Source organism: Calonectris borealis, chromosome 15 (genome assembly GCF_964195595.1).
Source record: "Calonectris borealis chromosome 15, bCalBor7.hap1.2, whole genome shotgun sequence".
In the NCBI taxonomy this organism is placed as follows: domain Eukaryota; kingdom Metazoa; phylum Chordata; class Aves; order Procellariiformes; family Procellariidae; genus Calonectris; species Calonectris borealis.
The window spans coordinates 3,223,719-3,293,546 of NC_134326.1; the positions used below are offsets into that span (position 1 = coordinate 3,223,719).

Below are 69,828 nucleotides of genomic sequence, written 5' to 3' on the forward strand. Positions count from 1 at the left end.
TCACGCTGTATCAGCAGGGTAAACCCTGACAAACCCCACAGCTCCTGTCCCTGCCCTTCCATGGTGGGCTTTGACCTTCCCTGGGTTCTCACTTCACATCTTCTGCTAAATTGGCTTCATGAGAATTGACACCCAGAAAAAAAACCCAACACACAGACGTGGAGAAGCCGACATCTCTGTGGGAGCAGAGATGGCCCTGCTACAGGAAAGTCTCGGAGGAGAGCAGGGTTTTCCACCCAGAGGGGATGACTCTCCAGCCCCTTTCTCCTGCCCAGCAGGAGGAAGCCCTGCCAGGGGCTGAGCTCCCTTTTTGCGGGGGAAAAGCGGGGTGATTCGGGCTGAGCCAGAGCCAGGGCTCCTCCGAGCAGGCCAGCGCAGCCTCTAGATGGTGCAGTCATCGCAGCCGAGCTGAGCATGTGTGCAGCGAAGGGAGCTGCGCAACAGGTTGGCGTAGCTCAGCGGGAAGCGATGCTCCCATCCTTACGCTGCGGCGAAGCAGAAAAGACTTTCCAGCATCCTGGCGAGAAATCTGCACTGCAACCGGCCGAGAAGGCGGGTGCTGCTTGGTGAGGGGCCCTGCAGCCCCGTGGGGTGCCTGGTCCTTGCAGGGTGCTGAAAGGCCACCCCAGCATCTCCATCTGAGAGCGCTGAGGCCTTTGGCAGGGCCAGGCTGCAGATCCAGCCCGCTGGCAGGGAGCACTGGCTCTCCTCGCAGGAACACAGAGGCCAGTGGAAGCATCGAGGGAAGGGGCACCCCTGGAGCACGCTGTCCCCAGGCCCCCTGGGACTTGCACTTGCCCGTCTGAGGTCCCACGGGGGCCAGCAGGCAGGCGAGGACCCAGCTGAGGTGGCACAGCTTGCGAAGGCATCGCAAGGGCAGCCAGGAACTTGCAGGTGCTTTTGGGAGCTCGCAGGTGCTCTCTGCTCCCGAGTCCCGACACCCTGCAATAAACGCATGATTCACCGAGGTGTGACGGGAGGGGACAGTTGCTTTTTCAGGCCCCACTACCTCATCTGGGCAGGGCTGCAGGAGCCATTGCTTGCAGCCTGCCAGGAGCCCTCCTTGGCTGGGGGGATCCGAGGAGGGGTGGGCACAGTCCCCCAGTGGGCTCGCTCCCACGGAGGGGCCCTCCCCTTAGCACAGCGGGGTGCACTGCCGGCCGGGCTCCCTCTCCCGATGCAGGGGGCTGCGGGGATGTGAAGCGCCGGGCGTAAAAATAAATGAATGAATGAAGAAATAAGAGCACCGGGAGGGGAGCAAAAGGGGAGACCCGTCCCACACTTGAGCCGGGTGAGGAGGTTGCGGGGGGCTGCGGGGACCCCCCCTTCTCCACCGCCACGGGGCTTGGCGCGGTGCCCGCAGCCCGGAGCCGGGCGGGCGGCTCTGCCCGGCAGCCGATGCCCGCTGGTCCCGGCCCGGCTGGGCTCGGGATCTGATAAGGAGCCGGAGCTCCACCTCCCCGTGGTGGCGGCGAGAGGCGGAGGCAGCGGGAGGGTGGGGGGGGAAGGGGCCGTGCCTGCGCTGCGCTTCCCTTGCACATCCTCACACACACCGAGGGACGGAGGCGGGCACGGACGGAGCTGCCCATCGGGGCTGCCGCCAGCCCTGCCGCCGCCGCTCCGCCGGAGGAGCCGCAGCCCCGGCCCGGGGGAGGGGGGCGGTTCCCACGGGAGATTTTTTTTTTTTTGCCCCTCCCCTCCCCTTTTTTCTTTTTTCTTTTTTTTTTTTTTTTTTAAATTTGTTTTTCATCCGTGGATAACGATCGAGAGGAGCCGGGGGGGTGGGGGGAGCCCGGTCCCGGCGGGGAGGAGGCGATGCAGACGCCGCTGGATCAGCGCGCAAGGGGCCGGCACGGAGCGCAGCGCCGTCCGCATCCAAGTAAGAGCTGCGGCAGGGTCGGGAGCCTCCGCCCGCGGCCGCGGAGGGCTGCGGAACGGTGCGGGGTGGTGCGGGATGCCCCGGGCGAGAGCCCGCCGCTGTGCGGGAGCGCGGGGCCGGGCGGCGGCCGGAGCGGCGCTGGCGAGCATCCCGCACCCCTCCGCGCCCCTCCGCTCCTCTCCGCGCCCCTCCGCTCCCCTCCGCGCCTCTCGGCGCCGGGGTGCGCGGGCGGCGGCCCCGGGGCTCGGGATTCCGCGGGCGGCTCCCGGTTACCGGTCGCGCCCGGCGCTGCCACTTGTTGTGCGGCGCGGAGCGGGGCCGGCCCCGGCGCGGAGCGGGGCCGGCCCCGGCGCGGGCAGGGTGGGCGGCGTGGGGTGGGTGTGCGGCTGTGTCGGGGTGAGCGCGTGTTTTTTTCCCCGTCGGGGGTGGCTCTGGGTGTGTGTCCCTCATCCAGCCCTGGGTGTGTGCGCCCGGGGTGTGAGCGCGGCTCGGGGTGCGCTGGTGCGTGGGAGCGAGAGAAGTTGCGGGTGAGCTGGGAGCCGGGGCGAGCGCTGGGTGCTGGGAGCGGGGCTGTGCGTGTGCGTGTGTGTGTGCGAGAGGAGCGGGGTGAAGGGGTCTGCAGGTGCGTACGCCTGTGTCCGTGGCGGGGTGTCTCTGCGTGTCTCTGTCTCTGTCTCTCTCCGTGTGCCACTGGGGTGTGGGTTACGGGAGTGGTGTGCGTGTCGAGGAGCGGGCTGCGTGCGTGTGCGGGGAGTGTGTTGGTGTGTGTTACGGTGCGGGTGAGCGTGTCAGCGGGGCGTGCCTGTACGCGAGGCTGAGTGTGAAGCCGGTGCCGGGAGAGCGGCTCCCGAGTGTTTTCCGCAGGTGTCTGCGTGTGTGCGTGTGTGTGCAGTGTGTGCGTGCGGGGCTGGCGGGAGGTGCCCCGTTCATCCCCCGGGGCTCGCCGGGGAGCGGCGGAGCGGGGCGCTCTGCGCCCGGAGCCGGCGCTGCCGGGGGCCAGGGAGCCTCAGCCCGGGCAGCCCCGCCGGGGGCCGGGGAGCCTCGGCCGCAGCGGCCGGCGAGCGGAGCCCGACTTCCATTCTCTCTCCCAGCCGGTGAGGGGGGCTGGGGGCCGGGAGCCGCGGCTTTCCCCGGCATCCTGCGAGGTAGAGGGTCCCCTATCCCCCCTCCCCAAGGCCTCCCCAGCCCCTCCGGGCTGCGGTCCTGGAGAAGAGCCGCTCTCGCTGCCGCCGGCTCCCTGCGGCCCTGCCGGGGTGTTTCAGGCCCGCGACATTTTTGCCTTCCCCCAGGACTCCCCTCCAGGCCGGGATGGCGAGCGGGATGGTGGCAGGGGGGGACAGGAGCCCGCAGGGTCCCGGAGGGGCTGTGGGGGACCCCCGGCTGGGAGGATGGGGGCTGCCGCCCTGGGGAGGCTCTGACAGGTCTCTGCCTCGCTGGCTGCTGGAGTTGGAAAGGATGTGGAGAAGGAGGCAGGAGGAGGGAGGGCCCCGGGCTTCGCCCTCTTTTCATCACTGTGCAGCTCCTAAGAGATGATTTTGGGGTAAAACTGTTCACAAGCGAGTGGGGTTCCTCGTCGCGGGGTGCTCCGGCTCGGGGTGCTTGGGCCCAGCCTGTATAAACGCCGAGCAACCGCAGTAGCAGCCGGAACCAGAGGAAACCGTGGGACGTGCCACAAAACCCCCAGGATTCAGCCCATCCGTGCCTTCGGTGCGGGACTGAACATCAGCGTCCGTTTTTTGGACAATACGGTCCTTGATCTCAGCCCCTCGCGCGGAGTGGAGCCGGTGGAGCCGTGATTAGCATTTGCTGCTTGCTCGGATGTTGCTCCAGCTCCGAGCGTCAGAGCAGAGCTTGGGGGGTGGGTGGGGGGATTAGTACTTGTGTGCTCAGTGCAGGGTTTGGATAGACTTGTAGGCATGGCTCCGAGCCACGCAATCAGCCGTTGGGAGCAATAAGAGGGTGGACTTTGGTGCCCGTTCCCGGAGCGGTGCTGCCTTCCGTGGAACGGGGCCAAGGGGCTGTGGGAATCACAGGGAGGACAGGCTTGTTCAAGCAGTTGCTTAAATTCTCGGCGCTTTATAACCTCTCTCTCATTAGGGCTTGTTTTTTTTTTGGGGGGGGGATGGCTGAATTCTGAAGGATTTTGCATGCCACTGTCCTCCGAGAGCTTCCCAGTCATGCATTAAGCAGCGTGACTAACGCCTCTCTCATGTGGTTCAGTCTCTCTCCCGTAGGGAGAATTGTGTGTGCGGAGGAATAGTTGTTTTGGGAGGGGTTTTTATTTTTAAGTGCTCTGTGCTCTGCCAGCAGGTCGGAAAAAGGTGCCTGGCACTGGAGAAGAAAGTGTGGGATGGTCCTTAGATCCCATGGGAAAATAGCCCGATGCCTTGGACTGGCCCCTGGGAAGCCTCTGTCTCCTGCACAGACGTGCATTTCCCTGGTGGTGGAGGCTTCCGCCTCCTCCTCCTCCTCCTCCTCTTCCTCCTCCTCCTCCTCCTCCTCCTCCTCACGCCCAGCTCTGGGCTCTCACGTCTGCGCTGTGTCATTCGCACCCCTAGGCGCCAAGCAGGATTCCTTACCCCGGTGAACCCGGGGCCCCTCACGCCCGCCGGCAGTCCCTTGCGGGGCGATGGTCCCACTCGGGTTCCCAGCCCCTCTCTTCCTCCAGCCTGCCTGCTTTGGAGGTTTCCTTCACCTGTGGGAACAGGGCTTGGCTTCAGGCTCCAGCCCCTTTTTCGGAGCAGAAAGCACGGGTGCTGGGCACCCTTGGGTGACTCCCTTCCTCCTCCAGGCTGGCACAGAGCTCCTGGCGTTTGCAGCTCCCAGGGCCCTCCCTCCTGGCTCAGTCAGGGCCATGTGAGGCATCGCCCTGCGTTGGGACTTTCACCTTTACCTGCGATCTTCCACCTCACATCAAGGCTTAGTCAGGACGGCACTACGTCATCGGCAGTCGCGGCCCAGCCTAGCGCAAACAGGCTTGTGCAAACAGCCCGGTGGTGGGTGCGGGTGCCTCTCCCGGCTGGGGCATCCTCCGGGAGCACCTTCCCAGTTTCCAGGGCTGCCCGTCTTCCCCTTCTCCCCATCCTCACCGCACAGCCACTTCCAAAGGGACCGCAGGGCAATGGGGGGATGAAGCTCAGTGCAAGTTCGGATGCCCCATGAAGGCAGGTGGACGTGTCGGGGGGGTCTGTGCGAGTGCACACGCATGCTGCGGGCAGACATGCGCGTGACCCAGCCAGGGCATGCACACGCACATGATGCAAGTACCCCTGCATGGGGTGACATCACACAAATGCACACCCGGTGGCGACAGGGGCATGCGCACATGCTCCCCCCACGCAGGCACACGCGTTGCTGGGTGCACACACACGTGCACTCTGTGCAGGAATGCAAACTGGTGTCTGGTGCACAGGCTCTCCCGGAGCAGGCACGGGTGTGCTCCTCACAGTGCGTGCACATGTGTGGCATGCCTGCACACCCTGCTTACTCACATGTGTGCACATGTACGCTTTTTCCTACAGACACACAGTCGTGCTCTGGGCAGGTGCACATGCACCCAAATGCTCAGTGCACACACAGATACATGCACGCTCAGTGCAGACACACGTGTGTGTACGTACATGCATTGCTGGGTTTTGTCTGTATTGACGCAGTGATGCCTTGTGTTTCTGCTCAGCGTCTTACCTCCTCCATCCTCAGCCCTGCGCAGGGATGGAAGAAGGCTTGTTTGCCTCTTCCCTTCCTCCCGGGGACATACATCTCAGAGGTATCCGCACACAGCACCGGTCTGGACAGTTATGCATGCCCTCAGCAAGGTGGAAATACCTCTTCTTTGCATGAAGGATGCTTGCAGGACAAGGGAGCAGAGTCAACCTAGGCTTCAGGACCATAGTTTCGTCTCCAGAAACAGAGATGTATTTTCACCTGCGGAGGGAGAGCTCCTCTCTTCCAATGAGACGCTTGTCCGTCGGGAAGCGGAGGGGTGGAGGGACTGGGAGCTGCTGGCATGCGGGAAGTACCAGGGTGGACAGTGCAGGATGCTCCACTTGTTGAGGATCTCTACGATGCCGGGGTAACCAGGAATTAGGTACTTGCTATGTGGCACCATGGCGGGGAGATGGTGGAGGAGCGCTCACCCATCCCACAGGCTGGGTGCAGAGTATGGGGAGAGCGAGCAATGGGAGTGGCAAGAGAGGGTTGCTGCTGTGGGGCCATGGCAGATGCTTGTGGCTGTTGATTTTAGGGCATCCAACCACTGGGCTTTCTGGGTGCCAGTGAGCTGGTCTGCACCCCTTCACACTCACGGCTCAGCAGAAGCTGCGTGGGTGCGCCTGGACCCTGGAGCAAGGTGTGTTCCCAGAATGGAAAGCAGGGGACGGGAAAGCTGGTGGCCAGGCACAGCACTAGGCAGAGGCTTGATGGCAGGGCATGTGGCTTGGCGCAGAAGGGGACAGTCTCTGTGGGGCTGGCGGTGCGCCTGGCACTGCCTCTGCAGTGTGTGCATACTGGGAGGAGGCTTCCAGTGGCTGGGTGCCTGCGGTGCAGCGTGTGCAGTGTGTGTCTCTGCAATGCAGGGGGGCAGAACTTCTGTCACTGCTTCTGTGGCGGGTGGGGTGGACATTGGCACTGGGTGAGCAGCGCGGGGCTGTCCCTGGGGGACAGGGCGGGCACCCAGTGCGTGCGTGCAGTGTCCCAGCCTGGAGTGGGAGGGAATGGGAAGGAACAGTGTGTCTGCAGTGAGCGAAGGGAACAGTATTTGCTGGCGCAGGGTGTGGGGTTGCCTAGTGACTGTGCAGCAGAGGGGAGATGCTGTGCCTACCATTGCAGTGTGCTGGGGCTGTGCAGTGCCGCTGCTCCGCAGGAAGGCATGCGGTCTGCCCTGTGGGGTATGTCTGCGCTGCAGCGCAGGGTGGGCAGTGAGGCTGTGTCCTTCTAATACAGGGGTGGGCAGTGTCCCTCTTTCTGTGAGGGGTGCAGAGGGGTGGCAGTGCCCCGCGTGCAGTGCGGGGTGGATGATGCATGGGGCTCCTGCATCCCTGCAGTGCCGGATGGGTGGTGCCTTCGTATCTCGCAGTGCGAGGCTGGCAGTGCTGCTGTGTTGGCAGTGCAGGGAGGGCAGTGCTGCTCTGTCCCTGCCGTGGCAGTGCCCTGTGTCCCTGCAGCGATGGATGGGTGGTATTCCTGCAGTGCAGGCAGTGCCCTGAATCCCTGCAATGATGAACGGGAGGTAGCTCTCTATCCGGGCAGTGTCCCTGCAGTGCTGGCTGGGTGGCAGCTCTGCATCCCTGCATTGCCCCGTGTCCCTGCAGTGCTGAGCGGGTGGCAGCCCTGCATCCCTGCAGAGCAGGCAGAGCCCCTGCCCCCGTTTTGGTGCTCCTGTTTCTGCAGAGCTGGCAGACGCGTGCAATGCCTGTGTCCCCGCCGTGCGTGGCAGGCAGTGCCCCTGCAGTGCGTGGCACACAATGCTCCTGTGTTTCTGTGGTGAGAAGCTGTCTCTGAGCCTGGCCGGCTCCCATCGGGTTGCTGGCAGCAGGCTGCGTGCAGTCCACCCTGTTAGTGTGCCTCGTTGGGTCTAATTACAGTTTGCGTGGTGACGAAGAGGGTGGACAGTGGCAGGAGTGGCTTCCTGCAAGTGACAGGAAGCCGGGGCTGAGGTTTCAATGACTGGGTTGCTCACTCGAGCAGGGCGTTGCAGGAACCTTGCAAGTCGGGACCGGTCCTCCTGGGCACTTGCTTGCGGAGGCTGCCAGGAGACCACGGCTGGGCCAGCTCTGCCAGGCGAGCCCCTGAAGCCCCTTCCCTTTGGGGGGCTGCTTTGGGACCATGTGCAGTCCTGCATGGCATAGGGGGTGTACCCAAAAAGATACACCATGGAATGTGGGCTGGGACGGAGCGGTCCCAGGGGCCTGGGGCTGCCTAACCTCCCGTGTCTGTGTCTCCTTCCAGCTCCCCTGCAGCGCAGGATGAAACCGCTGGCATCCTGCCTGGGCCTGTGGCTCCTCTTCCAGCTCCCTGCCCTGGTCTGTGGGACGCGTGTGGTCTACAAAGTGCAGGAGGAACAACCCCCTAACACCCTCATAGGGAGCCTGGCCTCTGACTACGGCTTCCCGGACGTGGGGCACCTCTACAAGCTGGAAGTGGGGGCCCCGTACCTACGTGTAGATGGCAAGACTGGGGACATCTACACCACAGAGACCTCCATTGACCGGGAGAGCTTGCGTGACTGCCAGCACCTCCTGCCCGGGAAGCCCTGCTTCCTGGAGTTTGAAGTGTCCATCACTGACCTGATCCTGAACAGCAGCCCACGCCTACTGGAGGGACAGATAGAGGTGCTCGATATCAATGACAACACCCCCAACTTTGCCTCGCCCGTTCTCACCCTCTCCATCCCCGAAAACACCAACATCGGGGCGCTCTTCCCCATCCCCCTGGCCATGGACCGGGACTCAGGCCCCAACGGCGTTGCCTCCTATGAGCTGACGGCTGGACCGGAGGCGCAGGAGCTCTTTGGACTGCAGGTCGCGGAGGATCAGGATGAGAAGCAGCCTCAGCTGATCGTCATGGGGAACCTGGACCGGGAGCAGTGGGACTCCTACGATCTGACCATCAAGGTGCAGGACGGAGGCAACCCGCCACGGGCGAGCAGCGCCCTGCTTCGCATCACCATCCTGGACATGAACGACAACGCGCCCAAGTTCGAGAAGGCCCTGTACGAGGCAGAGCTCTCCGAAAACAGCCCTGTGGGGCACTCTGTCCTCCAGGTGAGTGCGGGAGCTTTCTTCTCGTCTCCAGCTCCCCTCCCGTCTGGCTGCAGCAGGGACAACCCGGGGAGCATTTATACGGCCGCTTGCTGCCATGGTTCCTCAAGGGAGGAGGGAGCCTAGAAGGGTCGCAAGCCGTAGGAGCCCACAGTGTCACCCGGAGCCAGCAGGCAGTCAGGTCCCTGGGATGTCACATCTGCTAAAACAAGGTTTGAAAGGATGCACGGGAAGGTGCAGCCAAAGTGGGGGCTGCAGGACACGACGGAGGGGCAGCAGCAGGGCTGGTGGGTATGTGGGAGCAAGGCTCTGGGTTACGGGGAGGGCTGGGACCCGAGGTTCACGGGGAGTCTGGCTTCATGCCAGACCGGTCTCAATGCTGGCCGCAGACAAGACATAGACTCTTTCATAAGTTGCATTCCCTTGGCCGCTCCATGGAAACTCAGGCTCGCACAGGAGATGGGGCGCAGGCAGCATCCCTGCTGCCCATCTAGGGGGGCTGCCCATGACTCCGGGGGTGCCTTGCTGTCTGCAGGGGCCAGGGGCTCTGCCCCATCTCAGGCAGCAGTGCAAACTGGCCCAGGGAGCCCGAGGGGGCGGATCTGGGTGGATTTGGCTTGGAGGGGGCATTGAGATGATAGTAGCCGACATATGTTTATCTGCAGCTGCCATCTTAATAAGCAGAGCGCAGCCAGCTCTCATCTGCCTGCTAATTCTAATGTGAATTTTTTAAGAATTCATTTTTCACTGTTAAGAGAATGGAAGTTGGAAGCAGATAAGGGAGCTGCACGGCCGGGAGGAGAACGGGCTGAGATGCCACTGCTGCCATTGCTCAGCTTTTATCTTTCAGGGGGAAAATGACTTCCGCCTTTCTTGTGAGTGGAGGTAAAAGGTGGAATTTACATTTAACAACTTTCGTTCTCCATCCAAATCTGCTGAGCAAGATAACGGCGGAGCAGCAAATGGTGCAGAGAAGAGGCTGCTCGGAGAGCCGATTAGGGAGGCAAATGTTAGACAAACCTCATCTTCTTTAGAAAGCAAATAATAGGCGTAGAGGCAGGTTTATGCGAATGCAGAGCTCCTGACGGGCAGGCAGGGAGGGCTGGTGCCGTGCAGAGCTTAGGCAGCCCCAGTCCCCCCTTGGCTGCATCCCTGAATGCCGAGTTGCTGCGGCTCTGCACATCCTTGCCTCCCTCCTCATCCTCGCCTCGAGCCCCTATTCAGGGAGGGTTTTGCGGAGCAGGTACAGCCAGAGCCATCCCTCCACACTGCTGCCTGGGTCGAGGCTACGAGGGTTCCCGGAGGATTCCCTGCGTGCCGGAGCTGGCCGGGAGGGGAGCGCGGCCGACCGGCCCAGCCGGTTTAGCTGGAAGAGCAAGAAAAAACCTCTGTGCCGGAGGGCCACTCCCAGCCGCTCTGCCGGTCCCAGGCTCTTTGCCCCATAGTCCTTGGCTCCATAAGAGGAAATCCTGGTTTTTCCCCACCAGCCATCCCCAAAGGAGGCCATGGCGGGCAACGTGGCAGTTTGTGGAGGGGCTTGTGCTGCCTTGCCCTCCTGCTCACCGTTTCTTCCTCCATCCCGCAGGTGAAAGCCAATGACTCGGACCAGGGCGCCAACGCCGAAATCGACTACTCCTTCCACCAAGCCTCGGACATGGTGCGCCGGCTGCTGCGCCTGGACCGCGCCACGGGGCTCATCACCGTGCAGGGGCCCATCGACCGCGAGGACGTCAACATCCTCAAGTTCTCTGTCATGGCCAAGGACAAGGGGGCCAACCCCAAGAGCGCCCGCACCCAGGTGGTGGTCACCATCAAGGACATGAACGACAACGCGCCCTCCATAGAGATACGGGGCATTGGGCTCGTGACTCACCAGGATGGCATGGCGAACATCTCGGAGGACGTGCCAGTAGAGACAGCAGTGGCTCTGGTGCAGGTGTCCGACCGAGATGAGGGTGAAAACGCCGTGGTGACCTGCGTGGTCGCTGGTGACGTCCCATTCCAGCTGCGGCAGGCTAGTGAAACAGGGAGCGACAGCAAGAAGAAATACTTCCTGCAGACCACCACGCCGCTGGACTACGAGTCGGTGAAGGATTACACGATTGAGATTGTGGCGGTGGACTCAGGGAACCCGCCCCTCTCCAGCACCAACTCTTTGAAGGTGCAGGTGTTGGACGTGAATGACAATGCACCCGTCTTCAGCCAGAGCTTCACCGAGGTGGCCTTCCCCGAGAACAACGAGCCCGATGACCTGGTGATGGAGGTGAGTGCCAGCGATGCTGACAGCGGCTCCAACGCCAAGCTGGTTTACTCCCTGGTGACGGACCCCTCCTCCAAGGGCTCCTTCACCATTGACCCCGACTCTGGGGAGATCCGGGTGAAGGCGGTGCTGGACCGAGAGCAGCGGGAGCGCTACGAGTTCTTGGTGGTAGCGGCAGACAAGGGCAGCCCCAGCCTCAAGGGCACAGCATCTGTGGCCATCAACGTCATGGACAGGAATGATAACGACCCCAAGTTCATGCTGAGCGGCTACAACTTCTCAGTGATGGAGAACATGCCGCCCCTCAGCCCTGTGGGCATGGTGACGGTGATCGATGCTGACAAAGGAGAAAATGCCCGCATCCAGCTGTCGGTGGAGCAAGACAATGGGGATTTTGTCATCCAGAATGGCACTGGCACCATCCTCTCCAGCATCTCTTTTGACCGGGAGCAGCAGAGCACGTACACGTTCCGACTCAAGGCAGTAGATGGTGGGGATCCTCCCAGGTCTGCCTATGTGGGGGTGACCATCAACGTTTTGGATGAGAATGATAATGCCCCCTTCATCACTTCACCCTCCAATGCCACCTACAAACACATCCTGCCCCACACCAGCCCTGGCCAGCAGGTGAGCAAAGTTAAGGCAGAGGACATTGACTCTGGTGTCAACGCGGAGCTGACCTACAGCATCACAGGAGGCAACCCCTTTGAGCTCTTCCAGATCTCCCCGCACAGTGGAGACATCACCCTGGAGAAGGAGATCCTGCGCAAGCACCATGGCCTGCACCGCTTGGTAGTGCGCGTCAACGACAAGGGCAAACCCTCGCGGCACGGCACGGCACTGGTGCACTTCTACGTCAACGAGACTCTGGCCAACCGCACGTTGCTGGACACGCTGGTGGGGCACAGTCTAGACACACCACTTGACATAGACATCGCTGGAGACCCTGAATATGAGCGCAGCAAGCAGCGAAGCAACATCCTCTTCGGAGTCATCGCCGGCATCGTGGCCGTCACCCTGGTCATCGTGCTGGTCGTCCTGGTGCGCTACTGCCGGCAGCGGGAGGCCAAAAGCGGCTACCAGGCAGGCAAAAAGGAGACCAAGGACCTGTATGCACCCAAGCAGGCCAGCAAAAGCGGTAAGAGCAAGAGCAAGGTGAAGAAGAGCAAGTCTCCAAAGCCGCCCAAGCCCACAGAGGATGAGGAAGAGACAGGGCTGCAGAAATCACTCAAGTTCAACCTCATGAATGACTCTGTCAGTGACAGCCCCCGAATCCACCTGCCCCTCAACTACCCGCCGGGCAGCCCAGACCTGGGTCGCCACTACCGCTCCAACTCACCGCTGCCCTCCATCCAGCTGCAGCCTCAGTCGCCCTCTGCCTCTAAGAAGCACCAAGTGGTGCAGGACCTGCCAGCCACCAACACCTTTGTTGGCACCGGGGACAACAACTCAACAGGATCCGAGCAGTACTCGGACTACAGCTACCGCACCAACCCCCAGAAATACACCAACAAGCAGGTAGGAGAGCTCATCCTGAGGCCGGCAGCGGCCCCCCCGCTGCACCGGGGAGCCATCTGGACAGAGGTGTGGGAGTGAGCGTGGACTGGCCCCCAGCCCTGCATGCGTGGCCTGGGGGGCTGGCGGAGGACTACCCCGGAGCCAAGCCACGGAACCTGGTCGTGGGGCGGGAAGGGGATGGGGATGGTGGGGGGAGGGAGGCAAAAAACTGTCGAAGCCCTTGTCAGAGCACCCGGGGCTGGGTCCTGGTGGCGCTGCCTGGGTGATGGTGATGTGAAGGGTGCTGCATGCCTGTGCCTCTGCATGTGGAGCTCTGGGGAGGGAATCCCACCCACTCGGGTCCCCTTTGGGGACCAGCTCTAAGAGCACCAAGGAGGGCAATGCCTACCCTCCCATCCATCCCTCCGCTTGGGCTGACTCATGGGGAGGAGAGACTGGTCCTGCTCCTGCCACAGCTCTGGGCAGCCAGTTTCCAGTCCTGCCCCTGTCTGGGGAGCAGCGAGGAAGGCGCTAGCCTTGCTGTTGCCAGCCTGGCTCTGCTGGTGCGGCTGAACCTTTCACCATCCCTGCACAAAGCCGCCCGAAAGGGAGTTTTGCACCCGCTGTGGCTGCCCAGGCAGGTGGGGCTGGGTGGAGGAGCAAAGCTCTGCCTTTTTCCCAGGCTCAGGCTCTGCTTCCCCCAGGCTTGGGCCCTCTGCCATAGCCGGCGCGGTGAAAACCGGGCTTCCCTTAGCGCAAGCATCGGGCCTGGAGCTACGGCTCTGCGGGAGCCGTGCTGTAGCCGCTGTGCAGGAGGAGAGCAGATCCCGGTGGCCAAGGCGCTTCCAGGCGGCACGGATCCAGCCATGTGCCGGGGCTGGGTCTGAGTCTTGTGCTCGGGACTGGAGGAGTGGGGCACTGGGGTCTCTGCTGCGTGCTGCCGTCGGGTCACTGCTCTTGGTCTAGCTGGGGGTTTCTGCTGCGTGCGGGGCCGGGCGGAGGTAGGTCTTGGCTGTGGACTGGGAAGGGCTGCTCGCTGGTGTGCACTGGAGCTTGGAGCTGTCCCAGGAGGTCGTGGGATGAGCCCGGAGCTTGCAGGACCCTCTTTCCTCGGGCTGTCTGGCCAGTTAGCTTGCACCACGTTTCTGCTTTGGCGCCTGTCGGGTCTATCCTTAACTAGCTAGGGAGGGAGAGGGGGGACGAGTGCCTGTGGCTTTGCCTTCTTCCTGGGGCCCCGTGGGTGAGGACCACCCACTCCCCCACCGTGCTGTACCCTCTGTGCCCTGTGGAGACCCTTGCTTCCTTCTTTGTACCCCAGTGAGCGGCAGGCTGGGCTCCTGCCGTGGGGCTGAGCTCAGCTGCCCTGTTGGATTTGACTTCAATAAAGTTTTCTATTTTTGACCGGTTGTGCCTTATTTTCCCTGCTGCCCCTGAAGATGCTCTTGCTCCCAGCAGTTTCCCAGGCATATTTTCCACGTCCTCAGCCACAAGAGCACCCAGGCCCCGCAGTGCCCAGAAGTGACGCTCACGTGGGCCAGCCGTCTCCACAAGCCCAGCGTGGCCAGTCCAGAGGCTTCATGATACTGACCCCCCTCCCTAGATTGACATCTCCCATCTCCAGTCGCTGCCTGGCCCTCTAAGGAGACAGCTTCCTCCAGGACATAGTTCACATACGTACATACACACACACATGTACGTGTGTGGACGTGGAGGTAGTCTGAGCTACGGATCAGCCCACCTTTCTTCCACGCCAGCATCCCCCTGCATAGCTTCTCCTGGTTCATCCCCATGTCCTTTTGAGACCCACCCACGTCCCAAAGCTAGCACACGGAGGAGCAGATCCCTGCCGCGCGGTGCCTGGCTAGCATGACCCAAATCCTGCCGGCAAGGGCTGGAAGATGCCTGCCTCACCCGCCGCAGTGCTGGAATGAGGACGCACACAGTTGCAGATGGAGCCTTGGTGCGTCAGCAGCGCCGATAGGAAGCACCCGAAGCAAGGTGCTCCCCCCACCCCGGGATGCGATGGGCAACCTTGCAGTGATGAGAGGTCCTCCCAGGCAGGCTTGCTGGCGGCGGCGGGGCTGCGGGAGGGCGATGGAGCCAGGCGGCCACGCTCCCCATAAAGATGGCTCTGCCCCTCCCGGCAGGCAGGTTGAGGGCGATGCTGCTGCCGTGGGGCTTGTTGAGGCTCTTGTCTCCAGCTCCTGGCAGGCAGGAGCAGCGCAGCACCCCTTCCCCAGGCCCTGGGTGGGGCCATCCTACACCCCCCTCCCTCCAGCCAAGCATCGCACCGCAGGGACCCCCTGCCCGGCCACACCTTCCTCTTTCTCTTGGTTTTTCTTTCAAACTGGGACAGACATCCCTGCGCCCCATCACACCAGCTTCACCTCTTCCCCAGGGGCTCCAACCGGCCACACCAGGCTGCTGGAGAAGAGGAGCTCTGGCGCTGGGAGAGATTAGATCATCCGGGGAAGCCAGTGGTTCTGGCTTCGGTGGTTTCAGCCCTGTGCCAGCCTTGGCTCTCACAGCCTCCTAGTTTGTTTTGCTAACAGCATAAGGTTTTATCTTGAACCGTCCAGGAAGTGTCTGGGCCTCCTAGGCAGGCAGGGCTGGAACCTGCGGGGAGATGCGATGGCTGCAGAGGAGGAAAGGAGACACCAGCAACCACCTAAATAACTAGTCCCTGCAGGGCTGGGCAGGGCAGTCTGGGGGCTTGGCTCAGCGTTGCTATCTGCTTCCCTTTGGGAACTTTCTGAGAGAAGTTTCCCTTCCTTCCTTGTCCTCAGCAGCTCTTTGATGAATCTGGGGTGAGAACGCAACCTCTCAGACGCTGGCGTGGGGAGCGTCTCTTTCTTCTGCCCGTCTCCCAGGCTCCATCCTTTGGGGCTTTTTTATACTGGGGGGGCTATGCTGCATCCTTTCCTGGCTGCAGAAACCAAGACTGCCATGGGTCCTTACAGCCCCCCACCATCTGAGAAGCTGGCTGGAGTGGTGTTAACTTCAGCGAGCTACTGCCAGCTCAGCAGAGGTGCCTGCACCTGCCTACAGGCTCAGAAGCACGGTGCAGTATTAATTACTCTCTGCGGGGGGGGATAAGAGGAATATTGTAACTGTAATGGACAGAAATGAAATTGTCTTGCTTCAGAATTTAGCTTAGAGTCTCCATAAATTGCAGGTTTAGGTGTTGGCAGATGTCTGGGAAAGTCTCCTACTGTCCTGGGTCAGTGGATTTTCTCAAGGTCGTTCACGTGGAATGAGCTGATAAATGGATCCAGCAACGAGCTGCAGATGGAGCTGAGGGTTCATGGGGGACCTGCCCTGTTTTTCCCCAGTTTCAGAAAGACACTGTGCTGGGAGCAGTTCCCAAGCACTGCAAATCAGCTCCTGCTCCTGGGATCAATTGCGCTTGGTTGAGATTTGGCTCTGGCGTGCAGAGACCGAATGAGGGAGCGTGTCGGTGAGGTCCCGGGGGCTGCAGTGCAGGGGCTGAGCCCTAGCTGTGCTGGAAAGAGTGGCTGGGCTCTGCAAAACCACTATGAATGCACAGTGGCTTGTGCATCAATGAGGTGTTTGTGGGGGCTGGGGGAGCACAAGAGGGGGCGAGGAATGGGGTCGTATACTGTGCTGGCTTCTGGGGAGTTGGTGAGGGTGCTGAGAGCCCCACGAGCAAGGCAGGAATGTGCAGCGACTCCAGGCAGGTCTGTGCTGGGGGACTTCGGTTTATGGCAGGGAGGGGTGCCTATGCCTGGGAGAGCACAATGGGGCATTTGGCACCTCAAAATGAAGAGCGTCAGCCACAAGAGACGAGCAACCCTGAGGTACAGGCTGGCCTGTACAGCCAGAGACAGTGTGGGTGTGCGCAGGCTGTGCTGCAGGGGGAGGTGACAGCGGGGTGTACTCAGCCTGCGCTCGTCTGTGGGAGGTGACAGCGGGGTGCTCACAGGCTGTACCCCACGGAGGAGTGGCAGGGAGGTGCGCGCGGTCTCTGTGGCAGGGGGTGGCGGAGGCACGTGCACAGGCTGTGCGGCAGGGGTAGGTGATGCGGGGGGGTGCAACCCTCTCCTCCAGGAGGAGGTGGCACAGGGAGGGGTACAACCCCTGTCCCAGGAGGAGGTGGCAGCAGGGTACGTGCAGCCATGCAGCGGGAGGAGGCACGGGGTGGGTATGCAGCTGTACCACAGGGAGAGGTGGCACAGGATTATGTGCAAGCTGTACTGTGTGGAGAGGTGGCAGTGGGGGGTACACAGCCTGTACGCGGCGGGAGGTGACAGTAGGGTGTACATAGCATGCAGCCTGGGGCAGGTGACGACTCTTCTGTAAGCAATATGTCTGCAAGGAGCCAGTAGTACTTACTGTCCCTAGCCCATTGAAGAGAGCATCGGGTGTCTCCTGCCTGACAGTCCCTTGCCCCACTATCACTTGAGACCTCATCCTTTGCTTCCTTGAAGGCTTGCCCAGCCTGTGCTACCTGCCTGGGGCTCCTCATATCGGGCCGCCTGGGTGGCTTGCAGCTCTGTCCGGTTTCCCTCTTCCCACCCTGCTGAGCCAGGTGCTGCTCATTCCTCCTTGCTCTCCTCTTCCTCTCACTTCTCAGACCCCCAGGCTGTCCTCTGCCTGCTACCCTTGGAGCCAGTGCTGGTCTGTGGCGAACATGGGCTTCCCTAGCTGGAATCTGGGGGGCTTCTCCTTCCCCCCCCCCCCTTTCCTTTCACAACTATATCTGCCCCCTTCCATTCCTCTCTCCTGATCTCTCTCCCTGCTCAGCTCAGGCAGTGACCTCCCCCTTCCCTGTCGCTTTCCTCTCCCCATCAGGCTCTCCTGACCGGCTGTCTGCTGGCCCCAGTACAGAGGGATGCTGAACCCTCCGCAGCGCAGGGCTGAGTCCCCGGCTGGCTCCGACAGCCGAGCTGTGGATCCTCTGTGGGATGAAAGCGCTGGCTGTGTGGGCAGCCGCCCGGTCCAAGCCGTGCTGATTGATATTCCCAGCACTGCTCTGCCCGCTCGGCCGGGCTCTCAGCTGCAGTGCTGTTCCCTGCGCACACAGACCAGCCTGGAGCGGGGCCCAGCCCTGCAGCCTGCTTAATCAGTCACCCAAATCCTGGGGCAAAACCTGATGCTGCGATGGGGTGTGTCCCTGGGCGCTCTGTGGTCCCCCCGCCCAGAGAGCAGCCAGGAGGCCATGGATGGGGTGAAGTGCGGAGGGTGGGATGCAGCTGAAGGGGGTGGAGGGTGGGGTGCTCCCGGGTGAGGACAGAGCTGGGATGTTCTGGGATGCGATGGAGAGGAGGCTGGGGTAATGAGAGGGTGCCTGATGTAGGGCAGGATGGGGCGGGGTGTTGCGGGGGGAAAGCGAGGGCTAAAGGACGCATGGAGCAAAGGGGCACAGAGCGGCTCTGTCCATGGGAACTGTGCCAGCTCGAGGTGGGGAGGGCAGCCCCAGGGGGGCGTGGGGCAGCAGCGAAGAGGTGGAAGCTGCGCGCTTGTGTCTCCAGAGCTGGTGTCCACCCGGGACCCCCGTCGTGAATCTTGTGCAAGAGCCGTGCAGCTGTGCACAGGCTGACTCATGTGGGGCTGTGCCAGGGTGGGTCGCAAAGAGCAGGAGCTCCCCTTCATGGTTTGTGGGGTCTTGGACATTCAGCCCCTGCAGTCCCCTGCCAAATCTCTCTCTTGTTGGCATGTTCTTTTGAACGCTGCCCCTGGAGCTGAGCCCTGTGCCAAGCCCAAAGCACCTTCCTCCCCCTCCGCGCTTCATCCCCACGCATACCTGTCATGTGAGAGCACCTGCCCATGAAACCCCGGGCACAGCCTATCTCCATGGAGGAGCTGTGCTCCTACATACTGCCCTGCAAGCCGGCCCATCCAACCTGCAGTTACACAACCCAAGATCTGCTCTTGGGAGAAACCAAGATGGTCGATGGAGATTACTCCAAAAGGAACTCTTCCCACAATCCCCTGCTCCTTCAGTGCCCTAGGACGCACACAGTCTGCTCGGCTGAGGCACAGAAGGATTCAACATGGGTGAGGAGGAGCCTGGCTGCAGGGGGACAGGCCACCACTGGCACCTTGGTCCCCCTCTTCTTGTCACCTCTGACGCTACCTGCAGCATCTGTCGGTCCAACTGGGATGAAACTCAGTCTTGGTTTCACCTCTGAGAGCCAGGGTCACCTACGACTCAGATCCATTCAGCCTCCCCCCAGTAGGTCCCCCGTTGACCTTGTCTTCTCTCTGACTTTCTGGACTTTTCTGGAGGTCTCAGTTTGCACCCTTGAGGACCTGCTTTTCATATCCCACCAGTCGTATAGGTTTCTTTTCCTAGTGGCGTTCCCAACTCAACCCTGTGGTTGAGAGCACAAGAGGAAGAGGTCAGACAAAGGAACAGAAAGAAAACAACTCCCCAAGATCCCTTAAAAACATCTCCTAGTTGTTTTGCATCAATGTCTTCCCGTGGTGTAAGCTGTTTACTGCCTCCATCCTTCAGATGCTCACAAGAAAGAGTGGGTGGGAAAGTAGGTTTGTGGCAGTGACCTGCTAGGAGGGCAGGAGAAAGCTCGTACATTATCTCATCATTTACATACATTCTGCCATTCACAGCCATGCCTTGTGGATCCTGCCCAAAGATCCCTAAAGATGCCCCTGCCCCAGGAGGTAAACATCCTTCTGAGCACCTCTTCACTTGCAAAATACCTGCCTCCTGATCTACTATCTAAACATGGCATGGCTGGGCAGCCGCCGATCTTAGCAGGTTTCATCAAAGCTGTCTTTAGAGCCATCATTTTGGGAGGGCAGTGAATCACCACCTCTCCCTTGGAACTGATCCTGCTCCGTAGCGAAGCTGTCAGAGCAGAGTGCCCTGATTCAGCTCCTCCGAGACATCTCTAAAGGCCTGAGCAACCTGAAAGCCTGGAGCTATTTAGCTCCCACGTGGCCTGGTTTTCACATGCTCCAAACTCCCTGATGCTCTTGAGCAGCTGCAAAGCCGCTGCCAGGGAGAATCTGACAGATACCCGTCCCCGTTGTGGGGGGAAGTTCTTGTCTGAGCTCGGGATGTCTTGCTACTGTGATGTCTGATGTTCCTCTTACACTAATCTGTTAATCTTCCTGCTTCTTCATCAAAAGCACTTAAACCCAGTAGAAAGCAAAATCAGTATTTCAGATATTTGAAGAGCCCTTCATTATTATTCAGGCTGGGCAAGACCTTTGGGGTGTTGTGATTCAAGGGCCTGGGAGTGCCTTGAGGAGCTTGGGCTGTTTTTTCCAAGGATTTCAAGTAAATCACAGTTTATTAGGGACTACCAGGATGTCTCTTGCCCAGAGAAGAGAGCTCAGAAACCTTCTCTAATGTTCAGGAAATTTTTCTTGAGCCACGATCTGCAAGGTCTGGCCCAAGGACTTGACAGCTCATCCAGGATTTGAGGATGGGTAAAAGAAAGCTGTCCTCAGCTCATCCATACCAGGGGTCCAGTGCCAGTAAGAGTGCTAATGACAGACCAGTGCAGGCAAGATAAGTGGCCTTAGCAAGCCTTACAATATTACTTGTCTTACCTGTTTGATCTCTCCAAACGAAACCTTGTCTTACCCAGTATCATCATTCATCATTAGGTGCAGGTTGGTTGCAGACCACTACAGTGAGGGCTCTGCCAATGTCTAGAGCGTGTTGGTGCCCAGACTTATGGAATAGACACAATTCCTTGACCAAGCAGGAGAAGCTTCTGCCCTTTGCCTATGAAAATAGAGGTGGTTAGAAAACAGGGTTGCCATCAGAGGAAAATTGAAAATTTGAAAACAAATCAGCGAGAGTTGACATTTTTTTTTCTATTTCAGCTCAAGTTAATCAATGGATATAGATGTATAAATATATATATTTTCCCTAATAATTTCTAAAGGCATGATTCTGACTGACTTTTTTGAATTTAGCTTCATAATTAATACTTGGCTCGAATTCTGAAATGAAAGATATCTTTGCAAGAGCATCATTTTTTCATTTTTACATGTCAGCAAAGATATCCCCCCTGCCCCAACTTCGAAACAAGAAACTCACTTGAAAAATGATCTGATTTCAACAAATTGACATTTTTTTCCATGTAAAGTCTTCTGTTGAAGCATTCCTGGTTATCTCTCTTTTTTTAGAGTCCTGAGACTATGGCTTGGGACCCCCTGCTCTCCCCAGAGCTTTCAATACTGTCAGCTCCACTGGGTGCAACTGGGAGCCAGATTAGCTCATTATTTTCCCAGCATTATTTTCCCACTCTACAGCTGTTGGATTCCTCGAGGGCTTTATTCAAGTGTTACTCCCAGTCCTGGAACCTTTTTCTCCCTGGGATCTTCAGATGGTTTTAACGTGATTATGAGACCTCCTTCTGTGTCCCAAGCAATTTCTGCTCTATACCAACTATCAGCAAAATGGCTCTATTATCAGTTTGAAGGTGATAGACATTTCAGGACACCACGGTCAGTCCAATTTAGACATTATTCCATAAAGATTATGACCCCTTTAGATTTTATGATTCACCCTTCAGATGATTTATTTCCATATTTTACTTTTCAGTCTTCATTTCAACCAAAGAAAAGCCAAATTGCACATCCTTGATGGGCTCAGAGCTCTGATAGGCTGAGAGGTTAGGCAATCTCTGTCCTGAGGCTGTCTAAATGGGTTTCTAATTGTGTTAGATCTTGCTATGAGTTAGATAAATTCGATGTGACCAGGCAGGTTGGCACCGGGCTTTGGCGGCTTCTTTGAGCATCATGCAAATTTCAGGAGGCTTCAGGGCACCTATGTGGAGTCAGCCCACATTTTTCCCAGATTTATTCATTAAATAGTGCCTCGGGATCTGATGTCCATTTTAGGATGGCTGTTCTGCTATCATTATTTCAGCAGGACTTGTAGCACCTCTCTTCTGACTGCAAGGTCAGCACTTGCTAATTGTCAGCAATGGAAGCCATGCGAACAGCCACTTAAGAGAGTTGCTTTTCAGATAATACCTGGGTTTGGGAGGTGTCATTCATATGGGTTTCTGTGCATCTTTCCTCCACTTGTGGATTCCTTCTGTAGCTTCATTTGTCAACAGCGAAAGAGCCAAAAGGTTGTTGGGAACAACCCTCCCTTCAGACACTGGGATGGGGGTGGACACAAGGATTTGTGGGCAGAGCACAGCCATCAAACAAGACCTCATGAACATCAGATGGACCAGAACTGTCAGCCCTGTTGCTAATGTGCCTTATGCAACTACAGTAGCTGTGATGGAGGTGACCCCAGCAAATCGTCAGACTGATAGATCAGAAAAACTGGGTCTTTAAGTCTGCTAGTAGTCCTGTCCAGAACTGTCAGTGCTCATTTGGAGAAACCACCTTCAATTTTGGGAAGGCCTGCACGGTTTTTTTGAATGCAGGAAGGGTCTTACAGGTCTGCATAGACCACACCTTTCCTTAGAGCTGGGTCCATCTATCTCCCTCCCTTGTTTGTGTTGGCTGGAGCTCCAGGCAGGCAGTTGTGCTGCCTGGTGGCTCCGTCCATCCCTTGTCCAAAGCAGGCAGAGCACCCAGGACCTGTTTCCTTGCTCTGCACCAGCTCTTTCCTCAATTCCTTTGTTTTGTGCTAAAAGGGAGCAATCCAGTAGTGCTGGGAACTGCAGCTCTGGCATGGTTCGGTCCACTTCACAAAGTGATAGTTAGCCCTTGTGCCTCTGAATATCTGGACCTGGAGATGCTGTGGCAGGGCAGGGAGGAACCTCTGGGGCAGACAGGATCCCCAGACTACGAAGGGGACCAGAGAGGCACAGGAGGGAGAAGTGCAGTCCTTCAGCAGAGGGTTGCCATAGATGCCAGGAGGCTGACACCAAGAAAGGGCAGAATTTGCCTTTGCTGCTCTGCAAACACTCTCCCTCATGGAGAGTATGCAAACACTCTCCCTCATGGTACTGCTCTGCCTGGTGCCACGTAGTGTTGTGACCTCTTCACATCATGTGCAGATATGGCAGCCCCAGGCGTGAGGGTGGGTGCAGGAACGCTCTTGGGGGGTTTCTTCTCCAAAAGTCAGTGCAGCGGCCGGACAGCGTGCTGCTGGGGTAGGAAAGGATGGGAAGAGCTATCTGCTCTGACTCAGAAATGGCCTCAAGTTGCACCAAGGGAGGTTTAGACTGGACATTAGGAAAAATTTCTTTACTGAAAGAGTGGTCAAGCATTGGAACAGGCTGCCCAGGGAAGTGGTGGAGTCACCATCCCTGGAAGTATTTAAAAGACGTGTAGATGAGGTGCTTAGGGACATGGTTTAGTGGGCATGGTGGTGTTGCATTGATGGTTGGACTTGATGATCTTAAAGATCTTTTCCAACCTTAACAATTCTGTGATTCTGTGATTCTGTGAATCCGTCCTCACCCCAGAACACCAGCAGAAGCACATGCTGTTGCTTAGATGAGCTGTAAAATGGTCGAATGTTTATGGCCATGAACTGAGCTTGTGTTCTGTTTCCCAGACCTAGAGTGTTGCTCTGGATGGTTCTTGGGAATTCAGGTCCAGCTTTCCTCCCAAGGCTTGCCCTGGTTTCCGTGGGCATAATATTCCCCTTAGCCTCCTGCTCCGAAGCCTGTGTTGTGTTATGCTGGAGTCGTGCTCCTCTCCGGACATGACACTAGCAAATAAAATAATTTCTATGTGCAGCAAAGCCTCCATACATGGAAAGCTGGATCTGTGTAGTTTGAGGCATGGTCCCTGGGCTTATCTTTTTTTTCAGTAACCAGGGATGTTGCATAGCTCCAGGTTGGTTTGTAAAAGAGAGGGGTTCATGAATTAATCTGAAGTTGACTAACTCATGTGCTACAATGGCTCCCTTGTCACTTATTTTTATATTCTGGGCATTGGGTCTGACATTGCCTTTCACTTTCAGCCCTGTGAGTTGCTGCATTGTGGTGGCTGTTGGGGAAGCAAGCTCCTTTGGCAGCTGGCTGAAAGGCCGTTGAGGCTTCTGGCATGTGGGGAGGCGCAGGAGCAATTGGAGGCTGCCAGATGAGCCCATTAGCTGCGGATCCTGCTTTCGGATCAGCAGCGAGGTAGTTAACTATTTTGATATTTTCACCACTCCAGCGTTAATCGGCGCTTGGGGGGAAGCAGGGCGGCTCACCTCCGTGGGGGCTGTTGCACCGCACCATTCCTGTCAGCAGGAAAAGGGTGCCCGGGGCAGATTTTAACGTTTCTTTTGTGAACAGCACAATTTCTGGTCCGTCAGATGGGACTGCATCTGCTGCCACTCCGTCCATGCCGTCTGCGCAGGGGGTGATGCCATGCAATTGGGAGGAGTCTGTGCAACACCCCACAGCCCTGTTCCCTCGTAGCATTGCTCTCATTTTGGCTGAGTTTGTTTTCCCCAGATTTAGCAAGGAGAATCAGCCTGATGCGGGTCCTGAGGAGAGCTGGAGATGTTTGTGATGAAGAGAAGAGGCAGGAGGGAGCAGAGTGGGGCTGAGGAGGGAGGGGGTCCCCTTAGTCCCACTCCAGCATCTGTGGGTGGGGATGGTAGAGGGCATCAGGACAGAGGAGCCCCTTGGCAGGGACTGGTTTTGGGGGGTTTTGGGGTGTGCAGCCAGGACCAGGCAGGCTGGGAAAGGCTGTTGGGGAGAGCCCAAGAAAATTTCTCATCAAAACAAGTCCCTGCTACTGTCAGATAAGCCCCAAAACTGGAACCGTGGGTGTGACCCTGGCTTCCCCATTGAGGAAAGGCTGTGGCAGAGCTTGGAACAGGCACAGATAAGGGCAGCAAAGCTGGCCCGGCCTGCCCGGTGTCTGCAGGAGGACAGGCTGCACGTACTCGCGTGCTGCAGCTCGTAGAGGACACGGCGGAGCAGGATGCAGCGCGATCTGTGAAATTGGAAAGGGGTAGAGCGAGGAGCAATTACTCATGTTTTCTCATAACCCTGCAGGTAGGAGAAGTTCAAGGAAAAATTACCAGGCAGCAGCTGTAAAACCAAAGGGAAGTGCTTTTCGGTGTAGCACATGGGCAGAGACTTCATTGCTGCAGGATGCCACCGAGTCCAAAAGCAGGCGTGGACTCAAAAAGGCGTGAGAGCACTTCACAGAGGATGGGGGTCATTAAACGTATGAGCTGCAAACAATTCCTTGCTTAGGAAAAAACCTGAGCTGCAGCACAACAGAAACCCGCAGGATTTACCGGGGGATGAGTGTCTTCATCAGAGCATCCGCCGTTGCTGGAGGCAGCCGCCAGTGCCGGTGCTCCCTGCGGGAAGTGGGGGACAGGGGCTCGGTTTGCTCCTCAGATGTAGAGCCTGGCACGGGCAGGTCTCCTCACCAGGAATATAAGAGCGAGCACTGGGGAGCCCTTGAAAGGAGTTTTTTCAGAGCCGCAATTCCTCAGATAAGAAAATAGACAGCTTTGCCCCAGATCCCATTCCAGTGCGGTGGCAAAGTGGAGACAGCAGTTAGAAATAGAAAAACAATAAATACGGGGGGGAAGGGAAAAGGGAGGGAGTGTATAGCAATTAGTAGAAATGAGTAGTTACAGAGTGTAGAAAATTGACAAGGCAAGCCAAAAACATTGGGGGAAAATCAATTTTGACAAGCTAAACACAATAAGGAGTACTTTAAAAAATGTGCTAGGAAGAAGAGGAATCCAGTAATTGTCATTTCCAAATGGAGATTGCAAAATTGTTAATTATGTAGAAAAATGCAAAAGTATTCAATAAATAGTTCTAGTAATCTGGACTGAGACATAACAACGTAGGATGCAATACCTGCCAATGCGTGGGTAACCAGCAAAGATATTCAAAATATCATCTCCTTGAAATAGTGATATTTGAAATAATCGAATAAAATAATTTGCGCCAAAGAGTCTTCAAAGGTCTGGAGTAGGAGCTCTCTGATGCGAGGCTGTTAATGGAGCTGGGAACCCCAGGATGGGCCAGGAGGAGGGGGAGGGCAGTGATGCCATGGGCCAGCTGGAGTAGTGATGGGGATGCTGTGTGCACCGCACACTGTCCTCGCCAGCCCCAGAGAACAACTGGATTAATAGCTAAGGCAGAAAACTCAGTGATGGAAATAGCACTGACGTCAGTCAACACAATTTGATGGGAAGGAACATTGGGCAGTGTCATTACATGACAGGTCCAGCTCTTAAACCTTTCCTTAGGCATCTGCTCCTGGCCACTGCGAGGAACAGGATCTGCTCTAGGCATACCTGTGGGTCTGAGGCAGCAGAGCTGGTTTTATGTTGGTGTGAGATTACAGTGTGCAGCTGATCAACGTGGAGTTTGATGAAGACGCTGAGTTGATAATGCATTATGTTGTTATCATTATTATTATTATTATTATTATTGTTTTGAATTAACACTACTCATTATAAGTAATGCATTGTTAGATAGATGCAGATCTGGTTTATCAACAGCTTAGCAAAGAAAAGCAGTTGTTGGTTGGGAGTCCTTGTGGAACGAGGTTCTCCTGGAGGAGCTCTGCAGCAGCAGTTCTGTGCCTGCTGCCATTCAACGTTCTAATCAACTATCTGGAAGTAAATATAAAATCACCGCTGTTAAAATTTGCAGCTGACACGGAGATTGGTGGAGTGGGAGATCATGATGAGGATAGAGCAGTCATGCAGAGCAATCCAGATTGCTTGGTAAACTGGGCCCATTTAAACAAAGTGCATTTTAACACAGCAAATGCGAAGCTGTACATTGAGAAATAGGGAATGCTGGTTTACATCCTGGAAAGCAGTGACTTTAAAATGGATTTAAGGGTCACACTGCATGAGTAGCTCAGAGTGAGCGCTCGTGGTGCTCCCGCCAAAGGGCTAATACAGTCCTCAGATGAAAAAACCTGAGAGGTAGGAGGAGAAGCAAGGCTCTGCAGGAAGGCCTGGTGAGATGGCACCAGCAGTCCTGCAGGGATTGCCTCTGACGAGGAGTGGGGAAAAACTGGGGCAAGTAAAGATGAGAGCCACCAGACTGATTTGCTGGCGTGCAGGTTGAGACTTAAGGAACCCAGTTTGTTTAACTTCTCAAAAAGAAGATGGAGGGGTGCCTTGATTGCACTGTACAAGCAACTTCTTGTGTAGGAAACACTGCGTGCTGAAAGGCTCTTTAACCTAGCAGAGAAAGGTCAAACAAAACCCAATTTCTGTAAGTCAGTGCCAAACAAATGGATTCAGTGTCTTTCTGTGACTCCAGAACAAGGCTCTCCGGGTGGAGAGCCTCAGCCAGACACAAGCTACTATTATTTTTGAAGTGCATTGGTCACGGCATGGTGGGGACTGTGCAGAGTGCGAGGGGGGCACTAACCCCCGTCAGTGCCATGCTGCCGTGCGGGGTGGGTCGGAGGGGAGTGGGGTTGAGTGTGGGTTGTCTTTGCCCTGTAGTGAGGCAAAGAGCCCTTTCAAGGGCTGCCAGGCAGGATCTGACATTTAAAGGAGGTGTTTTTTAGGTAAAAGTGATGCTATTTGGACAGAGATCCCTCGGGGAGGGATAGTAGCTGTCACAGGCTGGGTTTCTGAGGCTGTTTGTTTGTATTATTGCAGGCACCCCAAGGAGCCCGGGTTGTTTGTCTGGGGTTTTACAAGCACAGAGTGAAAGCAGAAGCTTCGAGCTAGGGATGAGCCACGGTGGCCGAGGAAAGCGGTTTCAGACAGGCAGTCGGGGTGCAGGAGAAGGCTGTGGGACAGCATTGCCTGGCATGGTGGGCAGTGACGTCTGTGCAGGGAAGGCTTTTGCAGGCTTTACACAGCTGCACAGCCTACAAAGTGGGCTGGGAGATGACCTCTGGAGGGTCATCTGCACACAATTCTGCTGTGGGCAGGACTGCCTTGACCTCAGCTCCTCCAGAGCTGTACACGAAGACCTTCTGAGAGGTGCTTGCCTATCCCTTCATGACAAAGATTGCGCCTTCTGCTTTGGCAATCTATCACACTTGGCTAAACCTACCATTGTATAGCAGCTAACCTCGGTCTTCCCTGCTGCAGGTGAAGGCCATTCCTTTTTGTCTGTCCATGGTCAAAAGCAGCAGCGTTCTCTTTGCAGAAGGCTTTTATGAGCTTGAAGACTACTGCCTTTGCCACCCTTGGCCTTCTCCCCAAACCAGTTTGCTCAGTCTTTTTATGTTTTGTCATGATTTCTAACAGCTGCTTGTTTCTGTTTCTCTCTGCTTAACTGGTGCACGTGTTCTTGAAAGTGGTGCCCAGACTGGACACAGCTCTGCCTCTGAAGTCCTACTTGAGCCCAGCAGAGCAGACAGATCCCTGTGTGACTTAAAGACAAAGCGCCTGTTTACGCATCCCAGTATAGATGCATTTTTTGGTGAGAGATTGACGGATAGTCAACCCATGATCTGTTGTAACCCCCAATCTTTCAGCCAGCCTGCTGTTTGTGTGGTGATTATTTTTCCCCAAGTGTGCAAATGTGACAGATATATTCCACATCTGTCATCTAAGCAGTTAATGAAAATACAGGCTAGCAATGGACTCAGGACACAACCCGAAGAATTTCATTTGATACATCATCCCAGCTGAAAGGCCTGTCTTCAGTAATTACTTTCTGAATACAACTTTCTAAATGCTTTGCATCCACCCTGCAGCAGATTGCACTATATTACTTAAGCAGAGAAGTACTATGCTGCACCTACATTACTTTCCTGCATTACTTATGAGAATATAATCTAAAATAGTGTCAAAAAACTTCCTAAAGTCAAGATATAACATTTACTGCTCCTCCTCCATCCACAAGGTCTGATGTCTTTTCAAAGGAAGAAGTTCAATGGCTTGACATGTTTGTTTGCGACAATTCTACAGTGGCTGTTACTCATTTCCTTGTTATCTTGTAGGTACTTACAAAGAGTTCTTTTATCTGTTTCAGTATTTTTCCAGGAACTGAAATTAAGCTAACTGTTTTATAATTCTCCAACTCTTCTTTTTTCTCATCTTTAAAGACAGGTGCTATTTTAGCTCACTTCCAGTCTTCTGGAAGCTCCCTGATTCTCTACAAACTCTTTAAAAAAAGTATTAAAAAAAAAAAGAAAGAGAGAAAAAAAAAAGAAGTTACTTAAATCAGGTCTCTAAGCACCTGGGGTGAATTTAATCAGGTCCAACCAACCTAAAAGCAGCTAGCTCATCTAAATGCTCCCTGAGTGTTCCTTCCCTCGCTCAGTCTCAATTCCTTCCCCTTCCTTGTTGGTGCTAGCTGTCTGGGATGCCTGATTGCCACTCAGCTGTAGTAAAGACATCAGCAAAAAAAGTATTCAGCCTAAATGGTGTGTTGGTTCCTCTCTCTCCTGATCGCCTTCAGATCCCCATCAAATAGCTCATTTCTTGGGTTCCTTCCTACATTTATGGGTGATTTTGTGACTTTTTCTCTCTCTTGGTATTTGTGTTTCATTCTCTGTGCTCATGTCGTGGTTTAACCCCAGCTGGCCGCTCGCTCACTCCCCCCCGCTGGGATGGGGGAGAAAATTGGAAGGGTGGGTTGAGATAAAGACAGTTTAACAGGGAAAGCAAAAGCCGTGCAAACAAGCAAAGCAAGACAAGGAATTCATTCACCACTTCCCATCGGCGGGCAGGTGTTCAGCCATCTCCAGGAAAGCAGGGCTCCATCACGCGTAACGGTGACTTGGGAAGACAAACGCCATCACTCCGAACGTCGCCCCCTTCCTTCTTCTTCCCCCAGCTTTATATGCTGAGCATGACATCATATGGTATGGAATATCCCGTTGGCCAGTTTGGGTCCCCTGTCCTGGCTGTGCTCCCTCCCAGCTTCTTGTGCACCTGGCAGATCAGGGGAAGCTGAAAAGTCCTTGACTAGCGTAACCACTGCTTAGCAACAACTAACACATCAGTGTGTTATCAACATTCTTCTCAAACTAAATCCAAAACACAGCACTACACCAGCTACTAGGAAGAAAATTAACTCTATCCCAGCCTAAAGCAAGACAGCTCATCACCCTGCTCTTGCACTATGAACTTGATGCTACCCTTTCCACTCCTCGGTAATCACGACGAAGAAGGATTTCATGGAAGGATTTGGAGGAGGATAATGATGTAGCTTAATGGCTGTTTGCAGGGAGCTCCTCCCAAGCAAAGCTGGGGAGAGAAAGTGTGAAGTAGGGTCTTTGAAATGTTTAACAAGCAGACAAAAGAAGCGATGGTGACCCTTGATGGAGAACCTCTTAGGATGAGAGATGGTGTCAGTCCAGAGGCTGGAAGGTGAGGGATGATGTCACCATAGCTCTGTGCTGGGCAGTGATCCCATTAGAGAGGCTCTCAGAAAAGGTGGGCTCAGCCAGGTGGGTCTCTGAGAGCACCGAGGGTGCTTGCAGAGTCTGAATGCAAAGTGGAGACCCCAGATAAAGGGTGGGGTGGGGGCCAATGATTCAGGATGCTGTGCTAATGGGAGACCTTTCCGGAGCCTGCCTGTCATGGGAGAGGGCATCTACCCGGGGTTGTCTCTAGGTGGAAGAAGAGGCTGGGGCACGAGCTGTGGAGGGAGCTGCTGGGTCAGGGGAGTGCAGGGATGGTATAAGATGTGCTCCCTGCATGGGGTGGTGTCTGATGGGGTGCCCTTGGCTGGGGTGGAGCCCGGCGCTGTGTCTGTTGGGCTGGCTGTGGGGGACTGATGATGGGAGCGCTGGTGGGGCTGCTGGTGTCGGGAGCACTGGGCAGGAGCACTCTGCCTCTGTTTAGGGGTCAGGTTTGATGACCCCCCCCTTTGCCTTCATCTGCTGGGTGGGTGATGCAACAGCTTTTCTCTTCTCTCCCAGTTACCTCATCGCCGAGTGACGTTCTCTGCAGCCAGCCAGGCTCAGGACCTGCAGGATCCCTCCCAGCACAGCTATTACGACAGCGGGCTGGAGGAGTCAGAGACCCCGAGCAGCAAATCATCGTCGGGGCCCCGCATCGGGCCGCTAGCCCTGCCTGAGGATCACTACGAACGCACCACGCCCGACGGCAGCATCGGGGAGATGGAACACCCTGAGAATGGTAGGTGCTCATGACACGTGTGCCTGCCCCCTCCCCAGGGACCCTGCGCCTGAAGGTCTTCATCCTCAATGCTGCGCCTCCCCTGGTGTGGGTGAGATGGGGCGACAAGCTCGGTTGGGACAGGCTTGCCATGCTCAAGTCTTGGTGGGGCTGGGATGCTGGAGAAGAGGTGAGGCTCAAAGCAAGAGGGCAGCAAGGACTTGGAGGGGGGGGGAGAGGTGGAGGTCTGGGGGAGGCCTGGAGATGTGGGAGTGGGAAGAGCCAAGGAAGCAGATGGGTTTGGCATGATATAGACAGGGGGCCCAACAGGATGGTCCAAGATGGCAGCACAGGCAGCATGTGGAGGGGGTTGTAGCCCAGCCAATGGTGAGCTTGTGTGCTGCAGTCAGGTGGTCCCGTGGGTGCCTGCCCCCATGGCAGGGCAGGGGTGTAGGGGCAGTCGGGGTGTGATGCAGCTCTCTGTGCTATGGTGGGTGTTGGAGCCATGGGAGTTTTCTGGGGAGCAGAGGGGGAGAGCAGGTTTAGTGGCAGAGACTGGGATGAGGAGATATGTGGAGTGAGGGATCAGTGGTGGTGGCAAACCCAAGAGCGATATGTCCTGCCTTCATTGGGCCCTTCAGGTCACCTCCTGCTCAGGTCCACCTTTACCTGAGAACCCCACTGGAGGTGTCCGCAATCTCACTGCAGGAGAGCTGGCTTTCCCCCACCCTGGCGCAGCTTCAACCCCAGTTCTGCTCCTTCTGCTGCCTCTGTGCTGCCTGCCTGACTACCCTCAACCAGCCCACTCCCCAAGCTATCTTCTCTGGCCAGCTTAAGTTGCTTCCTCGTACTTGGCTCTGGCTGTGCACATAACATGTCCTGTACCTGCTGCCTTCTGTGCTCTTGTACTGAGGGGAGGTTGCAGTGGAGCTGGCAAGTTCAAAGAAACCTCTGGGAGGGAAAAAGAGGAGGTGCAAAGGGTTCTCCTGAAGTCTCCTCCTGCTTCTGGGAGCAACCTTGACTTTGGGACAGATCTGTTTGTGGTGTGAAAATGGCTGAGAGTGTGTTCAGCTGGTCTAGGGAGCTGCAAACCTGCTGGGTCCCCCTATTAAGGAATACAATGGGCCCAGGGTAATTTGTGGTCTTGAAGGTCTAGTGGAACATCTCTGCCTTCTTTCCAGGTTAGTTCCTGGAGTAACGCTGGAGTTCGCTACGCTACAACCATTGAAGCAAGGCACGGAGGTGCCAGGTCTGGCAGGGTTCCCAAAGCCATTTGTTGCTCGTGTGATATGAGGCACCCTCCCCCCTAGGAGTGTCGTGCAGATCACTTTCTTCCCCAAAGCACCACTCGGTCAACTGGGAAGAGCAGTGTGAAGAGGTTCCTGGAGTCCTGGTGCAGGACGACAGTACTGGACTTCCTAAGAGCCCTCGAGCACCAGCCAGGTGGCTGCAAGAGAGGCTTGAACGGCATGTGGGCAAGGAGACGCCACATGGCTGTGCTGAAGGATATAGCATCGCAGTGGTCATGACAGGGCTGGAAGAGGAAAATTTGAACTCCTGAAGGTGACAGGCATCCCAGAGATGATGAGAGAGGAGCAGGGCTAAAACTAGAAAGGGGAGAGAGGGAGGAGGAGCTGGAGGTTCTGCAGCAGGAGATGGAGGGCAGAGAGGGCTGCCTGTAGTCCCTGGGATGTTCGTTGTCTGCCTGATGGGGATGAGCAGACCCGAGGAAGGCTAGGGGACACTGCCCGGACCAGTGGCTCTCAGAGGGACAGAGCACCCGGGCATGGCTCCCTGCCCACAGCATCACAAAACTCAACATCTCCTATAAGTTAGGCAGCTCCCTCCCTTTGCACAAGAGACCCTGCGTGTGTTCACAGCCCAGGAGGACAGAAATCACCACACTCCTACCCACGAACAAATCCACGTGTGATACAGACATGTGCAGAGGCTCCCAGGGGATAATTGTAACCCTGTCTGCTTGCCATCCCCCAGCCTGTCCTGGCTCGGCTCCCTTCACATGGCAGTGGTTGGGAATCAGGTTCCGGTGCCTCCATCAGCTGTCCTGACCTGGATAAACCCAGTTCAGTGCAGAGGCCATGGCAGGCCAAGGCTCTGGGAATCTACCGGCATTAACTCTAGTAGATCCTGGTGCTCTGCAGATAATCTGGCAAAGGCAGTTCAACGAACCTGAGGGGCTGGTTTAGGGTCTTGAACTGTGAAGCAGACTATTAGGGGACCCTGGCACCGGGCCAGGTGATTTGGAGATGACGAGTTGTATTAGATCAGTTCATCAGAATTGCATTTCCCATGGTCCGCCTGCCCGAGACGTGGCACATCAGACTTCTCTGTGGTGCAAACCAGACCTCTCTGTCTTGTTTGTCCAGAGAAGGGTCATGTCTTGCTTCCTGCAAAGCGTTTCCAGTGATGTGGGACCATCATGACCTTTTGGGGGACTGTCTCAGTATGCCCTTGTCTTGGCTTCTGTAGCTGCTCAAGCAGCACCAGCCCCTCAAAGAGATCAGATTTTGTTTTTTCTTGAAGCTGGGAAGGCTAAGTCATTCTTGACCTTATATTAAACTGAAGAGACTAATTGGATCCCACACACCCTATCTTGCGGCACGAGCGCAAGACTGACACGACTGTGCATTTTCTAGGCTTTCATCTAGTTATAAATATCCAACGTAACAGGGCTTCCATTGCTTTCTCCAGGAGATTATCCCTGCAGCCGAACCAATCTGATAAGCAAGTATGCAAGGCTATTTATAGCTTTTCAACTGGAAGACAGATCCATGCCTTTTCTTTGTAGATGGTTCTTCACTTGATTAACACACATATCGGTGTCCTCCTTTTTTGGACACCTTTTACTGTGCAGACTGCAGCAAAACGCTGTATTGCAGGGGCTGAGCCAGGTCCTTTTCAGGAAGAATTACGATGTTTCTGATGAAGACTTCTCCAGTATCTTGGCACTGACATGCCAGCTCCTCAGTCATCCCAGGCATTTGTCATCCCTGGTATTTTACCTAGCTGCCCACTGTTTCCTCCCCAACATTTTGGCATGCTGTTATCCACTTCTGTGGGGTACACTGAGCTGGGAACTAAGCTTAGTCTCCCACTTGGCCACCCGTTGCTTTCGCTAAAAACATCTGCTCCCCCTGTATCACAGATTTGCTTTAGTTGGAAGGAGCCTGGGAGTGATTCTGCTCTGCACGCAAAGCTTGGATTATGAAAGTGCCAGTCTCTCTCCATTGACGATGGAGAGAATTTAGTAAGATTACAGGACCAAATACGTGCAATTTAGGAAACGTTACATGAAGGCTGTTTCACTCTGCCTCTGTGTGGTACAAAGGTACCTGAGATGACAATATATTGGATGAAGTATTTCTGAATTGCGTTCTTCAGCCCACAGAATGGGGGCAAATGTTTAATCTGCTTTATCCCCATTATTTAAAGTGGGCACCCCATGCCATTTTTAATGCATGCCATTACAAGCCCGTACTGAATATGTAATTAACAATCATCTCATGAGCTTTCGCAATGCACTTAGTGCGGTAGTATCTGTACTTCACAGATGTTAATGAGTTTATCCTCACAGCTCCCCTTCCAGGGAAGAAATTCCACCATAGGAGGGGAATGAAATAGAAAATTATAATCTGCATTTCTGAGATGTCTGCTAGCATTGAGTGACCCCCTGGATGAGCTGGCAGCTCCTCGGTCTGCTCTTTTTGGAAGGTGAGAGCCGCCGTAGGATCCCAGTGTTCCTGAGCCACGAGGCAGGTCTCCAGCTGCTCTTGGACGGCGAAGCCGAGGCTGCATCGGCCGCCTCTGGGCAGCTGCTGACGTACGAGGCGTGAGCAGCATGGCTTTGGGACTTTGTGGCAGAGCTAGATGTAAAACCCTCTCGCCTGGTTCATAGCCATAGGCTTTTCTGACAAGACCAGCCTTTTTTTCATGGTTTCCTACCTCCTCTGTACACCTCAGCACAGCTTAACCAAATGAATTGAGATACCATTTCCAAGGTTTGACTGCTGGGCTTAATAAAACCCTTTCAGTCCAGATTTTGTTTTGTTTTGAGAAAGATTGGTAGATTGATGCATTGTAATGCTGGAAGGAGCAGCTTGTCTAACCCCTGTGTGACACAGGCCATAAAATTTCACCCTGTGATTTCTGCATCTCACCATGGCTGAGCGGGAGCATTCCTTTGGAAAGATCCCATTTTGATAGGAGATTGCAAATGGTGGCAAGTGTGCAAGACCCCTGGTGAGTCCTTCCAGTGGTAGATCCTCTCTGCCCCCAGTTTCACTTAAATTCTGCTTGAGCTGCTCTAGCTCCCATTTCTTTCCATTGAATCTTACAATATCAGAAGACGCCTCACTTCATGCGTACTTGTAGATCACATGCAAGCAAGTCAACATTTAAAGTTCTCTTTGATACACTCAAAAAGTGAGTCAAGTCCCTTACTGTGAGCAGAGCCAAGGCAAGAAATTTTGGCAGCTGGGTCTCTTTTACTTTCCTCCCACCCTTCCTTGGGCTCCTCCCAGCCATTGCCATCTGCTCATGACGCCACCACAGACCTGCAGCCCCATTCCTGGGCAGCAGCAACATCTGGCACATCTTGGATGTATGTGCTACTTTTTGGCAACCCTTGCAAAGGCAGCCTGGGGAGATTTTTTCCTCCTGCTCCCCTTTGCTACGCTTCTGATTATAGTGCAAGTCTTCTGTTCCTTCATATCGTTTTTTCTCTGCATGATCGCCAATTTGCTAACAACCTTTTAGCGGTGTGGATGTGTCCAGATGATAGCCTGCAGCTCTCCAGCAGCACTCAGTGGCATCCATAGCAGCACCAGGCACAGAGATAATGTGGCTGCTAGTGTTTGTCTTCATAATCTCACGACAGGCATGCGTGGCCGTCGCATGCAAACGGAGCTGCTTCTGGCTAGCACTGGGCTGTGCACCCTGCAATATCACCTTGAGAAGGTGGGTGGCTAGAAGAGGAGTCCCAAGCAATGGTCCCTTCTCACTGCTCATGGTGATGAGATGGATTTGCAGCACTGGGCAGCCACACTTCCTGTCTTCTGCTTAGTGTCAGGCCAGTCATGAGCTTCTTTTCAAGGTTCTCACTGCTATTGTTGTTCAGTTCCTTCCAGCCAGCAGATGGGACAAAAAAAATTACTTTCTGTCTTCTCCTCTGGCAGAGTGAAGTCTCTAGATCTTAAAACCTATTCTTCTTTTTTTGCATTATCTTTAAATGTCCCTTTTGTCTTGCAGAAAGTATTCCAGGCACATGTTCAGTCTGAGGATTTTTTTTTCAAACATACCCTGCAGCATTTTCACTTTGTTGCAGAGCGCTGAGGAATGCTTTTGACTGGGCTCCCGTCTGGATTCGTGCTAGCTCTGTGCTGTTCCCGGTCAAAAGCTGGTGAGCCCAGATAGGATGTCTGGTACGCAGACCTCTTCTGTTACTGAAAGATCTCACACCTTGTGGAAAAAACCTGAGGGTATGTTATAGGATAAGATAAATGCTTCTGTCCGTGAAATAAAGAAAGATGGTGTCTGGCTGGCACTGTACACTGGTCTCTCCTTTGCTGACTGAGAACCAGCAAGTCACACATCTGACCAGCTGAGGACCGTTGGCTTGGGTCTAACTGGTGTTTGGACTCCTCTCTAGCTGAGACATTGTGGGATTTTTTTTAACTGATCTGCAGCCCTTTCCTGTTTAACACTGACTAATGACATCAGGGCTGGAATTACTTGTTGTAGATGTTTTGTCATTACTAGTAGTTTCCAAGTCCTGCTCTTGTTTAGGGTATGCGTACTCTCTCTGACCATCTTCTGCATCTCATCTACTTCTACAAATTATGTCTGGGTTTCTCAGTGATCTTCAGCTCTACAGGCATCTGCATTTCTTCATCAGAAATCGCGAGCTTCTCTATTTTCTTCACTTAATGTTGGTTTATCCCCAAAGATAGCTTCTGATTTTCCTAATCGCTACTGAAGAGCGATGCGGGAAAAGATTCTTATCACGAGAGACAACATCCGACAGATTGCACATGGTCATGGATTACACCATCTTGGTTTCAACACGCCATTTCTGTCTGAGCTGTAATTTCAAACTTGTTCTCACCCTATTTCTTCTTTTCCATATTTTCCAGCACCCGTGTCTGGATAAACTCTCTCTTACGAAAGAGCCGTTCAGGTCAGAGCAGTTGTGGCATGCCATGTCAACCAGGTCACCTTCCTTAATTGTACCGAGGATCCCAGGGTAAACAGGGTACAGCTGTTTTTTCTTCCCCTGTACAAGTACATTGCTACAGAGAATGCCTTTAATCCTCTCAAGACCTTCTAAGAAGGTTGCTACTTGCTTCAGAGGTTGTCCAAAATAGCTTTAATAATTTATTTGACAGTGTCTTTCTTGTCTCACAGGATTATGTGGTAGTGTGCATGTAAGACTGTCCTCAAGTTCTCCAAAGATCCTTGGCAGATTCTGGACGTATCTAGAGGAGTTATTTGAAGGAACCAAATTTCCCTGTTGGATTTTGATGACTTTTTTCACCTTTTCTGTCCCTGAACCGTGGTTCCATTATGTGATTATGAAAAATCTAGGTAGGACAGTCATTCTGAGTCAATGCCCAAGAGACAAAAAGCTTCATATTTCAGTCGGAAGGTGCCTCCTCTTGTAGAATATATAGGTCCCTATGGCTGTATGTGTGCCTCCCGCATTTGAGATTGGATTTTTTGAGTTTTCTGCTATTCCTTGCGATTCTGGGCTGAGCTGTGACATCTCCCATTCTGACTTGCTGTCTGTGGCAAGACGATGTAAATTAGTGAATGTCATCTCCCTTCTTCCTGCTCTGAACCTACTGGATGGAGAAGATTCTGTCATTTTTCTTAATATTTATTCTTTCTTCCATTTGGAAGCCCTACCCAACACGATCCTCTCCCTGCACTATTGTGAGTGCACATCTCAGGGAGATGACCCTACTCTAAATTTGCTGCAATACTGCAGAGACGACAGGCTTGGAGAATATGCTGAAAGCTAGCCCAAAACTCACCTTGCTTTTTGGAACCACTCTTCCCTCTTCACTAGACTTGGTCAACTAGGCAAACTTTGAGAGTTTTCTTATAGGAACCACTGCAAACAGGTAGGAGCATATAATTTTTATCTAAGAACTATAAATAAGCTTATGTAGGGAAAACTATTGCTAGTGTCCCAGGGGAAGGAGAATTTCCCAGTCTCCCAGACCAAGGAGACCAAGCAATGTCATGTACCTCCTCCAGTCCAAGGCAGGAACACTTTCCACCACCATTTCATCTCAGCAGGCCTGGGGCTGGGTCATAGCTCTCACCTGGCAGGACATGCACTCCTGCAGCCCTAGTGACATTAAAACAGGGAACTCTTCAGCTTCACAAGGTTGCTGCAAGGTTACTGCCACTCAGTCCACACAGGACTTAGGTTTTTTGCTTTTGCCTGGCAATGGTTGCAAATGCCCATGCAAATTGTCATGCATAGCTATTATTATCTGGACCAAATCTAAACACCCCTGCTTTGGTATAAAGTCTATTTACCAAAGAGTAGTTTATGTCATCCTCAAACTATTCACGGGCTCAACTCAAGTTCGCTAAACTGTGTTATAGGAAGAAGCTTTCAGAATTAGATCCGCAACGGGAAGAAGAGGGTGGGTGCCTTCTTCATTTGTACCATGTTGATCTCCAGAGAGGACATTTCCTCAGAATGGGGGGTTGGATGAAGCTCCTTCAGACTCTTCTTTTGTGTTTTCTATAACATTTTAAAATATGCATTTGAACAGGGCTTGAGACCCAGTGTCCTGCCTTTGGACAGGTGCTCTAGTGCAATTGCAGATGGTCCATGTGATATCCGTGGGGAAGAGCCAGCAGCTGACTTATGAGCATTTCTGTTGATGAACCAGTTAACCACAGCCAGCACCCCGTGTGTTTTGTTAGCAAGAGTGCCAAAATAGGCAGCTCCTCTCTTCTCTGTCTTAGTTTGCTCATCCCTGTCCCTGTGCCATGTGCTCTGTTGTGCCAACACAGCTGTTTGTCTGGCTGCATGGTGAACTGGATTGGGGAGCTGATCAGGCTGAAGTTTTGCTGGATCACTTTTTTTTGCCGTATTACTCTTCAGTCAGAGCAATTTTCCTAATGTGACTACTCTGTGGCTCCACAAAAAGTTGAACTTGCAGAAAGCAGGGATTTTGCAGCGGGGCAGTGAGCAGCCAGATGAGGTCGGCGTTCAGGTTTAGAATACGTCTAAACCAAAAAAAGCGACCAAGTGTAAAAGCAATAGACAACTAGGATCCCTCAGCAGTCCCAGACTATTTGTTGTTTTCAAAGACCTGCTTCCTTAGAAAGCTTCTTTTGAAGTAATTTGACATGCCATTTCCAGCTCCTGTGTGATCTAACTCAGTTATTTCCCCTTTATCTGCCTCTGAATGCTCCTGAATGTCTCTATAAACCTTCCTGCTTGGCAGTACCTCTTCCCATGTAAAGAGACCTGCATTAGTGTGGGATTTAAACTTAATGCTAAAGAAGCTTATGAAGTCTCCCATTTGAGCTTCTTGAGGACTTCACACTGCATTTTCTTTCTCATAAAAATAGCATGTACCTGAGTTTGAAGGATCGGTCAGGTGTAGATCCCTCAGGTGGAAAATTCCTCTCGTAGGCATGAGATAGAGGATAAGGGATTCATTCCTGTCCCCAGCGAAATCAATGTGAGCTTTGCTATTGAGACAGGTCAAATGTCAGTCTCAGTTGTTTGCTCTTCCCCGGGATTTTATGCTTTGTGCTCTCAGTATCAATGAATCTCTCTTCCTGTCTCCTTCCCACAAGCTCTCATCCATCCTGATTTGAAGTCACCTCCATTAAGTGGTTGTAACGCTAGCTCTTTGCTTTACTTGCAGAGAGGACACTCCGTAAATCTAACATTAGTCATGGCATCTGGCGAGAGATACCAAGGATAGGCTGCTTTGACTCAGAGGTTATCTAACCGTATCAGCCCCTGCGTTTGCCTTGCCTTTCAGAGAGCTGAGGTTCCCCTGCAGGAACCAGGGCTCATTTCATGTGAGCTGATGCAACCATACAATCTCCTCAGTGCCGACACAACAGTGGTATAGAGAAGTCACGTGGTGGTCAGCTCCTTCTTTCCTGGGCCGTGTGGTTGGACCTGGGCTCCCTTTCCAACACCTCAGCTCTCTATCTGGTCTGAGCAGGACAAGAAGCTTTCAACAAGCAGAAATCGGGGAAGCTTATGTGCTTCGTGGCTGGTGGGCTCCATTTTCCCAGGCAGGCACATGCAGACAGGTCTCAGGGGCATGCAGTGATAAGTTGTCCATATTTGTTACTGGAGACCACAGCGGGATGGAGAAGGGGCTGTGCCTTTGCATCGGGTACAAGGCTTCCCAGATAATCTCTGTGATGAGCTTCAGCCTTGCTCCTTGTGGGAAAGGAGGGCTGCACCTCACTGATGGAAGAACGGGACTGCCCAGGGTCTGATGGATACCGAGTCCTACATGGGTGCACCTTCCACCGCCGTATCACTAGAAACAAAGGGCCAGACCTTGTTCTTGGGCTTTGAGGCCAACTACCTCAACACAGCTCATGTCTACTAGGCTAAACTCTTTAATCAGTGCAGCTTCATCCAACCTGTCCTTTGGGAAGGGTTCCTCCACAGTGCTCATCCCCAAACGGCACCAGGGCTCTTGTCTGGCAGGCAGCTGCTCTGAACCAGCCGAAAGCAGGCTAACCTCAAAATGAGTTGAATGATGAGGGCAGTGCTCGTGGTGGATCTTGGAGATGCTTAGATTTACACTCAAGACCCTTACTCCAGCATAAGATTGGTGTTATTAGGTTTAACTTATTTCACTTCTAAAATCATTTAGGGTAAGCTGGCAAAAATGCTGTGAGTCAGGAATAAATCAGCTGAGATGGCCCATGTGTGAGAGGACGTGTGCCTCTGTTTTAGACTATCTGTGTTCATATACTTATTCAGACATAAAAGGTAAAATGTTCTTACATGGATGGCCATAAACCCTCTGTACAAGAAACACTGGGAAAGGCTGGGGAAGGGATCTGGCAGAGAAGAGCAAGATGCTGGAGTACATGGGCACAAGTTCATAGAACCAGCAGTTCTCGATCAGTTATATGTTTGTGTCTGTTTTAAAACGACCTTGCTTGGAAGCGAAAAAACAAGGAGGCAGCGAGAGAAAGGAGCAGAGGGTTAGGATATGATATTTGTTCAGGGATGTGTCAGAACAGCATGTTGTGTTGTTTTATAGCTGCTGAGGAAAGAGAAGATGGAGTAGGGAATGTAAAAATGACAGAGAGTGAGTAGATGTGATATTTGCCTGATGTATCTTGCTGGTAATTAGTATAATGCCAATTAGACATAAGTAATCTTTTTTTTTCTTCTTCAGCTGTATAAGTTATTGCTTGAAAATATGCCAACTAAAACCAAGATATTAAACTTTGAGGGATATGGAGATCTCTGTTCCTTGAGGATCTCTAGATGAAATTAGCCAGACAACAGGGATCTTGACAAAAGCAAGACTTATTATATCTAGAAAGAAAATGAATAAAAGCAAAAGAAATTGTGTATTCTGTGTCTAGCATCTTACTGCTTATTAGCCACACAGGAAGGGGCACCCACAGAGATGCAGATAAATCAGTGAGAGAAGGTAAATATCTTGCCTTCTCTGAAAACAATGCTACTTTGATGTTATTGTTCACCCTATCAGTTTCCCTCAGCAGCCAGATCCCAAACGCTTCCCATGTTCAGGCAGTTCCCCACATGCATTTTATTTTTCATTCTCTAAGCCCTGTTTTCTCTCTTTGCTAACCCACATCATAAGACACAGAACTCATGTTGTTTTGCCTCTTGGTCCCTCAGGACATAAACCACCTTAATGATGATTCATGTCTTCCTTCGAAGGGTCAGTTGCTGATCCTAGACCTCTCAAATCACAGATCCTTTTGAGCTCTCTACCTGTCCAGTTCTGGGCTGCTCTTTCAAACAGGTACACCGATGCTACACAAATATTTTCTATTACTATGGACTATGCATAAGGAACAGATCTGCTATTACCGGCTTCTGCCTTTTGAAAAATAATCTGTAAAAATTATGCCCTTGGACTGATTCTGGAAGTTTTTGTACATCTCTGTTGGACCATGAAATCAAAATCTTCTCGTGATCATCCTGCTGTTCCCTTGTGCTATGCTTTGGGGGTGACAGAGCTGGCAAATCCCCTTTGCCAATCTGCCTCTAATGCAAGGCGATGATCTATCTCCGTTGTCCTGCCAGGATGTTAGGCAGCAGGTTTAATCCTCACTCCTTCTTTAAAGTGCATTTTATTCATTCTCCGCCTTTAGGACTGCCTCTGGCAGGTCTCCCTCGAGTGGTGTAAACTTTATTGCATCTAACCTCCAGCAGTCTGTAAACTGCAGCACCCAGGGGTAGGTGGAGGTTGATATTCCCTATAGGAAGCGATTATCCTTCTTTTTTCCGCTCTTCCACAAGAGCGCCTTTCTGCCATCCTAATAACAAACATAGGGCAGCGCAGTATTCATCAGGATCTGGGTTTTCTCTGGGTCTTCCCAAACAAACCATAATCAGTCTGCTCCATTCCTAAATCTCCCCATTTGCATCAGCACACTGATATCCTCCTGATTGCTCAGAGCTGCACCTTTAGCAAGCTGCATTGGCGTTGATACCTCCTATTTTTACATGAGGAGGTGACTTCTCCCCGGCCGTGGCCATCAGCGCTGCAAATCCTTTCAATACCTCAGTGGGGAATCATGCCAGCAAGATGGCAAGTGGTTCAATTCAGAAATGTTAACCACCTGGGTTGATTTCTTGGCATGTGTTTTGGCTGCACCACGGGAGGATTTGACCAGTGCATATGCTGCATCTGCCATGTGCCAGCCACAAAATCTCTCCCCATTTAGCTTCCACTGCAGCTTTTCAACTTCTGAGTCCGTGGGTGTTTGAGGTGTCAATAACGTGCATTTTCAGCTGGGATTATGGTATGTCTCTTCACTGCAGAGAAACGGGTTGGGTAGTTCAGAGGTTCAGGCTCTCCTGCGTGGGCTGCTCTTGATCTTCAAGCAATCATAGAATCATAGAATCATAGAATCATTAAGGTTGGAAAAGACCTTTAAGATCATCGAGTCCAACCATCAACCCAACACCCCCATGCCCACTACACCGTGTCCCTAAGGGCCTCATCTACACGTCTTTTAAATACTTCCAGGGATGGAGACTCAACCGCTTCCCTGGGCAGCCTGTTCCAAGGCCTGACCACTCTTTCAGTAAAGGAATTTCTCCTAATGTCAGTCTAAACCTCCCTCGGCGCAACTTGAGGCCAATCAGCAGTCAGACACCCTCATTTGGTGTGGGATCATTCCTCCAAATTTTCATGACCATACTCCTGGTCTAATGCTCACAAAACTGCTGTATGTTGGATTTCATGTGCATTTGGTTCTCTGTGGCTGGGTGTGGTATCCGGGTTTATGTGTGCATCCTCCATCTGCAGACAGACATTTCCTCATCAGGGCAGCCCCCGCATCAGCCCAGGATTTAGTGCCTGTCCCCTGATCCTTCAAATATCCACCGCAAATTCTGGCAAGGATCTGGCCTCTTCCTCCTCAGTATCTGCATTATGGTTCAGGCAACCAGCACGTTTCTACAGTCAGAACAGACTGTAAAAAAGCTGAAATGACAAGTGAATGTGTTCACTTTACTCTTAAGCAGCCCAGGAAAGATCTGTGGACAGAAAACAAAGTGTATGCATGCAAATCCATACTGTCATTTCCTCTCCCAGTTTCCTTGGGGTTTGGCTTGACTCTCTTCCAAGGGCTCTTCCTTCTCCCCTGCTCTGCTTCTCTCTGAGTGGTCTTGGTTTTCTTTGTTTCCAGATTCCCTTGTTGAGGCAAACCCTTTTCATAAAGTTGTGATTTCTTTTGTCAGTTAAACACCTATATGACTTCAAAGGCCTTGAACAGCGCTTTGCTGTGTGGCTACCAGCCCCCCTGCAACAATAATTTCCCCTGATTCATTGTCCTGCTAGTGAAAGATTATTAAATTGTTGATGGAGCTTAACAATGGTTTTGTTCAAAGGCAGACATGCGTATGCCAGTTCTTTTCTCCTTGACACAAGAGCTTTAATGCAAGCGTACAATGAAAGGCAGCCACCAAGGAGCAAACACAGAGTGCTCATAAAACCAGACCAGTATTCCCAAGTCCCTGTGCACATGAACTGGTGCACCTTGCAATGCACTCCTAGGCTGCACATGTGGCTACCCGCTCCCTCCCGTCTGACACAAGTCTGCAGGTGAGGTGAGAAAACTGGTCTTGCTGAAAATTAATTAAAAAAAATTAAAATATCATGCGTTAATTCTTGCTCTGATTAGGACACTAGGAGGACTGAAGACCTAGCAGGTGAGCAATGGTGGGAGAGGACCACCCTTTTCAGGAGCAGTGGAAGGACTGTACAGTGTTGACATAAAGCTGAAACAATTGCTCTATTCCTCCTGCTCGGAGCATGCCAAGCACACACATACATCTCCCAACCAGGCTGCGCCTTCAGAGCAGCTTTTGGAACCTGCAATGAGGATCATTATATAGACTGCACAGCCTCAGGCTGCTTGACATTTTGTATTATACAGACTTACTCTCGATTGCTTATCACTTCAGCAGACTTCCAACTCTAAAGCTTAAATTTTCCATGCTGGGTTTCCCTCCGGTTGATTTCTTTTTCTTTTTTTCTTAAGTTTTAGCAGAGGTGTTCCAACAGTTTTTTGAGAACAAGACATGTTGTCTCAGCCCTGCTAACAAACTGGTTATAAGAATTGCTTTTCAAGACCCATTAGCTTAACCATGCTTTGGAAGAGAGGTGTGGAATTTGGCATGGAAGCTGTCAGCATCGTTTGGGGATTGTTTGCCCCAAAATGGCTGAGTCTCTCATCAAATGTATGCCAGCACACATCCCTGTGTAGCTGCGCCCACACACCATTGTGTGGCCTTCAAACAGCAGCATTTCTCAGGGCTTATACATCCTTGCCCTCCCTCAGAGACCTGGTGCAGGAGCTTGCTGCAGTCGCTGTTGCTTGATGGACATCCCTCCTATTGCTTGATGGCATTCCTCCCGGACATGCCCCTTCCCCAGTACTCTGGAGGTCCCCAATTTTTTTGGGGTGCTGGGTACTGCATGGCATGGGTTGTTCCTTGCCTATGGGAGGATTGAGTGTGGCTTGCTCTGCCGCTGGGGCATGTGGCATGCACGGGTTCTGGTGTCAGGGTGCATCTGTGCCTTGCTGGGAGAGCTGCTTTGGGGCAGGGTGGGGGGTCCAGGGTCCTGTTCCTGCCAGGAGATGGACCTAGCCTGTAGTGCCTCCCAGCCTGCCTGTGGTGGAGGTAGCTTCTTGGCTCCCTCCCAGGCTGACATCGCGGAGGTCCACCCAGAGCTGAGAGGACCCTGGGTCTGCCCATGCACAGCACCGCGGCTGGCAGACTAGCACTGGTCCCTCGCTGCCCTCCTGGACCCCAGGCTGCCAGCACAAAGGGACTCTTTCTTTATCTTCCTCTCCCTTTTATTGTCCTTCCTGAGACATGTTCCCTGCCCTTCTCCCGCTTCTTCCCCGGCGAACTGGCAAAGGCTGCCTCAAGCTCCAGTGCCCTCCCTGATTAGTTGCTGCCAGGAAGGGAAGCACGACTGCAGCTTTAATTAAATGATAAGGGCAGAGCCCCGGAAGTGGGGAGATAAGTGCAGTGGTGTCTGCCACCACACTTGCCCAGGCTCTTTCTAATTAGCTTTGAGAAGCTCTAGAGAGGAAGATTAACCCTTGGAGGGAGGCTGGCTGGAGCGGTGGGCTGCAGCAGACGGAGGGTGCTGAGGCCAGCTCCAGGGACGGGGGGCTGCAATTCGCCTGGAAGAGTGTGTGGGATGTCGGCTGGAGGGGACCCTTCCGTGCACTCCCGCCGAGCCCGGTGCCTGAGCAGAGGGGCTGGGTCGATGAGGATTAGACCCCTGCCTTTCACAGGCTCAGGCACAAGGTAAAGCTCAAGGATTAACCGCTCAGGTTCCTTCTGTAAGAAGCATTTGCTGCTTTAACGCATCCTATGCCTGGCAGCTGTGGGGTGGCCTGGGGCACGTGGGTTGCTGCGCTTGCCCCCGCTGCTGCCCCAAGGCTTTCAGTGCAAGTGGACGGGTGTCCCCAGCCTCTGGAGCAGCGGCAGGAGTGCAGGGCACAATCCTCCTGCAGGAGCCATGGGACAGGTCTCTATTCCCCTCCAGAAGCCATGATGTGTCTCAGGGATGCTCTGAGAGGGGAGGAGGGAGACAGGGTAAGAGGACCACTGTATGTCAGCAACCCATAATAATATGGACCAGGAGCTTCCCCAGGACCTGATGCCACAAGGGCCACAACCTCAGCTCTCCTGCCGTTCCCCCAGACGCAGCAGACCCTGGCTGGAGAGTGCATTGCACCGGAGGGCTGGGCAAGGGCAGCTCGGCTGTAGGCACCCTGTAGCTAGGTTGGCGGGTAGTCAGAGCTCTCTCTGGCATGGGTGGCACTGCTCCTGGCCCTGGTGGCCTGGCCCCTTCTGGTGACCCCCCTCCCATCAGCTGGTAGCACACCGGTATCCGGGGCATGCCAGGAGGCTCTGGGCCATGCATCCATGTGTCCCCGGGGAGCACCTGGCTGGACAGGGGGACAAGTCAGCCCCAGAGACCCAGGGTGGGACCCCCACCAGGAGGGTCTGGGAGGAATCCTATGCAGGGAGGCATTAGCAAAGGTAAGGTGGGAATGTGGAAGGAGCAATTGTGTAGGTATTTGGGTAGCAGGAATGCGCATACAAGGCATGCATGATCTGACAGCCCCTGGGGACAGCAGGTGGTGTTCCTCTGCGTATTTACATAACCACCATTAGCCCTTGCAAGGGAGGACTCAAAAGCCAGAAACGCCCTGTGCTCCAACCTGCCCCTCCTCCTTGGGCAGCGGGGGAAGAAGGGTGGCTGCTCTGCTGCCCACAACTTCTTGTCAAGACCTTTGCACACCTCTAAAGGTACTACAGGAGTTGTTACTGACCTGGGCTGGATATTGCAGGAGCAAATAATGAGACTGGGAAGATGGTTTGGTTTTTGCACGGTTTGGTTTGGTTATTGTGTGACTCCTTGACCTTTCTGGTGATTATTTGTTGAATGTCTGTTGTCTGTAGGTGTCACGAGAAGTTCTTGGTTGGCCAGAGGTCAGAGTTTGGATGTTATAGGAACCAGGATTTCATTTTCGAGCTAGACTTGTTACTGTGTTTTATACAACGTGGGTGCAGGGGATTGCCCAGTAATGCTCATTACCTGACTTTGTTTTCAGTTACTTGATGTTTTGGAAAACTTTAACTGCAAGGACACAATTTTTCATAGTGGATATATGCCACTTACCAAATATTTTGAAAAGCATCAGTGAAATCTGTCCAGATATTTCACTTCCAAAAGGAGGTAGGTAGGAAAGGAAATTGCTAGTTTTTTCTCAATAGTAAAGCAATCCCCCTATCCTCCAGCCCCATGCTTTAAAGAAGTAATTTTCTGTGATCTCTTGACCCTTTCATTGTACCTTCCCCAATTTCTGCAGCCTGTGAGGTAGAGTCTCACTGGCAAAGCCGCCTTTTCCTGAAAAGCCGGGTATATCTCCCAGGTGGTTCTGTCCTCTTCCCCAGAGGCGCAAAGGGACCCCGGGGAAAATATTTTCCACCAGAGTGTAATTCTCCTCAGCATCATGAAGCAGACTTTCATGAAGCGAATTAAGACTGCATGGACAATCCTAATTTTGACATTTCCTAACCTTTGAACCCTGTAATCCTATTAAGGTAGTTCTTAACATAATTATTCAGTAATTTAATGTAAAAATTCTGCTTTCTATAGTCCAGCGAAGGTTGAAGCCCGACTGTGCCAGGGTAGGAGATCATGTAAGTGGCACCACAAGCACAAAATCTGTTATAGAGGGATTGAATTTGTTTTGCTGGGTATCACAGGGATTGCAGTGCAGCTGGGGGTTAGGTGGTGCTTTTGAGAGTCCCGCGGGTGCCGTAGTCTGTTGCTGATCCCTGTGAACCCTGCCTGGTCCCTGCAGGAACACGGTCAGTGTCCAGAGCCATCCGTCTGGGTGCTCCTGCCGCTGGCACAGGGTACGGATCACCTCCCGTTGCTGTGGCAATGTGGCTGTGGGATGCCTGCGCTTCCAAGCCAGCCTGCCACTGTCGCACAGCTGCCTGCAGTTTGCATAACGGCGCAACGGCAGCAGGGAGGTGGTCCCTCAAGCTCCAGCTACGGCGAGCAAGGGAAGAACATGTCCTCTGGGAGCCTGGGCTCAGGCCCTCTCTGCCGACACAGTGGTTTAGCACTACCTGCGCTGGTGAGGCTGAGGCTGGTGGGTGCATCTGTCCACATTAATTATGTGCCGGTTCTGCTGTGATACCCTTGGCAGGATCTGGGAAGTCATTTGCTTTGGTGCTGCAGTTAGTGTGTGCTGTTGTAATATACTCCAGAGGCCATGGTTTGATCCGCGTGTGCATCTGGGGCTGGCAGCCCATTAACTTTGGAGCAAGCTGTCTATACTGGTTTTTAGATACTATTGTTTAGAATGAGGGGAGAGATGCTCAGTGCTGTAGGGTCTGGGGGAAATGGCTGTGCACGTTATATCTCCTGACTTTGGTGCCTAGGAGAAATCCATCTGTTTGCTGGCATCAGTCTGAGGATCTTTCTCAGTATTTATTGTAAAAGCGGGTGTTGCTCATTATTGCCCTGAGAGCTGTAGGTGTGGCATTGAACTGCAGTAACCACCTTTATGGGCAGCGTCGGGTCGGTCTCAGATACCAGAAGCCATCTGTCTGCGTGCTGTAGTGACGTTGTTAAGTTTGGAAAGCCATCTGTCTGGGTGTTGTAGTGCTAGAATTGGTCCCCGAAGCCGTCTGTCTGGGTGTTGTAGTGCTAGGAATGGTCCTGCAAACCGTCTGCCTGGGTGTTGTAGGGATGATGTTAGCTCAGTCTAGGAAAAATAGGGACTGACATGGACTGCGGGGAGCTCTCTGCTTGTGCTTTCAGCTTCTGATATTTCTGTACTGATTGATCTCTGGAGCATTGCTGTGGAAATGGGCAGCAGTCCAGCAGCCTTCCCCAAGGCCTGGAAAGTGAAATTGGTGTTGTGCTTGTGCTGCTCTGGAGGTAGAGGGCTCTGGTCACATCCACATGTGATGTGGGAATCAGGGGCCAGAAAGGAGACGGACTGAGGAGCTGCAGAAGGCAAGCTTCTGCTCGGCTCCCCTGTGTCCGGAGGGTGGGCATTCCCTGCTGGGGATAACGCGCTGGCCATGCCCACCTCATTTGGGGACCTTGAGGGGGGATCTTATGTCTGGGCTTTGCAAAGGAGATCATGGCTCCACAGCTACCTACAGCACAGCTCCCCTCTCCCAAAAGCCCTTGCAAGGGGAAGACGTGTTGCGAAGGAGCCACCGGCTTCCACCAAAGAAAGCCCACGCTAAGTTCACCAAGTGGGGATGGGCTGTTGAGCATCTCTTGCTGCCAGTGTGGGGGGACTCCTCCAGGCTACTGGGTTGGACATGCTGCTGTGGGGGAGAGGCACGGAGAGGAGTAAGTCAAGGGGTGGGATAGAGCAAGGCACTCATTCCAGCAGTGCAGGGATGCAAAGACATGAAGAATAGAACAGCATAGCATAGCATAGCATAGCATAGCAATGGGGCTGCTGGTATAAAAAAACGGGGTGTTGGGGCACACTATCCAAATAGCTCTGCTGTTAGGGTATAGTGAAGAGGGAACAGACCATGAAGCAATGGTGCCTGGAGGAAGCAGCACCGCAGGGGAGTGGTATCTGGAGGGAACAGCGCTGTAAAACATGGTACCTGGAGGAAATGGCACCATTAGAGCAGCAGAGCCTGGAGGGAAGACAGCAGCGGGGAGGAGGCAATACCTGGAGGGAGCAGCAGCACAGAACATGGCACCTGGAGGACGTGGCACCATGGGGGACCAGTACCTGTAGGCAGCAGCGCCGTGGGGGAATGCTGTTTCCCGGGAATGGCGCTGCGGGGGAACGGCACCTGTAGAGAGCAACGCTGCGGGAGAGCGGTACCTTTGGTAACCGCGCCGTGGGGGACAGTACCTGTAGGGAACAGCGCTGTAGGGGAACGATACCTGTAGGTAGTCACGCTGTAGGGGAGTGGTACCTATAGAGAACAGTGGCATGGGAGAATGGTACCTGTCAGCAGTGCCGCGGTAGGGGAATGGTGCCTGTAGGTGTGAGCACTCCAGGGACTGGTACCTGGAGGGAGCGATGGTGCAGGAGAACAGCACCAGTAAGCTATGGTGGAGTAGAGGAATGGTGCCTGCTCTCAGGAGCTATGCTGTAGGAAGGGAGTCGTTGGAAAGAGCAGCACAGGGGAGGCTGTTCCCATTCCATAGATGCTGTAGGGGCAGGCAGGGAGGACAGTGCTGCTGGGATATGTTGTCATGGGAGGTCACCGCCATAAGGGATGTCCCAGGAGTGGTCTGCAGAGCCCTGAGGGCTCGGTGTGGGAGAAGGGGTGTTTCCAGGTGTCCACACCAGGGCAATAGAAGTGGTAAAGCTGCCTGTACTGGAAACGATGCATCCTTCCCTGGCTGAAAGACAGCCATTTTGAAAGAAATACCTTGCACCCCAGCCCTCAGTTTGCAGCGTGGGGCGTGCTCCATGCTTCTACCCCCTGACTGAGGCTAGAAGGGGTACAGTGCTTTTGGGCTCTGAACAGGGGTAGCTTGTTGAAATTAGTGGCCGATGTTCTCCGTGCCGCCAGGTAGAGAAGATGAGTCTTTCTGATCTAACGCTTCAGGAAAGCATCCTGCTTTGCCTCTAAGCTGCTCTCCCCACACTGTCGTATTCCCCATTTCTCAGTACCACTGAACTCTCCAGTCCCTCCTAGCATGCTGAGCTTCCCTCCTCCTCCCTTCAGGCTTCTCTGCATCCTCTGCCGTGCTCTGCTCTGTCACGTCCCCACAGTCCCACTGTCTTCCCTCCCAGAGCTGCTCCACTACATCCCCTCACCCGCAAGACCTGGCCTCCTGTGCTGCATCATCCCTGCTCACCCAGTGCTGCACACCACGCATACGGTGCTGATGTCTGACGCGAATAGAAGACAGGGAGAACCAAACCAGACTGCAGATGTTGCAGATGGTGGCAAAAAAAAAGTGGTTGAGGCTGGCTCTCAGCCTCTGCTTGAAGCTACCTGGCTTGCAGTGGGCGAGTGAACCTCTGCACATCTACTGCAGGAGATGGAAGTGCCTGCTGAATGACGCTGCCTGCTTTTGTCTCCTGTCTGAGGGTACTCAAGTGCACTGTTGAAATCCCCCACTAAGAGCAATAATACTATTAGAGGAGCCCTTGCAAGTGGCTGCAACAGGATGTGTTCCTGCCCTGCATGGGGATATATAGAGAGAAATAATTAGCAGCGGCACCAATATATGCCTCCTCCCGGAGGAGACAGCCTGGCACAGTCTCCTTCACAAAGAGCAGAGGTGCCCTGGATGTCAGGAGACGAGAACAGCCATGCCAGCATCGAGAACAGAGCCGCGGCTCAAGAGAGCTTCCCCTCCTCCAGCCAGAGCAAGGGCTCAGGGTGCATCTCTGAATGCATCTCGGTGTAAAGCCCCAACCGTGCCCCCTTTTCATCTGAAAAGTTCAAAGGGATGCGACTTTTACTACCCCGGATTCATTCCTATGCAATGTGCCCCAAGGCAGCTGACAAGAGGATGCCAGAGAAATGCAAAGCCATAGAAAGGGGAGAGCCAGAAGACTGTGAGGGCTATGAATGCCCAAACAACCATGCAACCCTCCTGGCTGTGAAGTACAGCCTTCTGGCATGGAAACAGGATGGGCCAGCCCTCCGAAAGAGCGCAACGAGAGGGCAAAGCTCAGGAAAACACGGCAGCTGCACAGACATAGCTTTTACTTTGCATGGCCAGGGTGCTGTGGAGGAATGATATGCTGGAGAGGGCATGGCCATCCTCTTCATCACCTGGGAACTTTGTCAGATTTCAGGGGTTCAGAGTCACAAAACTGCATTCCTGGGGTGAAGGAGGGATCCGAAATCCCGAATACACTTTGTAAGGTGAAGTGGGCACCTCGACCCCGAGGTAAGATTTGAGCTCTGCCTCCTCACCACACTGCAGGGCATCCAGAATCAGCACTTTATGGGCAAAATTTCCACCAGTGTTTACCCCCAAAGAAAGATTTCTGCTTGTCTGCGGTGGCACATCGAAGTCTCTGAACCACTGGCATGGGCTGAGAATTAGGCCGCAGGGTCGTGTTTGCTCTAAATCACAGCTATTCAGGAATTACACCCTTCCCCTTTCCTGGGCTCTTAAAGAGGAGCTGGTTGTGCTCATGGCACATAATACGCTCCTTTAGCAGCAGAGCTCCGATGCCAGCATCTCACTGCAAGCAAAGGGACAACGCTGGAAAAAGACTTTAGTGCCAGAAACAGACAATGGGAAAACCAGAATAAAAGACCCTGAACACGGCGTTCCTGCTTCATCCTGCGATTTCTAAGCTGCCATTGGCACAAGGAAATCACCATAGCTTTGTTCAGCGGAGAGGTAGCTTTTATTTCGGTCCTGCCAGTACGCTCCATAGACTCAGCAAAGCACCTTCTGCCAGAGCAAGAAATGATGGCACTCACCCACTCCCCACCCTGGGACCGCGCAGCACCAAGGCATTTCTGGAAGTAGAAATGATGATGAGCCGTCCCGTTTGTCCGGTGGGAAAGTAGATGAGAGAGAGACAGCGATATTGCCTCTTGAGCAGAAGAAGTGAAAGACAATGTAACATGACCTCAGACTGACAAAGCTGGTGGCCACTGGGGCATCCTGTTTTCCTGAGAAGAAGACCTGGTGGATCAACTAGGACACAGGCTCCAGTCTCTGCTTTGACTTGCACAGAGTAGAGATGAAAACTGAGCTGTCTTGCCTCTGGTTTCGTATCTTGCTTTCTGTAGCTAGGAGAAAGAAATGAGACAACTTTCCACATGCTCAGGAAATAGGACAATTGGTCTGTGGCCAGCCCTGAGAATGACCCCAAAGACATGTACTGGCAAGCTATGGTCTCACACTGGCCTGTGTGGGCATCTTGTCCCCTGTGATGCTTGGGCTCCTGCTTTTGCACCCTGCAGCACGAGCATGGCTGTCCCCTGTGCATGAGTTCATTTGAGTGTGCCCGTTTTTGGTGCATGAGCACGTCAGCGCGCATCCAGCTGGGCTCTGTGTGTGTGTGTGTGTGTGCACATTGCCATGTTATGCCCAGCCCCAGTCCCTCCGCACACAGGGGCTCGGGGTGCCACAAGCCAGGTGGCTTCAAGCTTTGCCTCAGGTTCCCGTGTGAGTCCTGCAAGGGCCAGTGGGCTCCAGGGAGGCTAGGATAAGGCTGGAGAAACTAATAAGAGATCAGCAGTGGTGGCCAAGCAGCCTCAAGGAGGCTGGAGCAGGCCCAGGAGAGGCCGAGGGACTCCTGAAGGCAGTGGGTACCAGAGGGATGCTGTGGGGCTTGGTGCAATGCAACGGGGAGGGCTGGCAGAGGCTGAAGGGTCCAGGAGGATCCTAAGGGTGGGTGTGGAGGCTGGGGGCTGTGCAATGATGTGACCCTCTCGTCCTTTTTCTGCTCCTCATTAGAGTCCCCTGAGCGGAGCAGGCTGTGAAGGGGGTCTGCGCTGAGGTATGTCCTTATGGCTTCTGCCAGGATATCACAGCTTACGTGTGCGCCAGGGGACGGGACACAAGAGGCGGCTCCCAGCACGGGGAGCAGCGTGGATGCCAGAGCCTCTGCAGGAACCAGGGGGAAAAACTGGGGTGCCTCAGCCCCCAGAGGAGCTGAGAATTTGGGATACAGTCACTGGAGGTTGTTTTAGGGCAAGATATGCTCACGCACTGGTTTGCTGCTAACTTTGCCCCTTCTTCCATGCCCATCTCTTTAGCTCTCACTTATGACCCTTGTCAACTGTTCCCAGCATTGTATGGAGCCTTCTCTTGCAGAGACCTTCCTCACATCCTGGGGTTGCCTGTGTGTGAAAGCTGTGCCAGGGTGACTCGGGGATGCCTGTGTCCGAGAGCCCCAAACTGGTGGCAGGAGGGATGTGCTGATGAGGGCAGAGCCCCAGCACGGTGTGAATGGCTCCGGTTTGCTTCTTCCCAGGGCTGAGGGAGTGCCAGCGGGTCTGTCCTTTTTTGGGAGGAGGGGATTATGTGTACCAGTGTGTATCTGGTGGGAAGGGGCATGCCCTGAGCTGGCAAAAGCCCCATATGTCTCAGGTCCCCAGAGCTCCTTAATATCTCCCTCCATCAGTCTGCAAGGCTGTTTGTCAGCAATGCAGTGGAGTGAGGTCCTGGTGGAGAGATGGAGAGGACTTCTGTAAACCAGAAGGGACGTCTGCAAGTCAGAACAGTCTCGAGGTCATGAGCAGCCAACCCTTTCATCCCAGCATCAGCACCAGGCTTGATCTGCCAGCAGATGCTTCTGGTAGTGGGCAGTGATGTGTCCCAGGCAGTGGCAGTGGGTATGTTGTGCCCCAAGTTGGAGCAGATGGCAAGGAATGGCTTGTGTCTAGGATGGCTCTTGGAGGAACACTCACCTCTGCATGGAAATGCCAAGTTTTGGCCTCTGAAGACTTGTGAGAGGTACTCCCTGTGTAAACATGGCCAAGGGTCAAGAAGGCCTTGGGTAGAGGGTGGCTGGTATGTGAGGACACCAGACCATGAACTGGTGTAGGTGATGGTCAGAATTTCCCGGCTCTGCCAGGAGCAGGGAGCTATTGATGCCCTCAGATACCTGGCTCTCTCAGGGGCAGGTGTTTGGTGTTCAGAGAGGCTTGGGCACTCCTAGGGCAGGGACTCATGAGTATCAGATATGTCCAGCCTCTCTGTGGGTAGACATGGGTATGCCCATGTGTGCTTCACTGTGCTCGGGGATTTCAGGCTCCATGGGAGACCAGCCAATGTCTGAGGAATTCTGGCTGGGCTTGGGACTCCTGCTGATGAGTGCTTGGAGAGGCTTGCAGGTGGCCTGGCATACCTGATGGTGAGCAGGGCAGGGCTGCCCGAGGATGGTGCTCAGAAAAGACGGTTGTACCTCCAGGCAGTGAAGAGCCTGACTGCGTTTAGGGCAGTTCCCCGTCTGCACGGTGAAGCTGTCAGTGGTACCCAAAGGTGCTGGATCAAGGGAGTTCCTGGAGCCTACCAGAGTCCAGGTGGTGCCCACAGCTGTGGGGTGATGAGTCCAGTGGCAGCCTGTCTGCTGCTGTGCAAATCCAGGCTGTGGAGTTCCTCCTGTCTAATGCTCACTTCCAAAGGGAGTGGGCTCAGTGAGCTCTGCCCCGTGCTCTGCCTCCTGTTTGTCCGCACGCACCCGCTTGGGAGGATGCTTGTCCAGGGGGAGCTGGGACTGTGAGCTTGGACGGGAGGCATCAGCTGCCAGGAACCTTGGGTTCCCCTCCCACCTCTGCCTTCACTCCCTGAATGGCCGGGGGTCCACCTGTCCCCTCTCACTGCAGGAGGGTGCGGGTAGGGTGGAGATGTCCAGGCTCTGCTGCTCGTCCCTGTGCTCCATCCTCATGTCCTGAGCCGGTGGTACCTGGGCGTGCTTAACGATGCTCTCACTTGCTTCTCTGCAGATCTCCGGCCTCTGCCCGATGTAGCCATGACTGGGACGTGTACCCGGGAGTGCACAGAATTCGGCCATTCCGATACCTGCTGGATGCCCGGCCAGTCCTCCCCCAGCCGCAGGCCCAAGAACGCCCTCAAACTCTCCACTTTTGTGCCTTACCAAGACAGAGGGAGTCAAGAGCAAGTCGGGAATGGCAGCCCCAGACTCTCAGAAGAGCGCAGCACCAAAATGGCCAACCTCCGCCTGCTCCCCACGTACAGTGCCTTCTCCAATAGTAGCCATGAGCCCTGCAAGGACTCTCCCATGGAGGAAATTCCTCTCACCCAGACCTCGGACTTCCAGCCAGCCACCACCCCCTCGTCCCAGACCACCAAGAGGGAGATATACCTGTGAGGCTGGGTGTGAGGGGCAGGGAGCAGACGCGCTTCTGAGGCCAGTGTCCAGAGGAACGTTTTAAACTTTAATGCTTTATCGCTTCGGCGGCCGGTTCTCCAGGCAGTGGGCTCGGCGGACAGCAGGGCAGAGCAAGGCAGGGATGAGAGGAGCGCCTTTTTAACCCGTTGTTTCCTGGGGCCGGGGGTGGGTGGGAAGGATGAAAGCATCTGAAACCCGATTTCCGAGCACTTGCGGGTGCATGTCTCCGAACTGCTGCATCGCCGGGGAGGGCTGGGCAGGCTCCTGGTACGGAGGGCACGGCTGGGGAGAAGGGCTTACGTACCAAAGGTCCACGCAGAGCTGGTGGAGTTCCTGGGGCATAGGACGAGGGGTGTCCCCGCACATGGGCAGCGAGCTGCCTGTCTCTTTGCTGTAGACTCCTGTAAATACGAATCTTAGGAATGACATTCAAGTCCTGCCTGATCGCAACTTTTTATTGTCCTTGAAACAAAAGACGTTTAAACAAAAACAAAAACCATAAAAAAAAAAAAGAAAAAAAAAAAGAAACCAGAAACAAACCACAGGGAGCAAGTTCCAGCTTTGAATGGTTTGCTGCGTGGAAGAGCCCGCGGGAGCGCAGCGTCCGGCCCACACTCATGTTCTATATTGTAAATAGAGATGTGACCAGTCCCTGAAACAGCAGCTGGGGAGCTGGAGGAGAGGGGCAGTGTCCTAGCCGGACTGTAGGGACTTTGCTATTTTTCAGCCTGGATCTCTTTCTGAACGTTGTCACTGTGCCCACAAGCTGCAGGGTCCTTAGGGACTGCCCGGTGCCATAGGCGGGGTCTGCTTTGGGGGGGGAGGTCCCTGGTGGTGGCCCTGCGCCCGGTGGGTGGAGGAGGGATGGGGAAGCCCCCAGTCAAGGGACCGGCTGGGTCCGGAGAAGCCCTCAGTCCGACTCTGCTGGCAGGGAGGTCGTCATCGGCTGTGGCGTCTCAGCCCATCGCCTTGTGCCTCGTCCGGGGCAGGGGATGCCCATGAGGCCGGCTGTGCCATGCCTTTGACCTCCGTCCCGTCCGCCTGTAAGCCACCATTGCCTTTGTGAGGAGGAGCTTTGTCTCAGGGTCACACCGGGGGCCACCGAGCCCCTGCCAGCTGGAGTCCCGCTGCCCTTAGGCCACAGGGCCACTCTCACGGGATCCAGCTTTCTCTTCCATTGTCAAAGGTCGACCAGTCTCCCCAGCAGGTGCCCGCTGCCCCAGCATCCTCGGCTCCCTTGCAGGGTACCGCAGGGCAACGCTGTGCACGCGGCGGGGAGAGGACCCCCTTGCCCCTCAAGGGACTCCCCAGAGGAGGATGCCTGGGCACTTTCCTGAGCCTCTCTGCTCCCTCGGGAGCCGGGGCACAGTCCTGTTTTGGGGGGTTTCACATACACCCCTGGCAGGAGGGGTCCGGGGGACTCGCGCCTCATTCCTGGGTAGCTCTTCCTGGTCCTCCCCCGCCAGGACGCAGGGAGGGGCTGTGCTGCACCATTGTTCTTCCCGTATTCGCGCGCGCATCGATCGTCTTCATCTCTGGGATCTTCCTTAGGGAGCGAGGCCAGTGGTAACTGCAGGACGATTCCCCCCGCGGGCTCATCTTCGGTCCACGCAGTCCATCACCATGGGGCTCGTGGATGGCTCTGCCGGGCTCGACCGGCATGGGGACACCACAGGGACAGGGCAACCCAGCCGCTGCGGGTCAGAGACTGCCCTGCCATAGCTGTAGTGCCTGTCGGGGTGCAGCCCCCCCGCCCAGCCTCCTCCCCCCCTCCAGCATCCCTCTCCCTGAGCAGCTCCTCTCCCTTCATTTTGGTGGTGATGGCAAGATGCGGCCAGCTCCCCGGTGCGGCGCCGGTTGACCTGAGGGGACGTGGTGCAAGCCAAGCCCGGCTGACAAGGGAAGGGCGGCAGAAGGCGCCTGCTTGCACCCACTCCCTCATGCCCCAGCCTTGCTCCTCGCCTTCCCTGGGCAGCACCGAGCCACACTACATCGCCCGCAGCCCCAGCACCTCGGGGTGCCACCCGGAGGAGGCAGGACCCTCCTCCTGGCCTCCTGCTGCTGCTCCCTGCCGACTGGCCAGGGGTCTCCCTCAAGGTAGGCACGATGCTCCCGGTGGATGTCTGCCTGCCCGTCCGGGTATTCCTGCTCTACCCTTGCCCACGGTGGCCGCCCAGCGGCCGCCCACGTTCCCCTGGCCTGGCTGCCTGAGCAGGTCATGCTCCTGAACTTGTTTTTATTGTGGCCCTGTAGTTTCAGGGCCAAACTGGGCAGAATGTGCAATTTGGCCGCGCTGGCCAGGATCTTTGACTCCACTGCCAACTCGACTGCTCACGCCTCCCCTCGGCTCAGGCAGCGGCAGTGTCCAGTGCCCCTCTTGGGGACCCCCAGGAGAGTGACGTAGCCACATCCGAGGGGTACTTGTCCAAGACCAGCTTCCCCCGGCCTCTCGCCTGCGGGTGGGCTTCCTATCTTCTGCTCAGGGTCACCAGAGGGACCCTGAAGCTCGAAGCCCTGTGGCTGGAGTTGCTGTCTTGTCTCCTGGAGCACCTGGCGATGTTCTCAGTGCGAGCATGGTGCAAGGTGGGGGGGTGAGTGCAAAGGGGGTCCCCGAGGGGTGGGAGGGATGGGTGCTGGGGATGTGTGCCATGGGGAGGGAGGGTGGAGGGGGATGAATCTCGTGGGGGTGCACAGAGGGATGGTGGGGCTGGGTCTTTGGAGGGGAGCACAGTGCGGAGAGGGCATGGGTATCTGGGGGGTGGAAAGGGGATGGGTGTCTAGGGGGAGCAAAGGTGGGGGTGAGGGTGGGTCTGCAGGGAATAGCAGAGGGGACAGTGGGAGTGGGTCCTCAGTGGGGTGCCAAGGGGCGGGAGGCTATGTGGGGTGCAGCGGGGTTGGGTCCCTGGGGAGGAGAAAGCGCTGGACATCAGTCCTGGGAGAGGGGGCACTGGGGATTTGTCCTGGGGTGAAGTTGACAGTGTCACTGGGGATCAGTCCTGGGGGAGGGCGAAGAAGAGGTGCTGTCGGAACGAAGCTCATTTGCACAATTATAAGCCAGAAGGATAAAGCCTGTGCACGTGGTGGGAGGGAAGCTCCCCACGGGCTCCAGTCTAGACAAGCACAGGGAAGAGGAGGGGGGTTCGACGCCTCTGCGGAGGGGTTCACTGTATCTCACACTGCACTAGGACAAGCCAGGGGTAAAACCAAAGGGAGCCAGGTAGCAGGCGGGCTGCGTGGGAAGGATCTAAGCGACCCCTTTGTAGCTCTTCAGTGTTGGTTCTATTTATACGAGATTTCATTTCCTTGCTTGTGATGCCTTGTTTTTTGTACAGTTTTATGTACATGCAGGTGTAGCTTTTCTAAAGGAGAAATCCTATGGCAGAGTAAAGTACCCCACTATTTTTCAGATGGTGACCTATGTCTAAGGCAATGCCTCTTGCTAAGGTTGTATTGCTCTCAATGTGTGATGCATTTCCCTGTGCGGGGAAGGCTTTGGGCCTTGGGCTTGGTTTTCCCCGGGCGCTGTGAGCACAATTGATTCCCTTGTAATTCTTTCTGTTCAGAGCAGTGAGCATGACACCGTCGTGATCCCCTTTCTGTTTTCTCCTGTTCTGTTTGTTTGCTGAGCTGTCAGATGACCAACTCCATTGTAATTAGCCCTTCCTAAAGCTTTACAATAAAAGTGTGAAAACCCGGCTGCCTGTGCCTGACGGATTCTTCCCATGTGTCGCATCCTTGGGGATGGCCCGGGGCATCCTCAGGGAAGAAAGCACATGGAGGCAGTGAAGAGCCTTGCTGGCTGTGGGGAGATACCTCCTCCTGCTGCCCTCTTGCAGGTGCAAGGAGCCCTGGCATGGCCCCTCTTGTCTCCTCGCTCCTGTTTTCCAACTTAAGGATGTTTCTGCACAGGTACAAGTAAGATAACCCCACAAAGCAGTTTGCTGCAGACCAGTCTCCTGTATTTAAAACCAAAATGTTTCAGTGAAAAGACATCTTCAGCCCCAAGGCTGCCTGCACTTGTGCTTGTTACCAGCTAAGGTGGGAACCAGGGAAAGTCCCACCAACCAGCTCCAGACTCCCTTCCACCTCCATCACTGCTCCTTGGAGACCTGATGCCATTTCCCACCATTTCACCATCCCCTTTACCAAGCATGGTTGATTCTTTTTAGGTAGTTTAGACCTTTGGAAACAGCTGGACCACTTCAGACCAGGGCACATTTGCGGCTGCTTCCTACCGCAGCTGCAGGGAGCTTGCTCAGCGGTGTTTTCCTGCTTGCCTTTGCACAGGACTGCGCTAGGCAAGATCAATAGCTGTATAGAGGGTAGTTTCTTAGCTCAGAGTAGAGATGCTTCCCTCATTAGTCAGGGTGCTACGTGTCTCAGCTGTGTTGGGCTTACACACAGCACCGCGCTTCTCTCTTCGCTGAGCTGCAGGCACTGGGCTTGCCGTGGTCTTAGCACCAGGCAAAGGCAAGACTCACCCCCAGCTTGGAAGACACCGGCAAGTGTCCCTGGGAAGGAAGAGTTTCCAAGTGAAGATGTAGACCATTGTCCCCTCGGTGGGGTTTTGTAAAGACTCCTTTTCTACCATCCCCTTCTCCCTAGGCTCTCTTCTGGGCCATGCAGAGGGGAACCGATGCCCCCCACTCCCAAGGGAACATGTCCTCATGGGTGAGGGCATGGGGGGGCTCTCATCTGCCCCTCTGTGCAGGCACATGCCAGCTGGGCAGCAGGGATGTGTCTCCAGGGGTCCTGGGGAATCAAGTGGTCTTGCTGCCTGCTGATGCCCCATCCCAGGAAAAGAGGATCCAGATGTTGAGGATGGTGCCAGACTCCCACAGCTGGCACAGGGGTGTAGGTAGCACTCACGCAGAGCTGTCAGCACCCACCTGCCCCCAGGGTAACCGGGATCACCAAAGAGTGTCTTCCTAATCAGAGACACAGTCCTGGGGCCTCCCTGTCCCTCCTGAACATGCCTGACCTTGTGCCATATCCTGCAGTTGCTCCTCACACTCCCTCCTCCTCTCCAGGTTGTGCAGACCCTCTGTGCCCCCCATTTATGCCTCCTTCCCCTCCTCTGCTCTACCCTTCTCTGCCCCACCAGCATGCTCCATCCCACCCACTCCCCCACCTCCTTCCTTCCCTCCTTGCCTCTCCTCCCCCACTCCACAGTGCTGCCCAGCACCCCCTGCCCTCCCCTCGCCCCACCTTAGTGCAGCAAGCCTTCCCAGTCCTCCGGCACAGCCCTGAGCATCACATCCAGCCAGCTATGTGCTGGTCTGGAAACTGTTTGGTTTCCATGGCAGCACACATCAATTACCGGGGTGGGAAGGGGCCTCGAGGATGCTGCTGGTGAGGATGCTGCTGGTGAGGACGCTGCGGCTGCCTGGCATGGCTTGGGATTTGGACACAAGGCTCCCCGGTCGGTACTGCCCTCAGGATGGGTTTTGGTGCCCAGCGAGGCAGGCGGACGTGGAAGGGGTATCCTCCAGCCCAGCATGGTCCCACTGGGCTGGGCCTCATGAGCAACTGAGATGGAGTCGAGTGATGTGGCCTCAGTGTTCCTGCCGAGTCCACTGGTCCTTGGAGGTTTGCACAACCTGGGGCTCCACAAGAATCATGCCTAAGGTAGAGGAGGTGGGAAGCTGCTCCTCCTGCCCGCTCCTTGATGGCCTCACCTGGGGTGGGGGCATCTGCAAAGAGGGACGATGGTCTGACTGACTGCCAGGTGTGAAGGGAGATGGGCTGGGCAAGGAATCGCTTGCTGTATAAGCTTTGTTCTGACCTGGGTTTTTCAAGTGCATCTGGTTTAATAGGGTCCTTGGCTTACAGCAGGAACTGGGAATGTGCCAGGCCGGGGACATCCATTTTGATGGAAAACTTAATTCTCATGTCTCCTGAGGGCCTGACCTTGCAGCTTCAGCTGTCCAGCTGCCTGCACAGATCTGGCAGATTCATTTTCAGTGCTTGCATGGTAAAGTGGATGAAGTTTGAGATATCTTTCTGGCTCTAACCAGGAGTGACCAAGTGCAGCAGCACCATCTTCCTCACGGAGGCTGCCTCTCCTGAGGCTTTCTCCCAGCATGACTTTGCTCACTGTTGTCAGTAACCACAGAAGATCTGTGCTTACTTGGCTCCTTGTCTCAGTTCCTCACTTCTAGAGTAATGGGCATTTCTGCAAGCTAGAAACAGGGAACCAGGTGGAAATCTCAGAACTGCCTGAATCTTTAAAGAAATGAAATGATCCTGAGATTGTTCCTAGGCCAAGCAGATCTGGTGGGAGGACAAAGTGAGCCAGCAGAGCTCTGCACAGAGCTGGCTGAAGTGGCCAGACAATGAGTTCCCACCAGGGTGGCTTTCTTGGGTGAGCAACGGGACGACACAGCCTTTGCTGCCTACCTGCTGTGATAGTGGCCACAGATGCACTCCTGGCATGGGAGCAGGGCGCTGGGCCACTGCTGTGCCAGCCTGATGCTTGGGGTAGAGGTTCAAAAAGAGCTGAAAGCCGTTTAAGAGCTGACACCATCTCTTCTGGCAGGGGTTGTGTTTACACCATGATGCCCACAGGCAGCTGTGGACAGCTGTGGGGCCACAAGAGCAGGGCTGGCCATGGAGAGGGCAGTGATGGGCTTCAATAACCATACCCCATGGTGAGATCCTGTGAGGGTCAGAGCCGACCGTGCAGGAGGAGCAGGACCATGGTACGGGGAAGCTACAAAGCCCCCCTTCCCCAGCTGGCTTTAGACTGCGGGGAAGTCGCGCCCGCCCCGTTTATCCCTCCTGTGTACTGCCGTTAATAGGATGAGTGGGGCTGCCTCTGCTCATGGCGGCCATGGGACCCAGCCCTGCATATGTTGCGGTGGTCTCAGGGGAGATTGGATATTGTGCTACAGGAGAAGTCCCTGTAATCGCCCACAGGATGATTGGGATTTGCAAGCAGCTCGGGGGAGGCAGGGGGACCCAGCCCCAGGCAGTTTGCTGCAGTGTCTCTGGTTGTCTGGCAGTGTGATGAAGGGGATTAGGAGATTTAGAGCAAGCCCAGCCCCCTCTCCGGGGGGCTCTTGAACTGAAGCCCCAGCAGAATACGCAGCTCAGTTTATTCCCATAGGCAGAGTGATAGAGAGAAGGCTGGGGTGCTGCTAACAGCAGCTAATCTAAGAGCAGGAGCTTTTCCTCCTCTGCTAGGAGGGAATTGGCATCATCCAAGACAGGGAGAGTCTATCAGTTTCCTCCACGGCCAGATGCTCAGCCCCCAGCAGCTTTCACCCACATTGCTGTTCCCATCCCTTTCTTGAGCTGATCCCAGCCCCAGCCCCTCTGCAGCGCTGCAAGCACCCTTCAGCCTGGTGTGAACCTCCGAGCTCCCATGCCAGGATGGCCTGGCACCATGATTTAATAACACAAGGAGGCACAGTTGGTTGGACCATGCTCTTCTTCCCCATCTGCTCGTGGCGGTTGTGGAGCTGACCTGGCCCACACAACGGCAGGCACTCTCTTGACAAGGGAGTGCTCACGGGGGCTTAGTGCAATCAGACCTAATGGGATTAGTGCAAATGGGAGCCACGCTCTATTCCAGCCGAGAGGGAAGCTCGCCTGCCTTCCCTTGCCGATCTTGCCTTTCCCTCCCTGCCTGTCCGTCAACCCCGACTGGGGTGCCAATCATCAGTTATCTCAGCACCCATACTCCTCAGAAAAGGCAGCTTTCTAAAAATCGCTGTCCTAGGCTTCTCCAAATTAATGGATGCGATGCATCAGATATCTTAGCTCCCTGAGCCTATCTTTCCACCCTGATCTCATTATGGACAGACAGCTTCTGTTGCAGAAACCAGTTGAGTCCCACTTTCACTTATGAAACAGCTCCAAATTGCGACGTTACCAGGTTTGCCTCTGGAGAAAGACGGTTTTTCAAAAGGCTTTAAAAATGAGGGTTTGCAATGTCAGGGTGGACACCAAACCCTTCCTCAGTTCTCTCTTTGCAGCAGCCTTGTCACAGCTCCAGCGCTGCAGGGAGCCAGGATACTCTGGAGCCCCGCGATGCTCTGCCTGTCTTTTTGGGTAGCGTGGGAAGTCTCTGGAGGACCATCAGCACCTACTGTTAATTACTTAGTGTTGCAATAACACTGAGGCTCCCACCATAAACTACTGCGGTGTTACGCGAGGCACCATGCAAACATGGACCAGAGATGTTTGCTTCTCTGGCATTGCCACACTGATGTGATTTATAACATGCTGATGCTGGGCTGTGGGCAGACTACCAACCCGCGCAACCACAACCCCAAGCAGACACCTTTCCCACCAGCTACCCTGCCTGGGAAGCTCAGCTGCCTGCGAGCGGGCAGCTGCACGTGTAGACTGAACCTGGGCATCAGGAGTTGTAACTCTACAGCTGAAATGAGCCCTTGGAGATGGCACAAAGGTGGCTGTCAGCTGGAGGGGGGCTGTAATTAGGCAAAGTTGATAGTAGCTGTCACACAAAGCCATCGTGGGCAGGGTGGTGTCCTGGCGGTGTGGTGCCAGCCACCCTCTCCTGGCTGCTGCAGCTTGGAAAGGACGGTGGGATGCTGCTGCGGAAACTGTTCCTGCGTCTCCCACTATGCATAAGAAGGTGTCTGTGGGCAGCTGCACGGCAAGATCATGGAGCTGAGCTGCAGCAGCATCTCCACACCCATCGGAGACGAGCTTTGGGCCTCTTCACAGTCAGCAGGGGAAATTCACAGATGTCTTGCTGCTGTGTCTCCCAGCCTTGTCCTTAGCTGTTTTTCACTTCTTCTTCTACCCTATGAAATAATCCCAGATCTGAGGAAAGGGCTGCACAGGCTGCTTTCCAAACTCAGAAAGGTAGCAGGGTGTGAGTGATTTAAATGGCTTTTCCAAAGACCACACAGACCTGGGGTAGTCCTTCATTGCTGGTCCAGCAGAGGAAGGGTTCTCCCAGGACTTTGTGTGGTCTTTGGGCAACATCTCTGGAGTCAGGTGGAGCGGGTCAGGCTTCAGTTTCCTTGTGAATACGTGGATCTGATCTGGAGAAGCCATCGGGGCAGGCTGCATCGGGGCAGGCTGCAACAATTTGTTGCCTGCATGACGATATCACAGACAGTGGCACATCCTTCACTCAGGCAGACTCAAATATAAACCACTTGCAAAGCTGGGGAAACCCCCAAAGCTCAGTGCTTTCTACCCAAGCACAGTGGAGGTCTGCAAATGGAGGATGTCCATCATTAGGAAACGGACAACAAAGGTCGTCTTGCCTTGCCCACACACTAAACACATCACCCTGACGGTGCATCCCGTGTGCTCCACTCCGAGCAACCACTCCCACCTGCCCCGGCACGGATATTGCCTTGCTGCAACAAAAATCGAAGCCAGCAGGAAAGCCCTGAAGGAAGCAAATGGCTGTGTGCCAGCGGTGCTCGGCTGTAACTGCGCCAAGCCTGGGCAGGACAGGGGAGAAGGTGCTGGGCACAACTGGACGTGCTGGGCACAACTGGGGCCGGGCTTGTGTGCAGGGGAGGGATGACCAGGGGAAGCAACGAGGCAGGAGGGAGGTGCAGAGCAGTGAGGAGAGTGGGAAGGTGTCAGGAGGGATGGAGCCTTCTTTCCCTACCTTATCTTGCCTTGGACTAAAGCCTTTCCCCATGCTATCCAACCCATTCCACTCATTGGTCTGCTCCTGGTCCTGGCCAGTGTTTCTGCTGTCTCTGGTTTTGCAGGGGACCTTCTCCTCCGGCCCTGGCAGGTCACACTCCTCCATGCACTGGCATTCCTTTCCCGGGATAAACTGTGCTCACCCCAGCCCTTTCCAAGCTTGCTGGAAAGGATGGCATCTTTCCCAGGGCCTCTCTGGCTGCCAAAATAGGTCTGCCATGGCACAGCTCCCTCATCATGTGGACAAGCTCATCCGAAATGTTGACGACACCACCTGCACCCCAAGATGCTTTGCTGGGAGTAAGGCGGGTAGGGAAGGACTGGCCATTTCCAGAGAGGAAAAAGCAAAGAAGAGGCTGTTTTCCCCTGCCTTGCGTAGCTCTCCGTAGCCTGAAACCTGCTGAATTATGCTCATGACTCAAATTTGCAGGAGATGAAGAGATGATAAAATCCTACTTGCTGTTCCAGGGCTCCGCCTCCAGCCTGATGCGATGCTGGCATATGCTCCAACAGCACAGCCACCAGCAACGGCTGAGCACGGCAGCACACCGGAGACAACGCTTGAACCCTTCACAGATGTTGCCTGTCAAACAGCCTTTGGGACACGGTGAGATCCCAAATGGGTCACATACGTGAAATAAAATCAGCCACAGCAGACCCTTCTGGGAGCTGGTTTTCCCCACTCCTAGCAAAGCTGAGTGCTTGCTCCAGCTTTCTCCCTCCTGTTTTTGTTCATCTCTCGTGTTTGTCCTCCCACCCTCTTCCTCCAGGGCAGCCCAGCACCAGCCCCTGAGGACCCCCGGAGCCTGTCTTATGCCTGGAGAGAGGTCCTGGTCACCTTGGCAGTATGTCCCCAGTCCTGGTGACCTAGAATGAGTCACCAGCCAGAGCCTGGCCAGCCTAAGGTCTGCCCTTCCTCATTGCTGTCCTGTGGCACCAGACTTTTCTCAGCCAGTCTGAAATCAGCATCCCGCCTCCCCAAGACTAAACGAGAGACAACAGAGCTTCCACACGCACTGGAGCTGGACTTGGTTAATCAACTCCTGCCTTGTCTGGAGCTGGACACCCTCTGGGAGTTTTCCAGGGCCAGAGGTCAGTGGTAGGAGGGGGGGATCGACACAGGCGAGACTTTGCTCCGGGAGCAATCCTCCACTTACCCTGTCAGCTCTTGTTTAATCTAGCAGCCTGCAAGGCTCAGTGGAGACAGCAAAGGAGTGGGAGGCTGAGCCTGCCCCACCAGCAAACATGGCACGCAGCCCTTTTTGGGACAGCTCTCTGTAGCCTGGCACTGTGCATAGGGAGGGACAGCCAGAGCAGCTCTCTTCACCTGGCCCATAGCCTCCCTGGGGCAGGAAGGCTGTTCGAGCAAGGACTGGGGTGGAGGGAAGCACAGGGAGGTTGGCTATGAAAAGAGAGGAGCAGAAAGGACATGCCCATGTTTCCTCAGCGTCTCAAGTTGTAAAAGAAACAGAGAAGCAATGCTAGGACCAGCCAATGAATGGTATGTACCTGTTGCAAAGATGGGCAGAGACCAAGTGGCATGTGTAGACCCACTGGAGGAAAGACAGTGTTGTACAGGGTAGGACAGGCTTTGTGGGGACCTGCATCCTGGGCTGTGCAGCTGGGTCTTGCCCGCTAACCCAGACAAGACAAACGCCTTGAGGGCAAACCTTCCTCCAAGCACCCTCATCCTTCCCCCGTCCTGGGATGAAGGGGTGTCCACAGCAGCCTGGGTACCATGGGGGTTCATGGTACACTGCATACAGCACATACTGGGGGATAATGCCGGCGCTGCCTGGGTTTGCACACACACGCCGTCCTCCTCCACACACAGCTGAGAGCACTCCGTGGGGCTACCAACAGGGCTTTGTGTGCCTGCAAGCCTACGCCAGCAGAGATGCTCTGTGCGTGACCATATGTCCGAGGCGGGGGCTGTGCATCTGGCCAGCCACAGAGCTTGTCCCTATGTGTCCTCCCTGGGCACACGCTGCCTGTGCTAACACACGCAGCCACGGGCAGGTGCGTGTGCTGCATTCGGCCAGGGGCGGTTATTATTCTTTATTAGTTTTCCTGTCCATCTGACATATTCTTTATCACTCTGTCTCAATCTTTCATTCGTCCTCCTTCTCTCCCTCAATCATCCTCGATTAGTTTTTCTGTCTGCCTCCCATTCCTGTATTCTTCATCAGGCGCTCCCTCCCCTGCCCTCCCCCACTTTCCCTTTCCTCCTCTCTCTCCATCTCCCCTCCACACAGCTTTCCTCCCTCCTCTCTCATCTCCCCCGCTGCTGTGGTAGCCCATGAGCATGGAGTGGTCAGAGGAAGCGTGGGGCCATGGTGGCTTTTTTCCAGGAGCTGGTGGTTGCTCAGCCGCCGGCCCTCCAAGCGCTCCCCCTCCATCTCCATCGCTGCCCTGGCTGCCAGGCACTGGGGATTTTCCTAGCTGCCAGGAGCAGCCTGGGGATGCTGAATGCCTCCTGTGCGCGGATGCTCCTGTGCTCCTAAATCAGTTGCAAATTAAGCCCCTGGCTCGAAGCAGCTCCAGAGCCAACATTTCCTTCGAGAGGGAACAGATCCCCTTGGATGCTTGTGCCTTGCTCCCACTTCCCCATCCCTCTACTCCTCCTCCACTCCATCCCAGCATGCATCGTCCAGCAGAAAAAGCACTCTCTTGTGCCTCATCCCCGTTCCCCTTGCAGGCTAGTAGTAGAAGTCCCTGAATAGGCTTGTGCTGTAGGACTCATCTGTGAGACTGAAGGCAGCTTGCCAATAGCCAGAAGAGGCCCTGGCTGACAGCCCCAGGCCAATTCACAGCCTTTATTGCCTCTTATCCCAGCGTCTGTGCTGCTCCTGCCGGGGTGCCTCCGCCTGCACAGACCTGCAGTCGCCAACCACACATGGGGGAGATCGGAGCAAGGGTATGGCCGTGGGGTGGGATGGAGTTGCATAGCCAGAGACTATGGAGACCGAACAGAGAACAGAGCTGCTGATGGACTTCGGGCTTTGAGGCACAGGGAGAAGGCACAACATGGAGGAATGCTCTGGAAGGCACCTTTGGCTAAAGACAGGGAATCGATGAAGACATACCCTGCATCCCCCGGCAGAGAAGGCAGAAATATTTTGCCTCATCTCCCTCCCTTTGGGGGCCAGAAGGTGAAAGTCGGGAGTGCTGGAGGGCTCAGGTAAGTGAAATGGGCTGGCAGTGGCTGCCGTGCCCCAGGAACCCAGGGGAATCGATCAGCCCAGACTGATGGAAGCTCCACTTAGAGATGACATCTGCTCAGTTGCTGTCCTCCCCTGACCCTGGAGGAAAAGGGTGCCCACAGAACCTGGTGCAGGCTGCAGCTGGCAGCTCTCTGCATCCTTATCCCTGTCTCCTAGCATGGAGAAAATCGGAGCTGGGATTGTGGGAAAGACCCTAAATGCCACAGCAGCCCCCTCTCTGCTGCATGTGGAAGGCAAGGGTGGGTGTCTTGACCCATCAGTTGGGGCAAGCACAGGGTTTCTGCAGCTGGACCCAGCACAGTGCTCAATTTCGGGAAGGAGCAATCCTATCTAGAGTCTGATTTCCCGACACTGCGCTTGCTCCTGTTGCTGGCTGAGAAGCCTTGTCACTGCCCAGCCCCCGAGCTGCCTTCACTCTTGCCCAGAGTGTCAGAAAAGCCCATTTCAAGGGGTGGTGGGCAACTGAGTTGCAGCCACATCAGATGGGAGACCTCATTAGCGCCCAGCAAAGCCCCAGGACCCTTGCTGTATGGCGGCGAGCTCCCCTCTTGGCAGAGGGGTGCTGCAAGAGGCGATCGGTCCTGCATTGCATCCGCTGCTGATGCTGATGTATGTGACAGGCGCGGGGGTTGCCAGGAGACAGCATCCTCCTCCTCGGGCGCTGCGCAGCCAACGCGGCTCTGTGCTGGTGACGTAATGCTCCTCTCGTGCCGCTCATTGCCGTCCTGCCCTGTCTGTCCCTGCCAGTGATGGAGGGGAAAATGCAAAAGCCTTTACAGACATTCCTGTGGCCTTCCTCAACCTGCGCTGTGCTCCCTCCCCTCCTATGGGTGCAGCGAGCGAGGGTTTGCAGAAACCAGCTTCGGCATCGGCACTAAAAGTGCTCTTGCGCCCTTCCCCTCGCGGCTTGCCAGCCCTGTCTCCCGATGCGCGAGGTCCATCATGGACCCTCCGCTCGGGTTTTGCCTGCGTGCAAACAGTCCACGGCAAGATCTGAAAAGGTCTTCATCGTTTGTTCAGATATGGGGGGAAGAGGGAGAGGCAGACGGCCACTCACACACACAGAGGCTCATTGAATAAATATCTGGCTACAAATTATCTGCTGATCTAATAAAAAAGATATTACCTACCTCTACAAACCTAGTTTCAAATTATTCCTTCTGCTCTGTTCAGTAGCCTACTGGGAGATCACTGGCAGGTTAATTTGCTATTGAACAGGTCCCAACTGGAATTAGCACTTCAGCCTGCCTCTGGTTTCACTTGACAGTTAATGAAAGTCACTGTTATTCACTCCTGGCTCTGAACTTTATGCACTGCACCATGTTTCATGGGTGTGAAACAGCTGACCAGGATATTTTTCTTTGGACTTGCAAGGTATTCGATGCTTGCACCACCCAAAAGGTGCTGAGATAGAAAATAAACTGCCATTTGTATGCTTTTACATGAGAACTTGGCGTGTTCGTAACAAAAGTGGCCTTTATCTGGGGACTGTCATTTTGATTATTTTATAA

General features: G+C 54.6%; 1 protein-coding gene across 2 annotated transcripts; it reads left to right on the forward strand.

Annotated features, from left to right (window-relative positions):
• Positions 1-1,392: 1,392 nt before the first annotated feature.
• Positions 1,393-59,143, forward strand: PCDH1 (protocadherin 1). Of its 2 annotated transcripts, XM_075164008.1 has the most exons (6): positions 1,393-1,879; positions 7,826-8,640; positions 10,223-12,415; positions 30,134-30,353; positions 53,048-53,090; positions 55,042-59,143. In XM_075164008.1, exons 1-5 carry the CDS (start codon positions 1,816-1,818, stop codon positions 53,071-53,073), a joined length of 3,318 nt encoding a protein of 1,105 aa, XP_075020109.1. In that variant the 5' UTR covers positions 1,393-1,815; the 3' UTR covers positions 53,074-53,090; positions 55,042-59,143. The 2 variants fall into 2 exon arrangements, with proteins under 2 accessions (XP_075020109.1, XP_075020108.1); XM_075164007.1 differs by lacking the exon at positions 53,048-53,090.
• The last annotated feature ends 10,685 nt before the right edge of the window (positions 59,144-69,828 follow it).

Bases quoted from the DNA above. Each gene is read 5' to 3' on its own strand.
- PCDH1 (XM_075164007.1), top strand. From the start codon at position 1,816: ATGCAGACGCCGCTGGATCAGCGCGCAAGGGGCCGGCACGGAGCGCAG. The intron at 1,880-7,825 runs GTAAGAGCTGCG...GTCTCCTTCCAG, and splicing joins GCAGCGCCGTCCGCATCCAA to CTCCCCTGCAGCGCAGGATG. The intron at 30,354-55,041 runs GTAGGTGCTCAT...GCTTCTCTGCAG, and splicing joins GATGGAACACCCTGAGAATG to ATCTCCGGCCTCTGCCCGAT.